General features: G+C 42.0%; 2 protein-coding genes across 4 annotated transcripts; one reads left to right on the forward strand and one right to left on the reverse strand.

Moving 5' to 3' along the window:
- Nucleotides 1-10,443: 10,443 nt before the first annotated feature.
- LOC111973066 (E3 ubiquitin-protein ligase DZIP3) lies at nt 10,444-41,340 on the reverse strand. Its single transcript, XM_024000236.2, has 6 exons — nt 41,290-41,340; nt 22,556-22,816; nt 22,348-22,474; nt 21,918-22,076; nt 13,638-13,730; nt 10,444-13,439 (listed from the first exon to the last, which is right to left on the reverse strand). The coding sequence occupies exons 2-6, from the start codon at nt 22,591-22,593 to the stop codon at nt 13,314-13,316; spliced, it is 543 nt and encodes a 180-aa protein (XP_023856004.1). The 5' UTR covers nt 22,594-22,816; nt 41,290-41,340; the 3' UTR covers nt 10,444-13,313.
- An 893-nt stretch (nt 41,341-42,233) lies between these two features.
- On the forward strand, nt 42,234-45,049 carry pigp (phosphatidylinositol glycan anchor biosynthesis, class P). Of its 3 annotated transcripts, none has more exons than XM_024000242.2 (5): nt 42,234-42,258; nt 43,419-43,506; nt 43,693-43,765; nt 43,976-44,094; nt 44,617-45,049. In XM_024000242.2, the coding sequence occupies exons 2-5, from the start codon at nt 43,425-43,427 to the stop codon at nt 44,727-44,729; spliced, it is 387 nt and encodes a 128-aa protein (XP_023856010.1). In that variant the 5' UTR covers nt 42,234-42,258; nt 43,419-43,424; the 3' UTR covers nt 44,730-45,049. The 3 variants fall into 3 exon arrangements, with proteins under 3 accessions (XP_023856010.1, XP_023856008.1, XP_023856009.1); XM_024000240.2 differs by lacking the exon at nt 42,234-42,258 and adding an exon at nt 43,192-43,321; XM_024000241.2 differs by lacking the exon at nt 42,234-42,258 and adding an exon at nt 43,244-43,331.
- Nucleotides 45,050-58,743: the final 13,694 nt, after the last annotated feature.

Raw genomic sequence — 58,743 nt, forward strand, 5'->3', positions numbered from 1 at the left:
CCACCTGGTAATGTGCCATCCATGGAAATCCACACCCACCATGGGGTTGGCAGCATATCTGATGAGCAAAGAATTCACGTTCAGCGCTGAAAGAAAAACAAGAATCCAGAATAAATGCACACAATCACACATCACTTTTGTCAACACTGACAAAAACATGGCAACGCACTCAATGCTGAAGAAGGTCTACCCCACTCCTGCACAGAAAGAGCTGCACAAGAACTGAAACTGAGACCTGACCTGGGGAACGAACCACTCACCAACCCTGACCTATGGTTGTACACAGATGGATGCTGCTATAAGAGGAGAGGAAGGGAACATAGCAGCATACGCAGTGTACAACAGCTTCCAGACGGGTCACACGTGACCTTGGAATCTGCCATCATCCTACAACCTGCATCGGCCCAACTGGCAGAAATCATAGGTTTAACACAGGCTTTGGAAAAGGCTGAAGGAAAGACTGTGAACATCTACACCGACTCAGCGTATGCTCATGGAGCAGGTCCATATGATGGACCACAATGGGTTTAGACGCAACTTCACCACCACAGGAAACCTTCCAATCAAACACAAGGCACAGATGGAAAAACTGATTAAATCGGTCTCACTACCTGAGAGGGTGGCCATCATGAAGTGTAAAGGACACCAACAACTGAAAAACAGAGTCAGCGAGGGAAATGATGCAGCTGATAAAGCAGCAAGAAAGCTGGCGGATACACCCCGAGACAAATGTACTACAGATCCAACCAGCTCGGACTGAGCTCACAAAGCAACACATAGAAGAACTCCAGTTCACAGCAGGACCCTATGAACACTCAGTATGGGGACAGAAAGGGGCCACCAAAAGACCTGACGAACTGTGGAGATGCCATGATGGCAGACTAGTGGCCCCTGCAAACCTCTGTCCAGAACTAATACGGGAAGCTCATGGGCCACACACGAAGGCAAACTAAAGACTTTACAGAAGGTGTCCTACATCTGGTGGCACCCCCACATGAAAGACATGACAGATTTGTTTTGTGATGAGTGTAGCATTTGTTGGTAGCCATAATCAAAGAAACCATATCAAACGCCCATGGGTTCATACCCAGTCCCTAACGCTTGTTTTCAGGACATCAGCATAGATTACACAGATATGGGGCAAGACAATGTGACAAATGGGAAAAGGTACCTTTTGGTAATGGTAGACAGGTTTTCCAAATGGGTCGAGGCAATACCAACAGCAAGGGAGGATGCAAAATCGGTCATTAAGTGGCTGCAAACCGAACTCATACCAAGGTACGGGGTCCCCAGGCAAATCCGATCYGACAATGGGTCCCACTTCAGTAACCAACACCTAAGACAGGTGGAGGAAAGATTTGGTATTGTGCACAAGTTTGGGTCAGTGTACAAGCCCCAATCGCAGGGCCTCGTGGAACGCTCAAATCAGACCCTTAAGGCTAAGATAGCTAAGGTATGTGCAGGTTCGAAGTTGACGTGGGTTGAAGCCCTGCCCCTGGCATTGATGGCCATGAGAGCCTCGCCAGGTGCAGGCACCCATCTCTCTCCTCATGAGATAATGACTGGCAGGGTCATGCCGGGTCCACCGAGGGAGGGAGGTCATATGCCCGCCCTTGATGTACAACAAATTGTAATGTCTGAATATGTGAGAAAACTGACGGAACTTTCTGCAGCTCTCTCCAAACAGATTCACAAGGTCCAAGAGGGAGAGCTGGCGGGAGATCCTGCACCACGGAAGGTAAAAGTTGGCGACTGGGTAAGGGTGAAAGTCCACAAGAGAAAGTGGCTAGAACCCAGGTGGACTGGACCGTWCGAAGTGAAGGARGTTACTTCACACTCAGTCCAGGTCAAGGGTAAATCGGGCGCACCTTGGCATCACCTTACACATTGTACACCAGCCCCAACTCCTTCCAGAACWCTGACTGAAGTCAGGGCCGATTTGGCCAATCTCAATTCGACTCCAACCAAACAAACCTTAGTTGGTGAAAATGGGACGCCAGCCCCAGTTTCCGCGAACTAAGGCTACTTGCCTAGGACAGGGATATCTCAATCCCTGRGAGAAACTGGGAATTTCAGGTCCCTTGTTTGTTATTTTCATAATCATTACTGGAGTGTCCCTAGGAACTCTCACATGGCTTATACAACAGCTCACACATCCACCCCACGCACATCTTACAACTACTAATATCACGTCCAACATTACCCTCGATCTCACCAGTCCTGCCATACACAAACGTAGCACTACAACCACAGACCAACCCTGCACTCCAACAGAGGTCAGAAGCACCACCTTATGTGTACCCGCTAATGTGACCACCACCATTACACTGTCTTGGGGGTTATTGGGAAAAGCTAGGAATGGCCTGGGAGGGCATGCTCTGGAGTACACCAGATTTAACTGGTATATGACAAAAGGGGGGTTTCAGGAGTGGTCATGGAAGAGCCTGGTCGCTGAGACTGGTCCTGACTGGTCCAGTTATTCATCAGGGCAAGCAGTTCTTATCTGGCGACAAAGATTGTCACTGACTAGGACTGGACTGCGCAATTGGGGTCTATCGCTAATTATCCGACYAGGTACTGGGACGGGTTGTCAGGATTTTATACTAGCACCACATGTAGAATCTAGCGAGGATCTACTCTACTGGCCAGTAAAAATCTGCATTACACAGCAGGCTCAGCCCTCTGCTATTACTGACCGGTTTACTGTTTTAACATCTAAGGGGAAGGGCGATTGGGGTCCTATTAATATGGTCACCACTCCTACCACCCCTGATGATACCATTCTTACTGCCACCGGAATCTCAGGTTTCTATAACAATTGGCTACTATTGACCGAACAAGCAGCTAACATGACCCTGCAAAGCTGYGTAGTTTGCATGGGAGCTAGGCCATTGCTCCGCATAGTCCCAGCCGCTATTAGCGGAGACTGTCTATTGCCCCTTATGGACAAAGACAACCCACCTGAGAARTGTTCACAGTGGGACACTGTTTATCCGGTAGTCAYCACGGTGGTYAAGAAACCGATATTCTCCTCCAGTGTGGCWAGAGCTAACTTTACATGCATAAACATGACAGGTGGAGGGACATKGTTGGGTAAGCTCCCTGATAGTTGGTGCTGGTACACTCACATGCTTACGGCAATTTTTAAACCAGTGTCTAGAGCTGATGTGTGGTGGTGGTGTGGGGGAACTAGTCTGTTGGACAGRCTTCCCCACAATGCCACGGGTACCTGTGCACTTGTAACTCTTTTGTTGCCCATCTCTGTTTACCCCATAGGCGTCCGAGATCTGCTCACCCGTATACAAGCTCTGGGTCCTGAATATTGGCCTATCAGGACCAAGCGCACGGTGGGCCCTGCTGCTGGGGACCCAACGTACATTGATGCAATTGGAGTCCCCAGGGGGGTACCAGATGAGTATAAACTGGTTGACCAAGTAGCCGCGGGTTTTGAATCATCATTTTGCTGGTGGTGTACGGTTAATAAAAATGTGGACAGAATTAACTACATTCATTTTAATATCCAGAAACTGGGAAATTGGACTCAACAAGGCTTTGAGGCGGTCCATGGACAATTGGCAGCTACATCCCTGATGGCATTTCAAAATAGAATYGCGGTGGATATGTTATTGGCAGAACGGGGGGGGGTCTGTACTATGTTTGGTGAACAGTGTTGTACTTTCATTCCCAACAATACGGCTACGGATGGGAGTCTGACTGTAGCATTGGAGGGACTTCGTACCCTWAATGGTAAGATGAAACAGCATTCTGGAGTGGACACTTCTATGTGGGACTCATGGATGGATGCTTTTGGTAAATATAAGACGTTGGTTTCCTCTATCCTAGTATCTATTTCCGTTTTTGCAGGCATTCTTGTACTTTGTGGATGCTGTTGCATTCCATGTGCGCGGACGCTTGCTAGCCGTGTTATCACTGCTGCCATAGACCCTAATCAGGAAAGGGCCCAAATGTTCCCATTGCTTGATGATGGGGAAGCTGGACCTGTCTATCTATTTGAGGACTAAGAAACTTTTATGTCACGTCTCTTGTGTGATGTGTAGAGGGGGAATTACAAAATTTGTCCTCTGACAAATTTCATCCCATAGCTTTTGTTTTTTACTTTTATGTCACGTCTCTTGTGAGACGTGAAGAGGGGGATTTGTAAGAAATTGTATAAGATACTGGTAACTTGTTTTAACCACTTCTCAACATAAGCTATAACTTGGCACAACATCCACCCATCCCCCACTATACCCCCACTTTTGTACCTTGTTAAGTAACTACAGACCCACATACTCAACCCTCCCCCATGAATAGGACTCTGTTAAAACAGATGCATATGCATTATGCTCAAGGATGAGACTATAAGACAATGAACTGTGGGAAGGGCCAATGGAAACGTCGACATCAGGCCGAACAGGATTACCCACGACCCAGATCGACCAATCGGAAGGCCAGACTTCAAGATCAACCTACTTTACTAGTTGTCTATATAATCTGTATGTACTGTGTAGAGCGGCCTCTTCTCCGACGATTTCATAAGAATCTGACAGAAAGGGGCCGTGCACGTTTTTGCCTGATATCTTTACACTTGAATAAAACGGCCTTATTATAAAATTATCCACCTCGTCCTGTCTCCACTTGTTCTCCTGTCTCAAGTAAACGTTTTATCAACAGGCGCGATCAGAGAATTCATGAAATCCGCATTGAAACTATCTATAGAGACTGTAAACTAGGTGGCTTTCCACAGAGTACACAGACTTGGAGCGACAAGACCAAGGGTCCCCAACCGATCATCCCAAAATTTGAACACTACCAACAAAAGGAGCTGATCAAAAGCAGAGAAAGGGAGCTTAAAGGGACCAAATTTGGTCTCAATGACCAATTCCAAAGGAGATAAACGAACGTCGTAAGAGACTGTATCCGGTACAAAGACAAAGGATGGATGGTAGGCGTGCCTTTATCATTGTGGACAAACTCTTTATAGATGGACAGCTATTATGAGACAGCTCCATAACTCCGTGGCTGTACTAAATTCTACAGGGACTTCAGGTTACGAAAAAAAAGGTATGGGAACTGTTTAAAATATCTGAACATTATGAAGTGGATATGAACACACGTACTCAACTACATGCTTGCTTACACATACGCACACACACCTGATCTCGCTCTCACTTGTCAAGAACTGTTTTATAATTTAATGTGTTTGTTTGTCTATAAGTTCATATATGTTTACAACAAGCAAGGGGAAGATATCAAAATAGGGGCATTGGGGAATAATAACATATTGTACGGAATACATTTGTACTGTAGTGAAGCCGTCTCTAGAGTAATGCAAGGTCTCTCATGATCATGTGAAATGTCAATTGCTATGGAAATGCTGGGATGTGTTTTTCAATTATGTTAAAGGTAATTATGATGCAACTATGATGGTGATACGATATGGATAACAATTATGAATATTATTAAGGCTATACGCACTACATAGACACTCAAACATGCAAATTGGCAAAGTTATTATTTATTTGGACCTCACACATTATAGTCTTACTCTTATACAGACATCATACACACTTATATCATATCCAATATCATACACATCAACCTACTCAGATTTGTTACACATTTGTCTCAATTTTCTAACATCTGTGGCATTGGCTCACAAACAGGCAAGGGAATAAAAAAAAACATTGTTAGAACGTATTTCTTGAATTCTAAATATCAGACATTTGAAATTTCTAGTTTTGACCTTCATAATACCTCTGATGGCAGTAACTTTCCAAGCACTACTTATGGTCAATTTAGCCTGAGAATAGCATCTCGTTATGGTAAGGCGTGAAATAAGTATAGCTAACGGTTTGGCAGATTATAAAAAACAAAGATCAGTCTTTACATGGCTAAAAGTAATATAACATACTGTTTACAGGAAACTCACTCTACATCCTTAGATGAAGTTGCGTGGAAAAGGGAATGGGGTGGTGAAATTATTTTCTGTCATGGACAAAGGAACTCAAAGGGTGTGATGATATTAATTAACAAAAATTTCGATCTGAATGTGCAAATAATCAGGAATGATTCGTAAGGAAGATAGATCCTTTTGAATATGAAAGTGGACGAAAAAGAGATTTGGCTCATTAATCTATATGGTCCAAATCAGGATGATCCACACTTCTTCGAAAACATTTATACTAATTTATTGAATTTACAGGCAACAAATGATCTAATCATTGTGGTAAGAGACTATAACAGAGTGTTAAGTACCTCAATGGACCGTAAAGGTCATCACTCTACAAACTATCATCACCGTGCCCTTAAGGAAATCACAAATATTATGGACACATTAGAAATAGTGGAGATTTGGAGATTTAAAAAAAGCCCTGACCTTGTGAAATATACATGGAGACTTAATCAAGCTAGTCGTCTTGACTACTTTCTTGTCTCTCTCTCTCTCTTGCATCAAAGGTTTAAAAAGTTTTAATAGGAGACTGAATGCGATCGGATCATCATCTAATTGGCATTCACATAACTCTAGTAGATTTTCCACGTGGACGGGGATATTGGAAATGTAATCAAAGTTTACTGGAGGACAACTTATTTATAACCACATTTTTCCAGTATAATATAGGTTCAGCAAATCCCTTTATTGTTTGGGATACCTTTAAAATGTACCTTCAGGGGTCATTCAATTCAATAGTCATCAATAATGAAAAAGCAGTTTCTGGCTAAAGAAACAAGACTAACAAGGGAAATCCATGAACTAATAGTACAAGTAGATGGCAATACAAACGATACTACAGAGATACAAAATAAGTTAGAGGAAAAACAAAAAGAACTTGAGGAACTTATTCAAGAACGATCTAATGTAATCCATTACAAAAATAAAGCAAACTGGATGGAATATGGAGAAAAATGCACAAAATTCTTCCTGAATCTCCAATACAGGAATGCTAACAAAAATACATTTTCGGAAACTCGTTACTGAAGACGGAGTCATCTATGATTCTCCAAATTATATTTTAAAAAGAGGAAGCTAATTATTTTAGGCAGATGTTCTCTTTTCCGTCTCATCCTCTCCCACTGAATGAAGATTACGGTAAGGGATTCTTTCCAAATAATATAAAAAATTGAAAATTACCAAATGTACAGAAAGATCAGTGCTTAGGCCAAATTACAGAGGAAGAACTTTGAGGCTATTAAATCCTTTCAGTCTGGAAAAACCCCAGGGTTTGATGGCATACCGGTAGAGGTATATCAAGTATTTTTTGATATACTAAAAGCTCCATTGTTAGATTGTTTTAACTACCCCTATAGAAATTGTAGTCCGTCAGCTACTCAGCAGGAAGGTCTGATTTCTCTATTATTAAAACAAGACCCAGATGGCAAATATAAAGACCCGGTCCATCTAAAAAAAAACTGGAGGCCCCTTACACTTCAATGTTGTGATGCAAAAATACTAGCAAAATGCATAGCACTCAGAATTAAAAGGGTTTTTACCAGGTATTGTTCATCCTGATCAGTTTYTTTTTACATGGACAATACATTGGAGATATACGACAACTACTAGAAATAATAGAACATCATGAAACATAAGAAGCCAGGAATGGTATTTATAGCGGATTTTGAAAAGGCATTTGATAAAGACTGGATTTTATTTATAAATGGCTGGATTTTTTCAATTTCGGTAATTCTCTTTATAAAATGGGTAAAAATAATGTATAGTAAATAACGGCTATTTCTCAAAGTTTTGAATTGTGAAGAGTTAAACAAACAAGGGTGTCCGCTGTCCCCATATCTATTCGTTATGGCCATCGAAATGCTAGCTATTAAAATCAGATCCAATAACAACATTAGAGGATTAGAAATCCAAGGCTTAAAAACAAAGGTGTCCATGTATGCCGATGACTCAAGTTATGTTAAGTCTGCAAGCTAGATCCCTGCAATGTCATTAAAGATCTAGATAACTTTTCTGTACTCTGGACTAAAACCTATTTATGATGTGTACAATATTATGTATTGGATCCTTAAAAAATAAAACTTTTACATTACCTTGCAGCTTACCTATAAAATGGGCTGATGGTGAAGTAGACATACTCGGTATTCATAATCACAAAATATATAAATAAGCTCTCCACAATGAATTTCAATAGAAAACTTAGACAAGATCCTGCAACCATGGAGAGGTAAATACCTGTCTATTTATGGAAAAATTGCCCTGATTAACTCCTTAGTCATATCGCAGTTTACTCACTTATGGCGCTGCCTACTCCTGATGATTCGTTTTTCAAATCATATGAGCAAAAAATATTTTGCTTTATCTGGGACGCTAAACCAGACAAAATAAAACGAGCCCATCTATATAATGAATAGGGTGGGTTGAGATTATTAAATATAAAAGCACTAAACCTCTAAAAGCCTCACTCATTCTAAAGTTTTGTTTGAACCCTAAATGGTTCTCAAGTAGATTAATAAGAAAAGCTCATCCATTGTTTAAAAATGGCCCTTTTGCCCTTGTGCAGATTGCCATGTCTCATTTTCGATTAATTGCAAATTATACTTTTTTCAAAGTATCTGTCTTTTTCAAACAAGCATTGCAGAGCTGGCTACAATTTCAATTTCATCCCCTGAAAAGATAGAACAAATATTACAACAAATATTATGGCTGAACTCAAATGTGCTGGTTGATAAAATACCTATATTTATGGAAAAGATGTTTGAAAAGGGTATTTTGTTTTTAAATGATATTGTAAATTGTAATGGTAGAGTTATGTCCTTCATGGAGTTATCAGAATTGTACGGGAAGGTCTGCTCAATCCAAGAGTACAACCAATTGATTACAACATTGCCCCAAAAATGGAGAAGGCGGGTGGCAGCGGGAGGAGGTAGGAAAATGGTCTGTCTGCCCAATATAAAGGATCAAAACTGGCAGAGGAATAAAAATAGCATAAATAGGAAAGTATACCAGTTTCATTCGAGGACCAGAATGTTGTGCCATACAGATTGCAAAATAGTTGGGAAGAGATTTCTGATGTACCGATTCCATGATACAGGGTGTATGAGTTTATATAAAACACAAGATTCAAGACTTCGTGCTTTTCAGCTAAAATTATATAGAATTCTTGCCACCAACAAAATGTTGAATATTTGGGGCATAAAATCATCGAAGCTCTACAGATTTTGTTGTGAGGATACAGAATCAATAGACCATTTAGTTTGGTATAGCTCTCAGGTAGCCTGTTTCTGGTCTCAGGTTCAGGAATGGCTGAAAATGCATAGCATTGATCTAAAATTGACCCTAGAAATAGTACTGTTAKGAGATCTGGAGAGACTGGGTCAGTCAATTACTAATACTCTTAGTAAACGTATTTATCTTCAACACGCAATCTGTAGATTCTATTCGATAGATTGAAATTGTACGTTAAACATCATAGCATAGTTGAAAGATGTGTTGCGTAGAAATACGAAGTGGGTAGCCAGCAGAGATAGATGGGATGGGCTGAGGGTTGGTATGTGGAATTGGAGACAAGTGGGAGTGGAGTTGCTGTGTGAGAGAGAGAATGATGGTCAAAAGATAAAGGAAAAAAGTCAAAATAAAACATAATAAAAGTACATTTGAATGACACTAAGTGGCAGTGTTTTTACAACTAATGCAGGTTTGCCTGAGGCTGATGCCGTACAGGTGTTTGTACACATGCATATACACACACTCATTCAAATAAACACATACAAGAACACACACATTTAATAGTGGCAGACATGCACACAAACATATAAAGTAGGCATTGCTGTCATGATTTCAGTTGTCCTTGATGTCCTTTGTTTTAAATGTATTATTAAAAAATATATATATTTTGCATTGTTTGCCTTTTTTTTCTGTCTTTTCCTTTTTCTCTCTTATTTTTTTCTCTTATTTTGTATTTTTTTTCTTCCGGGGGGGACCTTGGAGGTTTTGGGTTTCACAAGATTGTGATCATGAAAAAGGAAACTATGATATATTTTATATCACTATCAAGCACAGGCACCCTCACACATAAGGATGGCTCTGTTGCAGAAAGACTGATACATGTTTGATAGTGTCTTGAAGCTGTATTGTTTGTCCTTCATGTTCCAATAGTTCTGTTACCCCTTGTGTTTTTTTTTATAAACATTTTTTAAAAAGGAAGTTATTAAATGCATTAACATTCCAGTTATGTTGTCATTGTAAATTGTGTGTATTGGCTTAACCTTAACCAGAGCAAGGAGTTAAATCTCCTTCAGGCCATGACTGACTCCTTCCAACTACTGATGACATATAACTTGACAATTAAAAAAAACTGTCAGTCTTGTGTTAAGAATTATAATTTTAAAACAATCATACAAAAATGTGTAGCTTTTACAAAAGACCAATTGCAAAGTTAGTTTTCTATCCTGACAGTTGCAACTTTTCAAAGAGCCAAGCTTCACACAAAGTAATTGCCATTCTTTATTACACCAGGAACAAGCGCCTTAAGACTTTACGAATTAGCTGAACCCATAACCAAACTTATCAAAATAAATAAATCCGGTCTAACTAAACCATTCCTTTTTAAATCAAGCATGTGTCTCATGACAGTAATACTGTGATTAAAGCTCATGAACAGATTTAACAAAAAAAATAGTTTGATACATTTAAATTGAACCAGCAAACACTTAAGTGTAAACAAGCATTATGTGGCACATGAGATGACCTAAACAAAACATTTATTGCATGATATAAAATCAATAATATGCTGAAGAAAAATATAAAACGCAACAAGTGCTGGTCCCATGTTTTATGAGCTGAAATAAAATCACCGAAATGTTCCATACGCACAAAAAAGGTTATTTCTTTCAAATTTTGGGCACAAATTTGTTTATATCCCTTTTAGAGAGCATTTTTCCTTTGCGACGATAATCCAGCCACCATCCAACAGGTGTGGCATATCAAGAAGTGGCAGGTAGCCTGGCGGTTAAGAGTGTTGGGCAAGTAACTGAACGGTTGCTGGTTCGAATCCCAAGCAGACTAGGTGAGAGAGACATTTTTTCGATGTGCCCTTGAGCAAGGCACTTAACTCTAATTGCACCTGTAAGTCACTCTGGATAAGAGCGTCTGCTAAATGACAAACGTAAATCTGATTAAACAGCATGAACATTACAGGTGCACCCTGTGCCGGGGACAATAAAATGAAACTCTAAAATGTGCAGTTGTCACATGTCTCGAAGGACAGTGTAATTGGCATGCTGACTGCAGGAATGTCCACCAGAGCTGTTGCCAGAGAATTGAACATTCATTTCTCTTCCATTTCTCCATCGTTTTAGAGAAGGTTCTCAAACCTGCCACCTGGACAGTTGATGAAACTGTGGGTTTGCACAACACTGTAGAGACCGTCTCATGGAAAATCATTTGCGTGCTCGTCATCCTAATCAGGGTCTAGACCATTATCATAGAAACCCTAGTCCCACTCCTATTTGAATACCGCCCTAACAGATCCACAGATGACACAATCTTCATTGCACTCCACACTGCTCTTTCCCACTTAGACAAATGGAATACCAATGTGAGACTGCTATTCATTGACTACAGCTCAGCGTTCAACACCATAGTGCCCTCAAAGCTCATCAATAAGCTAAAGGACCCTGGGACTAAACATCCCTCTGCAACTGGATTCCTGATGGTCCGCCCCCTGGTGGTAAGGGTAGGCAACAACACATCCGCCACGCTGATCCTCAACACAGGAGCCCCTCAGGGGTGCGTGCTCGGTCCCCTCCTGTACTCCCTGTTCACTCATGACTGCACAGCCAGGCACGATTCCAACACCATCATTAAGTTTGCCAATGACAACAGTGGTAGGCTTGATCACCGACGAGAAAGCCTATAGTGACGTCAGAGACCTGGCCATTTTGTGCCAAGACAAAAACCTCTCCCTCAACGTGACCAAGACAAAGGAGATTGTGGCCTACAGGAAAAAGAGGACCGATCACGCCCCCATTCTCATCGACGGGGCTGTAGTGGAACAGGTTGAAAGCTTCAAGTTCTTTGGTGTCCACATCAACAACAAACTAACATGGTCCAAGCACACCAAGACAGTCTTAAAGATGGCACGGCAAAACCTATTCCCCCTCATGAAAGGTTTTACAGCTGCACCGTCGAGAGCATCTTGACTGGTTTCATCACTGCCTGGTATGGCAACTGCTCGGCCTCCGACCGCAAGGCACTACAGAGGGTAGTGCGTACGGCCCAGTACATCACTGGGGCCAAGCTTCCTGCCATCCAGGACCTCCTATACCAGGCGGTGTCAGGGGAAGGCCCTAAAAATTGCCAACCTAGTCAGACTGTTCTCTCTGCTACCGCACGACAAGCGGTACCGGAGCGCAAAGTCTAGGTCCAAGAGGCTTCTTAACAGCTTCTACCCCCAAGCCATAAGACTCCTGAACATCTAATCAAATGGCTACCCAGACCTTTTACTTTGCTTTCCCCTGCCCCCCGTTTTTGGTGTCGCTTCTGGTGGTTTGCTGACGTCAACGTTGTGAACAGAGTGCCCCATGGTGGTGGGGTTATGGTGTGGCCAGGCATAAGCTACGGACAACAAACGATTACATTTTATCGATGGCAATTTGAACGCAGAGATATCGTGACGAGATTCTAAGCCCACTGTCATGTAAATCAGCCACCACCATCGCCTCATGTTTCAGCATGATAATACATGGCCCCATGTCGCAATTCCTGGAAGCTGAAAATGTTATAGTTCTTACATGGCCTGCATACTCACCAGACATGTCACCCAATTTGAGCAGGCTTGGGATGATCTGGATCAACATGTACGACAGTATGTTTCAGTTACTGCAAATATCCAGCAACTTCACACAGCCATTGAAGAAGAGTGGGACAACATTCCACAATCAACAGCCTGATCAACTCTATGTGAAGGAGATGTGTCATGAAGCAAATTGTGGTCACACCAGATACTGACTGGTTTTCTGATCCAAGCCCCTACCTTTTATTTAAGTTTAATCTGTATTCCAAGTCATGTGAAATCCATAGATTAGGGCCGAATGAATTTATTTAAATTGACTGATTTCCGTTTATGAACTGTAACTAAGTAAAATCTTTGAAATTGTTGCATGTTGCATTTATATTTTTATTCCTTGTATAAATCACATTAGGGAGATGGATAATTGGTTAAATCACACTTGTCCAAAAACTTCACATTAAATATTTGTCAGAAGTGTTTAGTATGGAATTGAGCATATACTGGTAATCAATGTGTTGGGAGTTCAAGTATTGGGAGAGATAGGGGTTCAGGGTAGGTAGCTGGGAGTGTTTAGGAGAAGGCAGACGTGTGACCCCTGCGGATTCTGCCAAGCAGCAGAGGGAAGTCCTCGGGCAGGAGAGCGTGCTCTCTGCAGGTGGGACAGGTGCTCTGCTCCTTCAGCCATGACTTAATACACTAGAGAAAGAGACAGAGCGAAGGGGAGATTAAAAGACGTGATATAAATTGAGACTGACCAAAACAATCCTGAGTGCAAAGAACAGGAATTCCCAATTCTGGTGTTCTGCTAGGCCTAAATAACCACAGGGCCACAGATAAAAGCACTGGGCAAACTCAGCTGCAGAGTACTTATCGGTGTGATGAAGGTGTCCTTACCTCTCTGTGGAAGCTGTGTCTGCACTCCAACACACACAGGTCCTCCTGGGACATGTCTTCATGGCAGATGATACAGGGATCCTCCATATTCAGCTGTACAAGACACACACCAGAATTAATTTAAAAAAGATAAGTCATTAATGTCACATGCATAAATTGAGTGAAATGACTATTGCAAGCTGTAAACCTAATAATGCAGCAATCAATATCAATGTAGTACTAAAAATAACAAAACATCGAACAAAAACAAAAAAATAAGAACACGAGAAGCAAGCAAGCTATATACAGGGTCAGTTCCAACACCATATTTACAATGTGCAGGGATACTGGAGTGATAAAGGTAGATATGTACAGGGGTAAGGTGACTAGGCATCAGGATATGATAAAGTAGCAGCAGCGTATATGATGATTGCATGTGTAAATGGACTGTGTGTTGGAGTGCCAGTGTGTGTGAGTATGTCAAGTTCTGTGAGTGAACAGTGGGCAAAAATAAGAACAAGGTCAACTAAGCTGTTCGAATACCCATACTGTATACTACATACTTAATGAGTATATACACTACATGCTATTAGCTCATTTTAGTAAACTAACGGTATCCTTTCAGTTGAGCCTACCGGAAGTTGATGCTGTTGCTATGCAACCTCTTGCTAGCTTGTTAGCATAACATATCACTAGCTAGACATCATACGACTTTGGGTCTGTTCGTAAATTGTATCATCTTGAGTACCAGAGTGCACTCTGGGGCGTTCGTAAATTCAAAGCATTACGCTCTTGGGTCGTTCATAGCGCACACCGTACGGTCTGGCCAAGGAGTAACATTGATCCGAGCGTTCAGACCCCACAACCGCAGATAAGCTAACTGGCTAACGTTGGCTAGCTTGCAAGCTACTTCCAGACAAATGAGAGAACACCTCCCTGGCCAATTTCCTCGCCCTTGCAGAGCGGAATAGGCTGTTTTCGTCGGTGACGGAGTTGCTAGCAACAATTTAATTTCGCTTTGTTTGCAGACGTTTACTGACACCGGTTATATTCAACAGGCGTTGAGTACGTAAATTTAATCACGAGAGTGCGCTGAAATCGGAGTAGATCGCCAGAGCGAATTAACAATATCTATTGAGAACGCACAACGACTATACCACTTACCTAACAATGACGTGAATAATCAAGTCAATAAACGTTGGGTAGTTAGATAGGATATAGTTAATATACTGGCAAGTCAGATGCATTAGTAGCCAACTAACGTTAACTAACATACCGGTACATAATGCTACAATGATATACTATGCGGTTCGTAAGGATAGCGTAGCTAACAAACTGACAGCCAACGTGTAACATATCTTAGTTGAAAAGTCATTTCTTTATTACATTGGTCGTTTTCTTAAAAATGTGACTTAATTAAAGCAATGAATTTGTATCCGCTCTCGGACTTCAGCTGCATATTTTCCGCCATATCCTTCAAAATCTGAAAATCACGCCCATTTTCTGAAGAATTGCATTATGGGCCCTAAAACTACAGAAGTGTAGAAGTGTCCACTGCTTGTATTCTTTGTATTTTGGCGAATTTAGTATGACATCCGGGAACTTTTAACATATTAACTATATCCATTCACAATGTACGTCAAATGGTACGATTAGTATGAGTATTCGAACATAGCTATATTCCGTGTAGCCATTTGTTAGCTATTTAGCAGTCATATGGCTTGGGGATAGAAGCTGTTCAGGAGCCTGTTGGTGTCAGACTTGATGCACCGGTAGTCCGGTACCTGAAAGCAGAGAGAACAGTCTATGTCTTGGGTGGCTGGAGTCTAACGATTTTCCGGGCCTTCCTTTCACAACGCCTGATAGAGGTCCTGGGGCCGGATTCACAAAACATTACTTACGAAAAAAGTTTATGGAAAATAAATAGGAAGTTCATAAGATAGTTCGTAAATGCAATTCCTCAAAATGTTATTAGGAACTTCGTAAATATCTTATTATGTGGCATTGACATTAGTGACGTGCTTGAAACCAATAAATAAGCCTGTGACCGGGATGATCGGATTTGGTTATTTTTCACACATAATAGCCATCAGACTAGCTATATCAAAATCAAAAATGGATAACCAAGAAAAGAGATGGAAGTCATGGTGGAGGAAATAGCAGCCAGGAAAAGGTTGCTGTTGGGGAGACTTGATAACTGCGGGGTCACTGCAGAGACCAAAAAGAAAGGATGGGCGAGAGTGGCCGAGTCCGTCTCTGCCGTCGGGGGTATGGCAAGGGACAGTGATGCCGTAAAAAAGAAGTGGTCGGCTAAGAACGGAGCTGAGAGACCATTCATGTGGACCAGCTGGAGGAGAAGGTGTTTTCCATCATAGAGATGGTGGTAGAGGGACTGCGCGACCGGTAAGTTAGCTAGCTAACATGTAAAGACATTATAGCCAAAATAGCTAACGACATTAACTAAGTTAGCGCTATCTCGTCAATATGCAAAGAACTTGGCTAACTAACACTTCTAGAATATTGTAATATATTGTTAATTACTAGCTAGCTAGATAATGCGTGTTTAATTTATATTCTTGCTGTATTTAAATATCCGGTAGCCAACTGTGTCTGTGGCGCAAGAAAGCGTTTATGGTTACAAAAGTATCCATTCTTCACAAGACAAGGGTTTAGTTGTCCTAAAGTTAAGTACATTTCCAAGAAGAAATCCTAAGTATTATTTCAAGAATCCCATTTAACCTTTTTCTTAGGAAGAAACTTAAGAAAAACGTAGAAGTTGTCCCGCTAGCGGGACCCCAATCCTTAAGAAGTTTAAGGTTTTGTGAATCCGGCCCCTGGATGGTAGGGGGCTCAGCCTCAGTGTCTGCACCACCATCTGAAGCGCCATGCGATCGAGGGCGGTTCGGTTGCCATACCAAGTAGTAATGCAGCCAGTCAAGATGTTGTCAATGGTGCAGTTGTAGAACTTCTTGAGGATTTGAGGGCCCATGCTAAAACTTTTCAGCCTCATGAGGGGTAAGAACCACTGTCGTGCATTCAAGACTGAGTGTCTGGACCATTATAAGTCCTCAGTGATTTGGACACGCTAGTGGTGATTAGGGCTGTGGCGCTCATGAAAATTGTCAGCCGGTGATTGTCAAGCAAATAACTGCCTTTCTCCCGGTAATTAATCGTTAATTAACAAATACGTTTAGCATCTCTTGGCCTACAAGCCACTGATGCTGACCTTTTTAAAATGTAGATGTTCCAAAGTCTAATAAATCCAGGTCTAAAGAAGCATGATATGAAGAAAATGTAGTCCATTTCAGAAGAACAGAATAGCGCACTGAGTTGTCCTTATGTTAGGCCCTGATCTGGCTATGCCGTATGGCTGTGAGCTACACTAGTTCATTTAGCAAACAAGATATACTTAGAATTATGTGGCATTATTTTAAAGTATGAAGAATACAACTGAACATAGCTGAATAAACTAAAGGATATTTTCTCCAAACGATTTCTGAGGGAGTGTGCACATGCGTGCATTAATACATTCTAAGGCTGCACGACGCGACTAAAGATGATTTGAAAAAAAGTTACCTTAAAAGGCATGAGCTCCACTTCGTTTCTTGCGCAGGCTGCACACACTTCATCAGTCTCTCATTCACAATTTGACAAGCACTTCATAATATTCTCACCAGGCCTTGAATTTCCCTGTGGCATCCCCTTGTGTGGCCATAATGCCCCCTTAAATCCATGCCTTGTGGCCATTGTGCCCTTGGGCTGAATACAATAATTCCCTTCTCCCGGCTGCCAATCACCATGCTCTGAAGCACCTCTCACTCACATGGCTCTCAGATATCTCAATTCTTATTAGCCATAGCCAGTCACGTGATCGGGTACTTCTCACAGGCATCTCAGCTCCAAATTAGGCTACAAATGAAGATAGACACATCAGGGACTTCACAACCTTATCGACCTTCACAACCTTATCGAATTCCCAGGTACATATTGAAGAACTCCACACATTTACTTTGATCAGCCACCAAGATGAGTAGGCCTAACAAACAGCAAAAGCACTAGCCTATGTCAATCTATCCCCCATAGTACAAAAGATTACCTATTCTATTGGTCAACTTGTCTTGTGCGAGACAAATATTCCAAAACATACTCTGGGAACAGTTGTGGGATGTGATAGATCCTAAATTAATACAACAACTCACATCGGGGAAAAAAAACTTTTAAAAAGCAATGTGGCTGATGCAACATATACCATTTAGCTTAACATTTTTGAATTAGGCTATTTCTTCACTTCTAAGCGCAGCAATGCGCACACGGCAGTACGCTATAAGCGTGAATGCGCCAAAATGCAATCAATTAGCAGGAGAACACTGTTCTCAAAAGTGACCGCAAATGCAATTATGCATGCAATACATTTTTATGGTGAAAATGATCTTCCCCAAACTTGAAACTCACGCACCACCTATGTATACCAGTTAGGCTCTACAGTCGTGGCCAAATGTTTTGAGAATGACACAAATATTAATTTTTAAAGTCTGCTGCCTCAGTTTGTATGATGGCAATTTGCATATACTCCAGAATGTTATGAAGAATGACCAGATGAATTGCAATTCATATGGTCAAAGTCCCTCTTTGACATGCAAATGAACTGAATCCCCAAAAAACATTTCCACTGCATTTCAGCCCTGCCACAAAAGGACCAGCTGACATCATGTCAGTGATTCTCTCGTTAACACAGGTGTGAGTGTTGACGAGGACAAGGCTGGAGATCACTCTGTCATGCTGATTGAGTTTGAATAACAGACTGGAAGCTTCAAAAGGAGGGTGGTGCATGGAATCATTGTTCTTCCTCTGTCAAACATGGTTACCTGCAAACGCGTGCCGTCATCCTTGCTTTGCACAAAAGGGGCTTCACAGGCAAGGATATTGCTGCCAGTAAGATTGCACCTAAATCAACCATTTATCATCTCATCAAGAACTTCAAGGAGAGCGGTTAAATTGTTGTGAAGAAGGCTTCAGGTCACCCAAGAAAGTCCAGCAAGCGCCAGGACCGTCTCCTAAAGTTGACTCAGCTGCGGGATCGGGGCACCACCAGTACAGAGCTTGCTCAGGAATGGCAGCAGGCAGATGTGAGTGCATCTGCACGCACAGAGGCGAAGACTTTGAAGATGGCCTGGTGTCAAGATGGGCAGCAAAGAAGCCACTTCTCTCCAGGAAAAACATCAGGGACAGACTGATATTCTGCAAAAGGTACAGGGATTGACTGCTGAGGACTGGGGTAAAGTCATTTTCTCTGATGAATCCCCTTTCCGATTGTTTGGGGCATCCGGAAAAAAGCTTGTCCGGAGAAGACAAGGTGAGCGCTACCATCAGTCCTGTGTCATGCCAACAGTAAAGCATCCTGAGACCATTCATGTGTGGGGTTGCTTCTCAGCCAAGGGAGTGGGCTCACTCACAATTTTGCCTAAGAACACAGCCATGAATAAAGAATGGTACCAACACATCCACTGAGAGCAACTTCTCCCAACCACCCAGGAACAGTTTGGTGACGAACAATGCCTTTTCCAGCATGATGGAGCACCTTCCAATAAGGCAAAAGTGATAACTAAGTGGCTCGGGGAACAAAACATCAATATTTTGGGTTCATGGCCAGGAAACTCCCCAGACCTTAATCCCATTGAGAACTTGTGATCAATCCTCAAGAGGCGGGTGGACAAACAAAAACCCACAAATTCTGACAAACTCTAAGCATTGATTATGCAAGAAGGGGCTGCCATCAGTCAGGATGTGGCCCAGAAGTTAATGTACAGCATGCCAGGGCGGATTGCAGAGGTCTTGAAAAAGCATCAACTTCATGTAATTGTCAATAAAAGCCTTTGACACTTACGAAATGCTTGTAATTATACTTCAGTATTCCATAGTAACATCTGACAAAAATATCTAAAGACACTGAAGCAGCAAACTTTGTGGAAATTAATGTGTCATTCTCAACTTTTGGCCACGACTGTACACTTGTTGTAAAGCGAATTAATGTGCTTAATTTTAATAAGTTATTTGGCCACTTTAGTTGTGATACAAACCTTATCAAAATATATAGACCTATGGGCTAGACTACATGAGGTGTGCTTCTGATTTGAATTTTTTTGGGGGGGAAAGCATGCACCGTTTCTTGCCTTACTGCACACGCTGGGCATCATTCACAAGTGATATTATTGTCAACCATTAGACCATTCTTAACCTGGTCTTTAAAATGTGTGAAATTAGTTTTGATTTCGAATGGACCATTATCATGCTCCTGTCTCAGAACAGGGAGGGGCAGGGTGAAAAAAATACATGTCTTCTATACACTTAAACAGCGAATGGAGGATGTTTTCCCCATGGTTCATTTTCATGCCAGCCAGGTAGGCTATACTCTTGTTGTAAAGCAAAAATAAACATAGTAGGCCTAGCTTACAGAAAGCTGATGGTCTCTATTAAAAAAAGAGGATCCCATAAACTGTTTGACGCTATTGCATAGCCTATAGAAATGTTGCTCAACATTAGCTCATGGGCTCTCAAAGTGTTTGATTTGCATTGATGTCAGAGTGATTAGAGGGACAATAGAGTACTGAGTACCAGGCAGTTAGAAAGTTGAGGCTATTAATGACCATCAGCAGCATCAGAGTGCAGTTTTGGAGAAGCCAAGTAATCGTGACTAAACAGTATTGTGGAATAAACTGTAGTCATGACTCATGACCACCGGTGTGGCATTAATATGGCCAATGTAACAGCCCTCTGTGGGCCGTCTTGGATGATAAAGTCTCAGACAAAATTATGCAGAGAAAAGAGCAGTACCCCCCCCTCCATTTCCTGTAGTCCACGATCAGCTCCTTGGTCTTACGGACGTTGAGGAAGGAGGTTGTTGTCCTGGCACCATACTGCCAGGTCACTGACCTCCTTCCTGTATGCAGTCTCATCATAGGTGATCAGGCCTACCACCGTCGTGTCGTAAGCAAACTTCATGATTGTACTTGAGTCGTGCGTGGCTGAACAGGGAGTTCTGGAATACCTTTCAGCCCTGCGAGTGTTGACCTGATTAAAGACCTTATTTTGGCCTCAGAGCAAGATCACCCAGTCCTCTGGGTCAGTGGGGGCCGTCATGCACAGCGTTCTTGTCAAAGCGAGCATAAAATGCATTGACTTCATCTGGTAGAGAGGAATCTTTGGGCAGATCACGGTTGTCGTCCTTTAAAATCCGTAATGGACGGTAGCCCCCGCCACATGCGGCAGGTGTTGGAGCCTGTGTAATAGGATTCCACCTTATTCCTATATTGTCCTTTTGCTCGTTTGATGACGACTCTGGAGGGCATAGTCGGACTTCTTGTACTTGTTCAGGTCTTCAGCAGTAGCCTCAGGGTTGTCTGTGATAGAACTGTGTGCGGTAGCCCTGTCCTTTAGCGCCAACCCCCCAAAATTCCCAGAAACAAGATAAGCATACTCCGGGTGCAAGTTTTCCTGCTTGTTTATAGCCTCGTACAGTTTAGTGCCAGCTTGTTATTTTTCTTGTCCAGAGGTGGAACGTATACAGTCACGATAACAGCTGAAAACTCCCTCGGGGAGGTAGAAGGGTCGCCATTTGACCATCAGGTATGCCAAGACAGGTCAACAATGGGTCAAGACCTCCACTGCGCTCGAGTCAGCACACTGTTGTTGTTGACGAGGCAACCCCCCCCCCCTCTATTTCCCTGACTCCACTGTCCTGTCGGTGAATGGAGAATCCATCGAGTTGGATAGCCATTGGGGGTATCTTGTCCGAAAGCAATGTTTCAGAAAAGCTGAAAATATTTCAGTTACGAGAGTCCCGTTGGTAACAAATCTACACCCAGCAGTCATCCATCTTATCATCAAGTGACTGTACATCGCCAGGACCCCCCCCCCTTGCCTCCAATGCCGGCATCTCCTCTTGGTTCGCCTGAAAATTGGGTCAGAACTACAGAAAGAGCCCAGGCCAGATGAGTTGAATCCGGAATTGAGGTAAGAAACTGCCGATCTGATGTTCAAAAGTTCTTGTCGGTTATAAGAAATGATAGTGGATACATTGTAAAAATAAACACAGTTGGGTTGGAGCTCGCAAAAAAAAAGGCAATACAGTTTGGCACCATCTTGTGTTCGCAAAGTCCTTGTAGTACACAACAACAAACCCTACCATTTATACACTATTTAGGCTTCAACCTCTTCTTTGTCTGTACATCCAGCTTGTCTGACCAGAAGAGTTGAACCCTACTGTGAGTGAGTCAGTCAGTGTGAAGAGAAAGCTGAACTCACCGCCTTGGACTGGGAGTGTCTGTGGGCACCCACTCTCTTCCAGACATGGGCAGGGGGAGGGGTTCCAGTAGAGCAGACTGAGGCGGGAGAGTCGGAATGTGAAGGGGTCCCATACGGCTGGGCCCCGGGGTCACCTTCACCCGCACTGCTCAGCTGCTCCTGGACACGCACATACACACGTTACTCATACGGAAACCAACAGTTGTGGGTATTCTCTAACCTAGGAGTGAATGTGAAACCGAGGACGTGACACATTTTCAAATTGAGGCTTCCATTGCAAAATACTTGAATTGACATCCCTTGTAGTTCTACATCTTATAAATAGTATCCCTGACAGGAGGGGACACAGAACTAGAGCAAGTATGAAGACATTTACTGAAAGGTGTAGTATGGTTCTAGTCCTTAGTGCAGGTTACTTTGGGGCTCTTACCCTGGTGTTGTCCTGGTGGTCCAGGATGTGCTGGGCCACTCGGTTGATAACCTCCTCATAGGACAGGGAGGTCAGGCAGCCTCCGTTGGCTGTGCGCATCTCCCCAGTGAACTTGTACAGCACGAGCCTGAAACGATAAACCAGTATTGAATACTAGAGCACTCGTATACCCATCATACGGTCTTTGCCATTTGTGTGCAAGCGTTACCTGCTATAGTGAGGGAACATGACGCTGAGGCGGTCCATGATTCTCTCGCACACATTGTTGGGCTATGGGGCCTGTGGCCCGGGAGCCTGGTTCTGCTGGGGAGGCCTTGTGAAATGGCCGCTAGTATCGTTAGCACTGCCGGGGGACAGTGCAACACTGAGCCATGGCTGAGGCCGGAAGGGCACTGGGCATCCCCGGGTGGCCTCTCATGTGCAGCAGGTGGCGAGGGAGCTGCTGGTGAGCCTGGGGTGGGAACAGCATCTGAGAGCGAGGGGGAACCAGTTAGTAAGACAGCTTGACAGAAGATGAGATTACGACAGAAATGTTCTGAACCACATTGACAAACTGACCAGGGGCAGATGTATAGCTTGCGGAGATGGAGCTTTGTGTACATATACACTGCTCAAAAAAATAAAGGGAACACTAAAATAACACATCCTAGATCTGAATGAATGAAATATTCTTATTAAATACTTTTTTCTTTACATAGTTGAATGTGCTGACAACAAAATCACACAAAAATGATCAATGGAAATCAAATTTAATCAACCCATGGAGGTCTGGATTTGGAGTCACACTCAAAATTAAAGTGGAAACCCACACTACAGGCTGATCCAACTTTGATGTAATGTCCTTAAAACAAGTCAAAATGAGGCTCAGTAGTGTGTGTGGCCTCCACATGCCTGTATGACCTCCCTACAACGCCTGGGCATGCTCCTGATGAGGTGGCGGATGGTCTCCTGAGGGATCTCCTCCCAGACCTGGACTAAAGCATCCGCCAACTCCTGGACAGTCTGTGGTGCAACGTGGCGTTGGTGGATGGAGCGAGACATGATGTCCCAGATGTGCTCAATTGGATTCAGGTCTGGGGAACGGGCGGGCCAGTCCATAGCATCAATGCCTTCCTTTTGCAGGAACTGCTGACACACTCCAGCCACATGAGGTCTAGCATTGTCTTGCATTAGGAGGAACCCAGGGCCAACCGCACCAGCATATGGTCTCACAAGGGGTCTGAGGATCTCATCTCGGTACCTAATGGCAGTCAGGCTACCTCTGGCGAGCACATGGAGGGCTGTGCGGCCCCCCAAAGAAATGCCACCCCACACCATGACTGACCCACCGCCAAACTGGTCATGCTGGAGGATGTTGCAGGCAGCAGAACGTTCTCCACGGCGTCTCCAGACTCTGTCACATGTGCTCAGTGTGAACCTGCTTTCATCTGTGAAGAGCACAGGGCGCCAGTGGCGAATTTGCCAATCTTGGTGTTCTCTGGCAAATGCCAAACGTCCTGCACGGTGYTGGGCTGTAAGCACAACCCCCACCTGTGGACGKCGGGCCCTCATACCACCCTCATGGAGTCTGTTTCTAACCGTTTGAGCAGACACATGCACATTTGTGGCCTGCTGGAGGTCATTTTGCAGGGCTCTGGCAGTGCTCCTCCTTGCACAAAGGCGGAGGTAGCGGTCCTGCTGCTGGGTTGTTGCCCTCCTACGGCCTCCTCCACGTCTCCTGATGTACTGGCCTGTCTCCTGGTAGCGACTCCATGCTCTGGACACTACGCTGACAGACACAGCAAACCTTCTTGCCACAGCTCGCATTGATGTGCAATCATGGATGAGCTGCACTACCTGAGCCACTTGTGTGGGTTGTAGACTCCGTCTCATGCTACCACTAGAGTGAAAGCACCGCCAGCATTCAAAAGTGACCAAAACATAAGCCAGGAAGCATAGGAACTGAGAAGTGGTCTGTGGTCACCACCTGCAGAACCACTCCTTTATTGGGGGTGTCTTGCTAATTGCCTATAATTTCCACCTGTTGTCTATTCCATTTGCACAACAGCATGTGGAATTTATTGTCAATCATTGTTGCTTCCTAAGTGGACAGTTTGATTTCACAGAAGTGTGATTGGAGTTGCATTGTGTTGTTTAAGTGTTCACTTTATTTTTTTGAGCAGTATATATATATATATATAGATAGAATGGTCCAGCACCTAAAGGACATCCAGCCAACATGACAACTGTGGGAAGCATTGGAGTCAACATTGGCCAGCATCCCTGTGGATCGCTTTCAACATCTTGCAGAGTCCCTGCCCCAACACATTGAGGCTGTTCTGAGGGCACAAGGGGAAGGGGATGCAACTCCATATTAGGACGGTGCTCCTAATGTTTGGTATACCCAGTGTGTACTGTAAGGAAAATATTACATATTTACCTGCCTCGTTAACTACATCTGCATGAATATTGATAAGTTAACTACATGCTTAACAATAGTAAGACATACCTATTCTACCAATGCTGTGCTTCAGAGAAAGGATGGTTCCCCTTTAGCTCCCTGCAGCTGGTCTATATAGTCAAGGACATGGGGCGACTTGGGATAGAGATAAACTTGAGGAACAGAATAGACCTGTATTGTTTCCTATCATTTTTGCTTCTGAGTAACTTGGTCACGCGGCATAAGACAAAGAGCCTCAGTGACCACAGTTCTTCAGTCCATCCTGTTATTTTTGTATCTTCCAAGGGCACAGTTGTGTGGAGAAATGAAGAGAAGAAGCTAGCTTGAACAGAAAGGAGTAACGGAACTGGCATTATCCCTTCACACACCCGATACACATAACCACAAGAAGAAAACAAGGTAGCTTATGATGCCCCGATCTGCCGGGGAGGGGTGGAACCAACCATGACTAACCATTTTTGTGGACTGCAGGAAAAGGAGGACCAAGCACACCCCCATTCTCATCGACTGGGCTGTAGTGGAGCAGGTTGAGCTTCAACTTCCTTGGTGTCCACATCACCAACAAACTATCATGGTCCAAACACACTAAGACAGTTGTGAAGGCACAACAAAGCCTATTCCCCCTCAGGAGACTGAAAAGATTTGGCATGGGTCCTCAGATCCTCAAAAAGTTTTACAGCTGCACTATCGAGAGCATCCTGACTGGTTGCATCACTGCCTGGTGTGGCAACTGCTCGGCCTCTGACCGCAAGGCACTACAGAGTGTAGTGCGTACAGAGTGTAGTGCGTACGGCCCAGTACATCACTGGGGACAAGCTTCCTGCTATCCAGGACCTCTAACCAGGCGGTGTCAGAAGAAGGCCCTAAAAATTGTCAAAAGACTCCAGCCACAGCAAGTGGTACCGGAGCACCAAGTCTAGGTCCAAAAAAAAAACTTGTTAACCTCTCTTGGGTAGGGGGCAGTATTTTCACCTCCGGATGAAAAGCATGCCCAAAGTAAACTGCCTGTTACTCAGGCCCAGAAGCTAGGATATGCATATAACTGGTAGATTTGGATAGAAAACACTAACACTAAAGTTTCTAAAACTGTTAAAATAATGTCTGAGTATAACAGAACTGATATGGCAGGCGAAACCCCGAGGACAAACCATCCAGGGGGGGGAAAAATTGAGGTCATAGGATTTTCCAATTGTTTTCTATGGGATACCCTTATTATTAGGAACCTAGTTGTAGTTCCTATGGCTTCCACTAGATGTCAGTCTTTAGAAATTGTTCAATGTTTTTCTTTTGAGAAATGAAGAAGTAGTCCTATCCATTGTAAGTGTCACTCCAGGTGGACTCTACTGTTCTGGAGCGCGCTTCACATTTTTTTATCCGGTATAAGAAACAGTTTATTCGGCGCATGTGACAAATAAAATGTGATTAGATTTTTTAGGTCTGCTATATAAAGACCAAGTGCTTAATCTTTGTATGATTAAGCTCTTGGTCTCACACTCAAGAGTGTGGGGTCGACTAGCCTCATTATTGCAATTCTTATTAAATAAAGATGATTGTTTGAAGAAATGACAAAGTCCACCACAGTACAGACACACCCCTTCAGAACAAAATCAAACTATTTGTCACGTGCGCCGAATACAACAAGTGTAGACCTTACCGTCAAATGCTTAGTTACAAGCCCTTAACCAACAGTGCAGTTCAAGAAAGAGTTAAAATATTTATTTACCAAATAAACAAAAAAATAATAAAAACACAATGAAATCACAATAACTAGGCTATATACAGGGGATACTGATACAGAGTCAATGTGCGGGGGTATAGGTTAATCGAGGTAATTTGTACATGTAGGTAGGGATGAAGTGACTATGCATAAATAATAAACAGCGAGTAGCAGCAGTGTACAAAACAAATGGAAGGGGGGGTCAATGTAAATAGTCTGGTGGCCATTTGAGATTAATTGTTCAGCAGTCTTATGGCTTGGGGGTAGAAGCTGTTAAGGAGCCTTTTGGTCCTCGACTTAGCGCTACGGTACAGCTTGCTGTGCGGTAGCAGAGAGAACAGTCTGACTTGGGTGACTGGAGTCAGACAATTTTTTGGGCCTTCCTCTGACACCACCAATTATATAGGTCCTGGAAAACAGGAAGCTTGGCCCCAGTGATGTACTGGGCGGTACTCACCACCATCTGTAGTGCCTTGCAGTTGTGTGACTTGCAGTTACCGTACCAAGCAGTGGCGCAGCCGGTCAAGATGCTCTCAATGGTGCAGCAGTAGAACATTGTGGATCTGAGGGCCTATACCAAATCTTTTCAGCCTCCTGAGGGGAAGAGTGGTTATCGTGCCCTCTTCATGACTGTGTGGGTGGGTGGATGTGTGTGGACCATGTTAATTCCTTAGTGATGTGGACACCGGGGAACTTGAAGCTCTTGACCAGCTCCAGCACAGCCCAATTGATGTGGATGGGGGCGTGCTCGCTCCTCAGTTTCCTGTAGTCCACAAGCAGCGCCTTTGTCTTGCTGACACTGAAGAAGAGGTTGTTGTCCTGGCACCACACTGCCAGGTCTGATAACCTGCCTCGTCTGTGATCAGTCCTACCACTTGTGTTGTCAGCCAACTTTATGGTGTTGGAGTCATGCGCAGCTACGGGTGATCAGGGAGTACAGGAGGGGACAAAGCATACATCCCTGAGGTGCCCACTGTGTTGATGGTCAACGTGGCAGATGTGTTGTTCCCTACCCTCACCGCCTGTGGGGAGTCCGTCAGGAAGTCAAGGATCCAGTTGTAAAATGGCGCTGGAAGAAATGGCAGCAGTTTTACGGGCGCCCAACCAATTGTGCTATTATGTGGGTTTTTTCGCGTTATTTGTAACTTATTTTGTACATGTTTCAGCAACCGTATCTTATACGGCAGAAAAGAGCTTCTGGATATCAGGACAGCGATCACTCACCTCAGATTAGACAAAGACTTTTTCAACAACAAGCAAGACTCACATGATATTCTCCAAACACCCGGCAGGGCCGACATCCCAGTTATTCACAAGAGGAAGCGACGCAGGTACAGAGGACGAAGGGCAGGATGCCTCGTCAGGACCCGCAGAAGGCGAGTAGGAAAGCTGCCGTTACCGTCAATATTACTCACCAACGTGCATTCATTGGACAATAAATTAGACGAGGTACGATCACAAATATCCTCCCAACGGGACATCAAAAATTGTAATATCCTATGTTTCACGGAATCGTGGCTGAATGACGACATGGATATTCAGCTAGCGGGAAATACGCTGCACCGGCAGGAACGAACAGCACACTCCGGTTAGACAAGGGGGCGGGGGACAGTCTGTGCATATTTGTAAACAACAGCTGGTGCACGAAATCTAAGGAATTCTCTAGATTTTGCTCGCCTGAAGTAGAGTATTTTGTGATAAATTGCAGGCCACAATACTTGCCTAGAGAGCTTTCAGCTATACTTTCGTGGCTGTTTATTTACCACCACAGACAGATGCTGGCACTAAGACCGCACTCAGTCAGCTGTATAAAGAAATAAGCAAACAGGAAACCACTCACCCAGAAGCGGCGATCCTAGTGGCTGGAGACTTTAATGCAGGGAAACTTAAATAAGTTCTACCAAATTTCTATCAACATGTTAAATGTGAAACCAGAGGGAAAAGAATTCTAGATCACCTGTACTCCACACACAGAGATCCGTTCAAAGCTCTCCCTCGCCTTTCATTTGGTAAATCTGATCACAACTCTATCCTCCTGATTCCTGCTTACAAGCAAAAATTAAAGCAAGAAGCACCAGGTCTATAAAAAAGTGGTCAGATGAAGCAGATGCTAAACTACAGGACTGTTTTGCTATCACAGACTGGAACATGTTCCGGGATTCTTCCGATGGCATTGAGGAATACACCACATCAGTCACTGGCTTAATAAATAAGTGCATTGAGGACGTCGTCCCCACAGTGACTGTATGTACATACCCCAACCAGAAGCCATGGATTACAGGCAACATTCGCACTGAGCTAAAGGGTAAAGCTGCCGCTTTCAAGGTGCGGGACTCTAACCCGGAAGCTTACAAGAAATCCCACTATGCCCTGCGATGAACCATCAAACAGGCAAAGCGTCAATACAGGGCTAAGATTGAATCAAACTACACCGGCTCCGACGCTCATCGGATGTGGCAGGGCTGGCAAACTATTAAAGACTACAAAGGGAAGCACAGCCGCGAGCTGCCTAGTGACACGAGCCTACCAGATGAGCTAAATCACTTCTATGCTCGCTTCGAGGCAAGCAACACTGAGGCATGCATGAGAGCATCAGCTGTTCCGGACGACTGTGTTATCACGCACCCCGTAGCCGACGTGAGTAAGACCTTCAAACAGGTCAACATACACAAGGCTGTGGGGCCAGGCGGATTACCAGGACGTGTGCTCCGGGCATGTGCTGACCAACTGGCAGGTGTCTTCACTGACATTTTCAACATGTCCCTAATTGAGTCTGTAATACCAACATGTTTCAAGCAGACCACCATAGTCCCTGTGCCCAAGAACACAAAGGCAACCCGCCTAAATGACACAGACCCGTAGCACTCACGTCCGTAGCCATGAAGTGCTTTGAAAGGCTGGTAATGGCTCACATTAACACCATTATCCCAGCAACCCTAGACCCACTCCAGTTTGCATACCGCCCAAACAGATCCACAGATGATGCACAGCTCAGCGTTCAACACCATAGTGATGAGCTTTGAGGGTACTAAGCTAAGGAACCTGGGACTAAACAACTCCCTCTGCAACTGGATCCTGGACTTCCTGACAGGCTGCCCCCAGGTGGTGAGGGTAGGTAGCAACACATCTGCCACGCTGATCCTCAACACTGGAGCTCCCCAGGGGTGCGTGCTCAGTCCCCTCCTGTACTCCCTGTTCACCCACGACTGCATGGCCCGGCACGACTCCAACACCATTAAGTTTGCAGACGACACAACAGTGGTAGGCCTGATCACCGACAACGACGAGACAGCCTATAAGGAGGAGGTCAGAGACCTGGCCGGGTGGTGCCAGAATAACAACCTATACCTCAACGTATCCAAGACTAAGGAGAAGATTGTGGACTACAGGAAAAGGAGCACCGAGCACGCGCCCATTCTCATCGGCGAGGCTGTAGTGGAGCAGGTTGAGAGCTTCAAGTTCCTTGGTGTACACATCAACAACAAACTATCATGCTCCAAACACACCAAGACAGTCGTGAAGAGGGCACGACAAAGCCTATTCCCCCTCAGGGAACTGAAAAGATTTGGCATGGGTCCTGAGATCCTCAAAAGGTTCTACAGCTGCAACATCGAGAGCATCCTGACCGGTTGCATCACTGCCTGGTACGGCAATTGCTCGGCCTCCGACCGCAAGGCACTACAGAGGGTAGTGCGTACGGCCCAGTACATCACTGGGGCAAAGCTGCCTGCCATCCAGGACATCCTATACCAGGCGGTGTCAGAAGGCCCTAAAAATTGTCAAAGACCCCAGCCACCCCAGTCATACTGTTCTCTCTACTACCGCATGGCAAGCGGTACCGGAGTGCCAAGTCTAGGACAAAAAGGCTTCTCAACAGTTTTTACCCACAAGCCATAAGACTCCTGAACAGGTAACCATATGGTTACCCGGACTATTTGCATTGTGTGCCCCCCCAACCCCTCTTTTACGCTGCTGCTACTCTCTGTTTATCATATATGCATAGTCACTTTAACTATACATTCATGTACATACTACCTCAATTGGCCCGACCAACCAGTGCTCCCACACATTGGCAAACCGGGCTATGTGCATTGTGTCCCACCACCCGCCAACCCCTCTTTTTACGCTACTGCTACTCTCTGTTCATCATATATGCATAGTCACTTTAACCATACCTACATGTACATACTACCTCAATAAGCCTGACTAACTGGTGTCTGTATATAACCTTGCTACTGTTATTTTCAAATGTCTTTTTACTGTTGTTTTATTTCTTTACTTATCTACACACCTTTTTTTTCACACTATTGGTTAGAGCCTGTAAGTAAGCATTTCACTGTAAGGTCTACACCTGTTATATTCGGCGCACGTGACAAATAAACTTTGATTTGATTTGCAGAGGGAGGTGTTCATTTCCAGGGTCCTGAACTTGGTGATGCGCTTGGAGGGGACTATGGTGTCAAATGCTGAGTTGTAGTCATTTAACAGCATTCTTACATAGGTATTCCTTTTGTTCAGGTTGGTGAGGGCAGTGTAGAGTGCAATAGAGATTGAGTCATCTGTGGGTATTTTGGGGCGGTATGCAAAGTGAATGGGTCCAGTGTGTCTGGGATGATTATGGCTCACATCAACACAACCAGCCTTTCACTGAGCCATGAACTGTAACTAATTCTATAGTTAGAATATAAATAATAGTGGACACTTTGAATACAGTGTTGTTTGAAATGACAACGAACAAAAATGCCATGGATGAGTTATTGTGACAGGGTAGAAACCAAAGTGATGTTCAGTGTTTCCTAGGGGACCCTATAATCTTTATTCATGCTTCGCCCATTCATGTGAGTGAGAGAAGCGGAGTAAACTATGAAAATGGACGTTACACACAGCGTATTACATTTAACAAACCAAACATTAAAATACTGTTATAGAAGGTAAAATAAAAACCCAAACCGGTCAGTGCATAAATACCGGTATATAGTAAAATACGGTATACTGCCCAGCCCTAGTTCTCAGTTAGCCATTGTTACGCAAATGACACCCGAAAAGCCCCAGTGGCCTTGCCTTGGCACAAAGACAGAGCAGGTCCACTGAGGCCATGGCACAGTGAGTCCCAGGAAAATTGGCCTTGGAAACACAGAAGTCTAATGCTTTTTTGTAAAACACCAGGGTAAATCCTTAGTGGAAATGCAACAATTGGGTGAAAACCTGGTTCAGTCTGCTTTCCAACAGACAATGGGAGACAAATTCACCTTTCAGCAGGACAATAACCTAAAACAAGGCCAAATATACACGAGTTGCTTACCGAGACTACATTTAAAATTGTTCCTGAGTGGCCCAGTCACAGTTTTGACTTAAAATCTACGGCAAAATTTGAAAATGGCTCTCTAGTAATGATCAACAACTTCACAGTGCTTGAAGAATTTTTAAAGAAAAATGGGCAAACATTGTACAATACAGGTGTGCAAAGCGCTTAGAATTACACAGAAAGACTCACAGCTGTAGTCGCTGTTAAAGGTGATTCTAACATGTATTGACTCAGGGGAACACTTATCCAAATCAAGATGGCGTTTTACTTTTTTTTGTCAACAATCTACACAAATCCATTTTAATCCCATTTTGTAACAAAATGTGGAAAAAGTCAAGGGGTGTGAACTTTCTAAAGGCACTATGTTAAAAAAGGTCAAATGCAGCCATTTTTATCTCAATATCAAATCATTTCTGGGTAACAATTAAGTACCTTACTGTGATTGACCATTTTAATTTAAAACAAACTATAATAGCCTCTTAGCAAGCCTGTTGATGTCACCAGGCTGATCAAAACTGAATCCCACCCAAACAGAATGAAATTTCAGACGGTCTTTTCCAACAGCTATTACACTAAAAGGGAATCATAATTTTCACAATATTATTCCAACCTCAGTGTGAAAAAATATATATAAAAAAATATTTAAAAACAGGACAATCACATTTGATTGCACTTGGCCTTTAAAACAAAAATAGCACTTACTGATATTTGATGGCTTTTGAGTAATACTTGACTGCTGCATCATACTTCTTTTTCTGAAACTGATAATTTTCTTTAGCCTTCATCTCTTCACTTTTCTGAGGAAATAAGGAAAAAAAGTACCTTAAAAAAATAAATTGAAATAGAAAACATAACTTAAATAAATGTAAGGTAAATCCAGGGGAGGGTTTGTGTAAATCAGGGGTGTCAAACTAATTTTGCCCCGGGGGCCGCAGTCGGTCTTCAGTGCGGTCTGGAGGGAGGGCCGTACTGAAAATTGTTAACATTTTCTCGCCCATCAATTTCGGAATTTGATGCCCCCGGACTGAATGATCATGCAAAACAGATTTCCCCCTAAATGGAGATGGCCATAAACAATAATTAGTAAATCTGCATAGTTCTGGAAAAGACTGGACCTCACCTTTCTGGTGAAAATAGTTACACAATTGCTGAGGTTTACTCACTTGAGGACAAACTCAAGTACATACTAAAAATATTATGAAAATATTTAAATATATATTTAAATCTATTCAAAAGTGGAATATGACAAATGCTTTCTAAATATAGCAACAACCAAATGATAAACGACTTACTATATTGCCATTATGATCATATTTAGTGACAATTTCAGCCCCCATTTTATATAAACTGACAAGAGCATTTTCTGCCAAGCCTCCTCTGAGCGACGCAGAGACACCATTATACGTGCTGCAGATTGGTTACTTCAGCTTTACGCACAAATTCATTTCGTCCCCAGCTGAGAACATCACAGCGATGGAACCACAACTGTTGGGAGTCGCTAGACTGTCCCCTTTCATATGCCGTCTCCCAGGCTGGGCTCCGCCGCTCAGAGGGAGCAAATCGATTATTTTCCTGGATAGGCCAGAGAATGTGACATCACTCCCTACGCAAACGTTGGGTGGGAAACCTGACACTTCAAGGTCAGCTCCGCCAACAGAGTGGCAGCGAAGAGCGGACAGATGGGGCTTTCTGGCACTATAAGGCACTGGACCCTATAACATTCACGGAGCGCTTTGTACACCAAAATGTCAGTCTGAACCAGTCCAGAACTGCACAAAGTTCACTATATTGGGGACTTAACATCAAAGAGGTTAGCTTTCATTTAGCTGATTATTAGCAAGCTGGACACAGTCAAAAAAATCTAAAATTATGAATGAGTGCCTATAGAAAGTCTACACCCCTTGACTTTTTACAGCCTTAAAATTAAATCTAAAAGGGATTACATTAGATTATTTTCCCATAGACCTAAACACAAAAAAAAAAATGTAAAAAAAATTCTTTCACTTTACATTTTTTAAAACTGAAACACCATAATTGGATAGGTTTACACCCCCCTTTTTACCTGGTCTTTGCTCTTTTCATATTTATTCTCATCCTAACAATCACCACAGTCCCTGCCGGTGACAAGCATACCCATAACATGACGCTGCCACCACAATACTTGAAAATACAAACGGATCAACAACACTGTATTCACTCCATATTACTGGCCTTAATGACAAAGTGAAAAGAAAGTGTTAAAAAAAATCCACTCAAACATTCTGTTCGCAACAAGGCTGTTAAAACTTCTTAATAGGGGGCGCTATTTTCACTTTGGGGAAAAATCGTGCCCAAATTAAACGGCCTCGTACTCTGTTCTAGATCATACAATATGCATATTATTATTACYWTTGGATAGAAAACACTCWGAAGTTTCTAAAACTGTTTGAATTATATCTGTGAGTAAAACAGAACTCATTTGGCAGCAAACTTCCAAACAGGAAGTGAAAATTCTGAAAATGGGGCTCTGTGTCAGGGCCTGCCTATTCAACTGGCTTATTTTTTATTTATTTTTTTTTACCGTTATTTTACCAGGTAAGTTGACTGAGAACACGTTCTCATTTGCAGCAACNTTGACTGAGAACACGTTCTCATTTGCAGCAACGACCTGGGGAATAGTTACAGGGGAGAGGAGGGGGATGAATGAGCCAATTATAAACTGGGGATTATTAGGTGACCGTGATGGTTGAGGGCCAGATTGGGAATTTAGCCAGGACACCGGGGTTAACACCCCTACTCTTACGATAAGTGCCATGGGATCTTTAATGACCTCAGAGAGTCAGGACACCCGTTTAACATCCCATCCGAAAGACGGGTATGCACTTCATACGCCTTCCACTAGATGTCAACAGGCAGTAGAAGGTTGAATGGGGTGTCTAGCTTGATGTGAGACCGAATGAGAGCTTTTGGAGTGACAGGTCCGCTCTATTGGCAGTATTCAACTGCGCACCAGGGAACCCCACATTGTCTTCTGAAATGCGTTAGGTATACACGACGAAATGCCCCGGCTCGAATTTTATTGGATACATATGAGAAAAACATCATATAGTTGGATTTTGAACCGAGTTTGACCAGTTTATTCGACGTTTATTGGGACTTTGAATTTTTCGTTCCATGCGCTAAGAGTTCTTGGACATGTGCCCTCCACATGGCTAGCCAAAGTTGCTAATTCGACAGAAGAAATGGACATTCTAAAACAAAACAACGATTTATTCTGGAACTAGGACTCCTTGCACAACATTCTGATGGAAGATCAAAGGTAAGAGAATATTTATGATGTTATTTCGTATTTTTGTGGTTTATGTTGGCTCCAACAAGGCGGAGAATTGTTGGGCGCTGTCTCACAATATTGCATGCTGTACTAAAGTTATTTTTTAAATCTAACACAGCGGTTGCATTAAGAACCAGTGTATCTTTCATTTGCTGTACAACATGTATTTTATTAGTAAAGTTTGATGAGTTTTTTGGTTAGATTACGTGACTGTCCAAAATTTCTCCGGACAATTTGGTGCATTATGGCTACGTATTCACAATGTAAAACCACGATTTGTACCTCTAAATATGCACATTTCGAACAAAACATAAATGTATTGTATAACATGATGTTATAAGACTGTCATCTGATGAAGTTGTTCAAAGGTTAGTGATTAATTTTCTCTCTATTTGTGGGTTTTGTGAAAGCTATGTTGGCGGTGAATAAATGGCGTTGTGTGTTCCGCTATTGTGGTGAGCTAATATAACTATATATTGTGTTTTCGCTGTAAAACACTTTTGTTTTTAAAATCGGAAATATTGTCTGGATTCACAAGATGTTTATCTTTCATTTGCTGTACAACATGTATTTTTCATAAATGTTTTATGATGAGTATTTATGTATTTCACGTTGCTCTCTGTAATTATTCTGGCTGTTTTGGTGCTATTTGTGACAGTGGCTGCAATGTAAAACTACGATTTATACCTCTAAATGTGCACATTTTCGAACAAAACATAAATGTATTGTATAACATGATGTTATAAGACTGTCATCTGATGAAGTTGTTCAAAGGTTAGTGATTAATTTTATCTCTATTTGTGGGTTTTGTGAAAGCTATGTTGGCGGTGAAAACATGGCGTTGTGTGTTTGGCTATTGTGGTGAGCTAATATAAATATATAGTGTTTTCGCTGTAAAACATTTTTTTTTAAATCGGAAATGATGGCTGGATTCACAAGATGTTTATCTTTCATTTGCTGTATTGGACTTGTGATTTCTTGAAATTATATTATATCCCTGTGGCGCTAGGCTAGGCTATGCTAGTCAGCTTTTTTGATGAGGAGGATCCCGGATCCGGGAGAGAGAAGCAGTAGAGTTAAGTAATACTGCAAGACAACACAGCAAATACATAAACTTTTTGGCCTAAATTAAAAACTACAGGGTTGGATCAAATCCAATACAACAGTGGAACTCTACTTTCAAGTATTGTGGCAACAACATGTTATGGGCAGGGACTGGGGAGTTTCAGGATCAAAATAAATATGAAAGAAGCTAAGCCCAGGTAAAATGATACAGGAAAACCCACCTCAGTATTCTGAAAATCTAACCGTGGGATAGTTTTATTTTTCAGCGAGACAATTATGAAAACATTTTATAAAACTTTTTCACTTTGAAAATGTGGAGTAGTTCATGTAGATCTGTAGGGAAAACATACAATTAAATCTAAAAAGGGACGAAATTAAGGCAGCAAAATGTGAAAATAGTTCAAGGGTGTGTCGATTTTCTATAGGCACTGTAGATCCAACATCACATGTACAAAGTTTTGATTTTAGTCATTTTAAAGTATATTAAGTTTGTTTCTCAACAAAAAAAAAAAAAGTTATAAATTAAAGCACCCGTGGGCCAGATTGGAACCCCCCCCCCCCCCCCACGGGCCAATCTAGTAGTGTAAGTCATAAAGATCAACTTAGTCCATTACAAAAGACAGTATATCTTCTAAAACAGATTACTACAATTGTGAGCATCTTTATATCTTTAGATAATATTATGGGGAGGGCATTGGGCCCTTCAAGGATGACAAAATATCAAATACAGGCTTCTTACCTCAAACCATTGGCAGGGGCCCTGTGCAAGCTCTCGCATACATTTTTTCCTACTGACTCCATGGCCTGTGTATAGTGAGCATCTGATGAGAGAAGAGGGTAATGATGTTCATATTGGAACACATTCACTGCTAACCAAGTTTCCAGAGTAGGATAAACCATGTGACATTTTATTGCCCAGTAACCTTTCAGCCTCTAACCTACCTACTAGAGGTCGACCGATTATCAGAATGGCCGATTAAATCGGGGCCGATTTCAAGTTTTCATAACAATCGGAAATCGGTATTTTTGGGCGACGATTTGCCAATATATATATATTTTTTTTTTTACACCTTTATTTAACTAGGCAAGTCAGTTAAGAACACTTCTTATTTTTCAATGACGGCCTAGGAACAGATTTTTAACCTTGTCAGCTCGGGGGATACAATCTTGCATTGATTACATTGCACTCCACAAGGAGCCTGCCTGTTAGCGAAACAGTAAGCTAAGGTAAGTTGCTAGCTAGCATTAAACTTATCTTATAAAAACAATCAATGACTGTCATTGCTCCAATGTGTACTTAACCATAAACATCAATGCCTTTCTTTAAAATCAATACACAAGTATATATTTTTAAACCTGCATATTTAGCTAAAAGAAATCCAGCTTAGCAGGCAATATTAACCAGGTGAAATTGTGTCATTTCTCTTGCGTTCATTGCACGCAGAGTCAGGGTATATTCAACAGTTTGGGCCGCCTGGCTCTTTCAAACTAATTTGCCAGAACTTTACGTAACTATGACAACATTGAAGGTTGTGCAATGTAACAGGAATATTTAGACTCATGGATGCCACCCGTTAGATAAAATACGGAACGGAATAAACGTTTTGTTTCAAGGTGATATTTCCGGATTAGTCAAAGGTATATGGTTTAGAGAGAAATAGTCGACGCGTTATAATTCCTGTAATAACTTGCGGCTGAATTTGAAAGGGGTTCCTTCGTTATTTTACCGTCATGTCTTTCCATAGAGAATGTCTTGATCTACTTCAAATAAGGTCTGTGTTTCGTGCAGGCTTAAACCGCCTCGAAGTTTTGATACCCGTGTAAATCTCACTAGGATAAGGAAACGTTTGTCAACATATTTTCATAAATCCACTCTACAATTTTTTTTATCTTCGCTATATTTAGCCAATATTGATCAGTTACCTTGTCCTATGGATATCTACAGTTAAAAATTGGCACGGTGATGTAAGCCTACACGAAACACAGACCTTATTTTAAGTGAATCAAAAAATATCCTATGGAATAAATGAAGGAACCGCTTTTCAGATTTTGCTAGGTGTTCATGGGAATTATGACTCGCACTTTGGTTGTCAATTCTTACCATGCCCATTATTAAAATACGATTTCCTGCATATAGAAATTAAAGTTTTTGTTTTCAACGTTCATCACAGGTAAATTAAACTATTTTTATTCAAACAGTTGAGAGTATTTGTCTCCTAAGCAGACTCTTCAGTATAATTGTCACTTCAGAGCTGTGTGCGTGTGTGTATTTATGTATTATATTAAGTTAAAATAAAAGTGTTCATTGTTCATTCAGTATTGTTGCAATTGTCATTATTACAAAAATGTGTGTGTATATGATATATATATATTTTTTTTTTAAATAAATCGGCCGATTAATTGGTATCGGCTTTTTTTGTCCTCCAATAATCGGTATCGGCATTGAAAAATAATAATCGGTCGACCTCTACTACCTACCATGTTGTACTTTTCAACCCTCTAAGCTACCTACCAGTAAACCCTGCCTGGGCATCAATGGGTTAATATTGTGTGAGAGAAGGCTATAAAAACACCTACCATGTTATACTTTTCAACCCTCTAAGCTACCTACCAGTAAACCCTGCCTGGGCATCAATGGGTTAATATTGTGTGAGAGAAGGCTATAAAAACACATTGGTCTGATGCTCAAACAGTCACAGTACATCATCAGATCAGCATATGAACAGCAATGGAGGACACTGCCTGACTCAGTGGTTCTTACACTCAGCGAAGATGAGTTGAAGAGCAGCAAAGCAGTTCCCTCTGGGGCCCAGCTCCTGAACCTGCTGCGGGGCTCTCCTGTCTGCTCCAGCCAGCATATCGCATCATCCAGGACCTCCAGCACATGCTAACCAGAGAGTTACCAATCAACAAAACATTGATTTAGTCCTTACCATTGTCATAAGACAATTAGGGCTGGGCGATATATTGTATTCTATGGTATACCGGTATGGATCCACATACCGGTATGAAATTCTACAATACCCACTATAAAAGGTATTTTGATAGTGTTAAATATGAAAAGTTCTACAAATAAGAATACTTTGTCGGTTTGGTCAAAACAAAATCAGAGTGAAGAAAGCCCATTAAAACCACTTACTATTAATTTGATGCCATGTTAAGGTCAACTTTTACTACTTCTTATGGCTGCAGTCCCGGTAACGGGACCGATATGACAACAGCCAGTCCAAGTGCAGGGCGTCAAATTCAAAACGACAGAAATCTCATAATTAAAATTCCTCAGACATTCATGTGTCTTATATCATTTTAAAGGTAATCTTGTTGTTAATCCCACCAAAGTGTCCGATTTCAAATAGGCTTTTCAGCGAAAGCACTACAAACGATTATGTTAGGTCACCACAAAACCACAATAATAACAGCCATTTTTTCCAGCTAAAGATAGCTTCACAAAAACCAGAATAGAGATAAAATTAATCACTAACCTTTGATTATTTTCATCAGATGACATCAAATTCATATAAAAAAATCTGAGTTTACATTGAGGCGACAAGATTCACTAAATGCAAAATCATCAAGTGACTTTGCATAGCCCATCGTTTCAACAGAAATACTCATCATAAATATAGATGATAATACAAGTTATACACATTGAATTATAGATATACCTCTCCTTAATGCAAMCGCTATGTCAGATTTCAAAAACTTTACGGAAAAAGAAATGCACACTATAATCTGAGACAGCGCTCAAAAATAGCATACCACAGCTGCAAAGATGGCGTCACCATAAACACAAAAATACATGATAAATATTCCATTACCTTTGATGATCTACATCAGAAAGCACACCAGGAATCCCAGGTCCACAATAAATGTTTGTTTTGTTCGAAAAAATCCGTTATTTATGTCCAAATACCTTCTTTTGTTAGCGCGTCTGGTTTACATATCCAAACGCTAATTCTGGTCAGCGTTATATCGGGCAAAATCTTCAAAATGTGATATTACCGGTCGAAGAAACATTTCAAACTAAGTACTGAATCAATCATTAGGATGTTTTTAACATATAGCTTCAATAAAGTTCCAACCGGAGTATTCGTTCTTGTCTGCGTGAGCAATGGAACGTCAGTGGCTTACATGAAGAAAAAGCATGATCAGGAAATGGCTGCTTGATGGACACCTGACTGATTCTGCTCTCATTCTCTCCCACAACATCATAGAAGTCTCATTGAAATTTCTATTGATGGTTGACATCTAGTGGAACCCCCTAGGTAGTGCAACATCATTAATAGCTCAAGTGGATTTCTTTAGGGACTCTGGTGAATACACACAGGCTCAGATTTCTGACTTCCTGTTTTGATTTCAACTCAGGATTTTGCCTGCCAATATGAGTTCTGTTAATCTCACAGACATAATTCAAACAGTTTTAGAAACTTCAGAGTGTATTCTATCCAATACTAATATGCAAATATTAGGAACTATGACTGAGGAGCAGGCCGTTTGATATGGGCACCTTTCATCCAAGCTACTCAATACTGCCCCTTCAGCCATAAGAAGTTTAAGAAATGTTAAATATCACAATATTTTTCAGAATGATGGCATTATTATATTTTGGCCATATCGCCCAGCGCTAGAGACAACACACCAATCGGCAATGGGTGATAATGGGAAATTCATGCACATCAGGTTGCTTGATATTCCATGTGACAAATCAGGTTGATGAATGACTCCAATGAAAGCAGCGATTCAAATTTAACACCACCAAACAGGACATTCCGGTTTCCTCTTCTCCTGGGTATGTACCAGGTCAGCAGGGTGTAAATAGATTCCTGAGGAGTTCTTAACCAATGAAGATGGGCACCCTACCCTTTGGCTTCCACAAACACTAAGGAGTATTGTGCCCCATTTCCCAGGCATGAAGAGAACAGTATTGTATTCTTATGAATAATTACCTTGCTGCGTGGATACTTCCTTAATAGAAAATAGAGGGGCAAGAAACCATGTTGCTCTAAAAATGGGAGTAAGATATGATCAAGTGGAAGCAGTGATTATGCATCATATTTGCTTTTTTGGGGGGGGGGGGGGGGGRMAAAGGCATGAATTCCACTTACCAAGTTAAACGTATTGCTTATCCAGATCATATGCCTTGTCTGATCTAATAACTGGAAGAGAAAACAAATGACAGCATGAGTCTTCTCAGATTCAACACTGCAATGGTGCCATTTTCATTGTAACAAGGAACTTACACATCCTTTTTCCATCGCTCTGAGGATAGCTTCCAATATTTCAATCCTGTGCAGTCTCTTCAGACTCAAGTCATTGCTGACACTAGAGAAGGAAAGGTGAAATGAGAACTTGAGTCTTAACACACTGTACTAAGGAATAAAGAATGTGTCGCAGGGAGTTTAATTACTCTCAAATGAATTCTTACTTTGAATCTAGGAAGCCCACTTGCACAGCCCAGCGTGTGGTGTTGTGATTCTCTCGACAAAGCAGAATGTGATACCAAAAGGCAGATACATGCATCAACTGTGCCGCTTTCTTTTTCAAACTGACAGGGATTTTATTCCATCGCTCACATTTATCATCTGCCCCAAAAACAGAATTTGAGTTATACAGATGAACATAGTTTCCCCCCCAATCCCATTTGATCCTCAATCGCCACCCCCACTGAATGGATATGTTTGTAGTCTCCAACAGTGGAGGATCTGGGTCACATCTGTCCAGCCCCAATACATATTCCCAACCACCACAGTGAGTGTCAGTACTATGAGCAAGCAACTAGCTAGTGTTTGTGTCAGTACTAGATGCGTGTAAGCAACTAGTGTTCTAGCTACTTCTTACCTGGAGGTTGTAAGGCTACAAAGGGACTGTCTTTGGTCTAGAGGAAGAAAAGTTTAGTTAATAATGTAATGTCTAATGACGTATTTTCAAAATATATCTTATAAGTATTCCCTTCGGTCATACATTCATATTTAATGACACGTCAACAATCATCCTTTTTACTTACAAATTTCCCCCCGTGTCTGATATCGTCGTAGTCCACAAACTCTGGACCAGAGTCTGAATCTGACATTTTGGTCTGAAACAAGAATCATGTCATCATGGAGTCGTGACAATACACAGTAGCTAACTAACATTGCATAAGTTAACGTTCGCTAGTTAGTTATATCGACAAGCCAACTAGCCAAGTTAGCTAGTTATTACTCAATGAACATGTAACGTTACCAAGATAACGTACCACAGATTAATTGACTGCTAAAACGAGCTAACTAACGTTAGCTAAAAGTGACAGTTCCGCCTCTAAATAACTTGTCTAGCTAAGTGCTAACATTACAACAAACTGGGTTAGTTAGCTAACGTTATCTGGTACTGTGCTTCCTACCAGTAGCTAACTAACTATAACGTTAGCTAGATGATAGACAGGATATATACATCCAACTAGTGAACCATCTGTCTAACCTACAGGGGCGGGGGGGGGCATCAGATTCGCCCGGAGCAATCGAAACCTCACCTTGAAACAAACGTTTGTTAGCTAGCTAATTTAGTTTTGTTGGCTCGCTTACTTGCAACAACGCACCGTTCTTTCCTCGCTTTGCCGCGAGACAACATTCAGCTACTTTATCTCGACACCACGACCATTAAGTACACTAGCTACAAAAAATAAATAACGGCCAGTGCACAAAACTTGCCTTTCTTGTTCACTTCCTGAAATTATTTGTAAGTCTGTTTTATGGCTGGCAACATGTTCATTAGGGGAGGCGTTGCTTGCATTTCTAATCCGTTGCTAGTTTCCTAACCACATCACACATACATAAATAAGCAGTCATAAACCCCGCTTATTTCTACAATGTATCTTCTTTAAAAAATATATTTTAAACCTAACCTTATCCACATTGATAAGCTTATGCCTAACCTTAAATTAAAACCACATTTTTGTTTTAATGAATTTTTACGATATAGCTAGTGGAAGCATTCCTCCTCGCTTACGTTCACATGATAAAGTCACATGACAAAGTTACCAACATCCACTTCCGGAATGTAGCGAAACAAAATAATAAAGATGGTTGGAAGATTCCCTTCCTAGCCCTAAGAAAAAGCGTCACGTCTCTGTATCTTCGAACGAAGCATGCTGATATTGTGGTGAATATATGTAATCATACATTAGCCTGTTACAACCAATCAATTCAGCTGTGTTATATTTACCTCTATCTCATCTCTCTTTTCTATGTGGATTCAGATTGTCATGGTGGAAAATTCTCCCTCCCCCCTGCCAGAAAGAGCCATCTACGGCTTTGTTCTGTTCCTTGGCTCACAATTTGGCTTCTGTAAGTCCCAGTCATATGTCCTTTGTGTTTAGTCTGTTTAAGGCAATGACTGTTGAAGTTGGGGATTCAATGCCATATGATTATCTGTAGGCTATGTGAAAATGCCAAATGTGCTCTCAAATGTAGTGTCAGTCAGAATTGTTTTATGTACTTTATGTTTTTGACCCATTTCTGCTCCTTCTGCAGTTTTGTATTTGGTGTGGGCCTATGTACCAGATGAATGGCTTCATTCAATAGGGCTTACTTACTGGCCTCAAAAGTAAGTCAATCGAAATGAGACCACTGAACATGTTTATGATTTACCTAATAATCCATATAGAAAAATAATACATCATTATATCAGGTAGAGCTACATAACTGAACTTATTGACAATCTGCTAGTCTTTTTCCTTGATACCTGTATTTTGTATATTACCCATGATGGTCCTGAGTGAGTTTATTTTTTATATCCCATCTGCTGTCTCTGTAGGTATTGGGCTGTTGCTGTGCCAATCTATCTGCTGGCTGCAGTAGTAGTCTGTATAGTCATGTTGTTTGGGGTGAACATGATTAACACTGCTCCACTCAGCTCAGTGGACAACATAACAGGTAAGCATAAGGCAGCTGGAGACTGACTGTATGGACACAATGTCCATACAGTCAGTTGGAATTACTGTATGTCTGATCTGAAAGTATAATTCATGATAATCTGCATTGTAAGATTTCAGTATACCAGACCTGTGTGAGTCCCGTAAATATTTTCCCTTGACTTTCATGGTTACTTAGTTCAGTGATCAGGTTCAACTGGTTCCTCCAGATATCTGGAAAGTTCTACAATCACTCTATTGTTGTGAATTCCTATCTTTGTCCTTGTTTTAAACCAAGAAGTCCCATTTGAGATGAAAATAAAAACATTTTGTAGTGAGTCATGGCCGAGAAAGGAAACTCAACTCCAAAATTGTATATCACAAGACAATTAGACTAACAGATGACAGTATTTACTACCTGAAGTTTTTAGCGCTAAAAGATTTTGTACCATGGATTTGTTTTCTATTAGGTTTTCTAATATCTGTCTCTCTTAGTCTAGTAACCTTCACTGTAACCTATAGCCTACCTTATTGTCTTGAACAGATGTCTATGCCAGAGGTCAGCGGATAGATGACTGCCAGAAGAGGGCCATACCCAGATTAAAGGATGTTTCCATCAGTGAAGTGAACAGAATTTTTTATTTATCACCTCAATGACAACCAGAATTGTCCCAAAGTGAATACGGGACCAGGAAGTATTGCATTACCTCAGTGAGGATGCTGACTAAGAAAATTAACAAATAGCTGATTGATGCAGTGTTTTATATGCACTGCAGAGATAATTGCTTGATGGAAAAGTGTTTTTAGTATTTGTCAAGAGCTACAGTTGTTTTTCCCCTATTGTAAATGTCTTTAAAATTATTTCCTTTTTTTTAATTGGAATTTTCATTTTGTGGTATAAATGATTTTTTGGTCTGGATTCACAAGTCGTCTGAAAAATAAATCTCAGAAGCTCCTCGAGCGTTCCGTAGAAAGTTCTTGGCTGCAATTTTGTAACATTTATCACAAACTTCACACACATTTTCATGTTAATATGTTCATTATCTTCTCGTCTTAAAACCATGTGAACTGATCTTAATTATTATATTTGTGTTTTTTGGTTTAACTTATATAGGACTCCAGGCTGTGGATATGCTGTTGATCAATGGTATTAGTCTTAAAACATACCTACATGATATAAGGTATTGCTCGCCTGAGGTAGAGTACCTCATGATAAACTGTAGACCAACTACCTACCAAGAGAGTATTCATCTATATTATTCATAGCCGTCTATTTACCACCACAAACCGATGCTGGGTCTAGGACCGCACTCAACGAGCTGTATAAGTCCATAAGCAAACAAGAAAATGCTCATCTAGAAGCGGTGCTCCTAGTGCCCGGGGACTTTAATGCATGCAAACTTAAATCCGTTGTACCCAATTTCTACCCGCATGTCACGTGCAATCAGAGCGAGAAAAAACTCTAGACCACCTTTACTCCACACACAGAGACACATACAAAGCTTGCCCTCCATTTGGCAAATCTGACCATAATTCTATCCTCCTGATTCCTGCTTATAAGCAAAAAAGCAGGACGTACCAGTGCCTCGCTCAATTCGGAAGTGGTCAGATGATGCGGATGCTACACTACAGGACTGTTTTGCTAGCACAGACTGGAATATGTTCCGGGATTCATCCAAAGGTATTGAGGAGTATACCATCTCAGTCACCAGCTTCATCAATAAGTGCATTGAAGACATTGTCTCCACAGTACCCGTACATACATATCCCAACCAGAAGCTGCGGATTACAGGTAACATCCGCACCGAGCTAAAGACTAGAGCTGCTGCTTTTAAGGAGTTGGATACTAATCCGGACGCTTATAAGAAATACCGCTATACCCTCAGACGAACCATCAAACAGGCAAAGCGTCAACACAGGACTAAGATTGAATTGTACTACACTGGTTCTGACGCTCGTCGGATGTGGCAGGGCTTGAAAACTATTACATACTACAAATGGAAAACCAGCCGTGAGCTGCCCAGTGTCGCAAGCCTATCAGACTAGCTAAATGCCTTTTATGCTCGCTTTGAGGCAAGCAAAACTGAAGCATGCATGAGAGCACTAGCTGTTCCGGACGACTGTGTGATCACGCTCTCCGTAGCCGATGTGAGCAAAACAGGTCAACATTCACAAGGCCACTGGGCCAGAAGGATTACCAGGACGTGAACTCAGAGCATGCGAAGACCAACTGGCAAGTGTCTTCACTGACATTTTCAACCTCTCCCTGACCAAGTCTGTAATACCTACATGTTTCAAGCAGACCACCATAGTCCCTGTGCCCAAGGAAGCGAAGGTAACCTGCCTAAATGACTACCGCCCCGTAGCACTCACGTCGGTAGCCATGAAGTGCTTTGAAAGGCTGGTCGTGGCTCACTTCAACACCATCATCCCGGAAACCCTAGACCCACTCCAATTCGCATACCGCCCCAACAGATCCACAGATGACACAATCTCAATCGCACTCCACCCTGCCCTTTCCCACCTGGACAAAAATAACACCTATGTAAGAATGCTGTTCATTGACTACAGCTCAGCGTTCAACACCATACTACTCACAAAGCTCATCACTAAGCTAAGGACCCTGGGACTGAACACCTCCCTCTGCGACTGGATCCTGGACTTCCTGACGGGCTGCCCCCAGGTGGTAAGAGTAGAGACAACACATCTGCCATGCTGATCCTTAACACTGGGGCCCCTCAGGGGTGTGTGCTTAGTATCCTCCTGTACTCCCTGTTTACCCACGACTGCGTGGCCAAGCACGCACCAACGCCATCATTACGTTTGCTGACGACACAGCGGTGGTAGGCCTGATCACAGACAACCACGAGACAGCCTATAGGGAGGAGGTCAGACCTGGAAGTGTGGTGCCAGGACAACAACCTCTCCCTCAACGTGATCAAGACAAAGGAGCTGATCGTGGACTACAGGAAAAGGAGGGCCCCATTCACATCAACGGTACTGTAGTTGAGCGGGTCGAGAGTTTCAAGTTCCTTGGTGCCCACATCACCAACAAACTATCATGGTCCAACACCTTTTCCCCCTCAGGAGACTGAAAAGATTTGGCATGGGTCCCCAGATCCTCCAAAAAGTTCTACAGCTGCACCATCGAGAGCATCCTAACCGGTTGCATAACGGTCTGGTATGGCAACTGCTCGGCATCCGACCGTAAGGCACACGGCCCAGTACATCACTGGGGCCAAGCTTCCTGCCATCCAGGACCTATATACTAGGCGGTGTTAGAGGAAGGCCCAACGTATTTTTAAAAACTACCGTCACCCAAGTCATAGACTGTTCTTTCTGCTACCGCACAGCAAGCGGTACCGGAGCGCCAAGTCTAGGTCTAAAAGGCTTCATAACAGGTTCTACCCCCAAGCAATAAGACTGCTGAACAATTAGTCCGGGTGGCCATTGATTATTTACATTGACCCCCCCCCTTTATTTTTACACTATGCGTAGTCACTTTACCCCTGCCTACATGTACAAATTACCTCAACTAACCTGTACCCCCCCCCCGCACACTGACTCGTATATAGCCTTGTTATATTATTGTTACTTTTTATTTTTTTACTCAAGTTTATTTAGTAAATCTTTTCTTAACTCTATTTCTTGAACTGCATTGTTGGTTAAGGGCTCGTAAGTAAGCATTTCACGGTAAGGTCTACACCTGTTGTATTTGGCGCATGTGACAAATAAAATTTGATTCGATTTTTATGGTCCACCATCCACTGTATTGAGCCTGTTGTCTTATTTGAAGGCTCGGAACAAGGAGAGGGCAGTTTTGTCGCCATAACTGGCATCACTCCTCACGATTGGAGTTTGCTGAGGTTTTTAGATGCACCTTTTCCATCACCTCCATGTGACAGGACAAATATTTGACTTGCAGATGAACCCTGGGCAGCCAGGTGACCTGACCACAGCAGCTTGCACATCATCTGCTCTTCAACATCTTTTGATAATCCATCATCACGGACCACTCGACTAACTAATGAAAATGCAGATGGAAAAGGTTGTGTAATGGAATGTATAGAATTAGGGGTGCTGTGTGGAACAAGATGAGTTGGTCTTATGTTAATCCAATGACTATTGATAAGTCATAAATATGAGATCATTGACTTCTCCATTTTAGAATGCATTAACCTTTGGATGATCTAAATGAAGTATTATGCTTGTGCTTCTATGATGTGCTCCATTCAGTTGGGGTGAGGACAGTAGGTTTATGACCTTCTGAACTCATCAGACTGCAAGTGAAATGGTCACCTCACTATCTCCTCATCTTCAGGATTTCGCTGAGACTCCTCAATCAGTCTGCTGCCCACCTCAGTGACCAAGCCACCCACTGGGGCCTGACAACCCCCTATCATCTCCTCTCGCCCCTCGCCTGTCCCAGCCAGCCCACCAGACAGGTCAGCCGGCCACAGCCAGGCCGCCCAGATAAACTATCATAAACAAACAAGAGGTTGGGATCAGATGGCTGGCCAGCATTTAACCTCTGGAGGGCCACCAGGTCCTTCAGCCTTGCTTGGAAACCAAGCTGGACCTGATGATGGAGAGACCACTGCCATTCCCCCTTGTGAGTGTGTGTGTGTGTTGGGGGGGGGGGGGCGAAAGGCCATGCTGGCCAGTCAGTTGAGGGCTAAACTTGCCCCAAGTCTCACCTTCAGCCCAGGCTTTGATCACTGGATCCAGTATCATTAGGAGAGATTAGGGAGTGACCAATCCAACTTATTTCCAATGGTTTTCCAACTGTTTTCTGATCTCTCTGAGTTCCAGGGAAATATTCAGTGGTGGACCATAATGTTTAGGAGATCCCATATAAGATCATCACAACCATGGTCATTGTAAATTAATTTGTATACTCTTTCTCTGCCATTGAAATTCATTGTTATTCATGTGAGAGATGTTCTTTTGTACACTGAGTGTACAAAACATTAGGAACACCTTCCTAATATTTTTGCACGCCTTTTTCCCTCAGAACAGCCTCAATTTGTCGGGGCATGGACTCTACAAGGTTTCGAAAGTGTTCCACAGGGATGCTGGCCCATGTTGACTCCAATGCTTCCCACAATTGTGTCAAGTTGGCTGGATGTCCTTTGGGTGGTGGACCATTCTTGATACACAAAGGAAACTGTTGAGCATGAAAAACTCAGCAAAGGCACTTAAATCTTTTGTCTTGCCCATTCACCCCCTGAATGGCAAACATATACAATCCATGTCTCAATTGTCTCAAGGCTTAAAAATCCTTCTTTAACCTGTTTCCTCCCCTTTGTCTACACTGATTGAAAGGGATTTAACAGGACATCAATAAGAGACCATGGAATGAGCAGGTGTTCCTAATGTTTTGTCAACTCAATGTATGTACTAAAAGAGTCAGTGGATTTGCAGTGTTTGGCATATGCCTGTTCCTCGTCCTCTATTTTGCTTATCACGGTTGATTGGATCTGTTTCTTCCCTTTGTAGCATGAGCTTGTACTGGCTTGTCCTAGTGGTTAGTGAGGCCTTCTAGGACCCCAAGACCTAAATGTTGACAGGTTCATGCCATCTGATTCCATTTGCCTTTGTGTTGCACGGTAATGTTCCTTTTGGAGCAATATCTGCTGTCTTTAAAAAAAAGAGTATTGGTCAGCCCATATTAAATTAGTGATACTCACTGTGGTCTTTGTATATTTAGGAATATGTTACTTACTAGTTTACTCCCAAATGGGAGTAATGTGCTGAATAGCAAATACCTCTAATAATCCATGAGCCAGACCCCCAGATTTGGGCAGTTGGACTCACTTGGGCCGATGATAGTGATTTCTTTAAAGGTGTATGTCCCCAGAGTTGGAAAATATGTGATAGCAGTGCAACAATGAACTCTTTCATCCCTCCATTCCATAAATTTTTCCCATTGGGATTTTACCCTATGATAAACAATGTCCATATACAACAAGTTATTGCTCGCATATACCCTTTAATCATATATCATTGGCAGTTATCCATCAGTTACATTTTCGGAAAGCTCAGATCAATAGAACTTTGACCGTTGATCTCTAGAGTACATATCATAATTACCTGTATAAATGACTTTAAAACAGAAACCCTGGTACATTTTAAACTTTGTTTGACAAGTGGTTCTGAAAGGTCATGAAATTACCTTTTAAATGATATATAATATAACCAACTTTTAAAGCACCAGCTACAACTATTGTTCAAATCTCCCATATTGTGCCATTGACATTAGAATGTTGGAAGCTTACCCACATTATTCCTTGTAATGAGGCAGCTATGTTTTGGGATTGTAACTTTTGTGATATGGGCACACACAGCTAGAACAGGGTTTAAAAAATATTTGTAGATAACTGGGCCATCACAGAATTCACTCATTAACCCCACAGAAGCCTTTTTTTCTAATATGGCTGCCAAACAACTCAATGGGGTCTTATTGGACAATTTCGCATGACCATACCTGTATGAAATATAATTCTAGTATATCCAAAAATATCTTAAATGTTAATAGTGATGTAGAATACACAACCACGTAAGCCAGGTGTGCCAGATGCATAAAGATCTAAATTGCTGATTTCTGAAGATATGATAAATAATTGCAATATTTAATCTTCAAACATAATATGGACATGTGCATGTGAATAGTCATGGATGTGAGCTGATTAAAATGATGTTCAATGTTATCCTATTAACTGTTTTCATAAAACAGAACTAGAAACTTGCAGCAAACATTACAATGTAATATCCATAGGAAGGCCTACACGTTTTTACCTGATGATGAGAGCAGAAAACCATTTCATCTAAATTAAAATGCATTCTTACTATGGGGCCATAGCAGATTGGTCTGTTACTAGATTAATTAAAGTAATATAATTGGCCTCAAAAGGCCCAACATTGGATTTTACTACTGTACATTGTAATGGAATGAACAGGGCATGGTTTATGGTCCTCATAATGAAAACAGCTACTAGGATAACATTGATCATTTTAATCAGCTCACATCTATGACTATTCACATGTAGATATCAATTTTACATGTTTGAAGATGAAAATGGCAATTATTAATCATTACATCTTCAGAAATCAGCAAATCATTCTTACAACAGTTATGTGAATAATTTAACATCTTTATATATCCGGCACACCTAGCTCATGTGGTTGTGTATTCTAGGTCACTATGAACATTTTAAGATATTTCTGGGCATGCTAAAATTATATTTCACACAGATATGGTCATGCAAAATTGTCCAATAAGAGCCAATTGAGTTGTATGGTGGCCATATTGGAAAAAGGCTTCTGTGGGGTTAATGGGTGAATTCTGTGATGGCCCTGTATCTACAAATCTTTTTAAAAACCTGTTTTAGCTGTGTGTGTGCAATTTGGTGCCTCTATCACCAAAGTAAAAATCCAAAAACATAGCTACCCCATCACATGGAATTATATGGCTAAGCTTCTTCCAACATTCTAATGTCAATGGTACAACATGGGGCGATTTTTAAACAATTTCATGACCTTTCAGAACCACTTCTGAAACAAAGTTAAAAATGTATCAGGGTTTCCGTTTTAAAGGCATTTATACAGGTAATTCGGATATACAGTTGAAGTCGGAAGTATAAATACACCTTAGCCAAATACATTTAAACTCAGTTTTTCACAATTCCTGACATTTAATCCTAGTAAAAATTCCCTGCCTTAGGTCAGTTAGGATCACCACTTTATTTTAACATTGTGAAAAGTCAGAATAATCGTAGAGAGAATGATTTATTTCAGCTTTTATTTCTTTCATCACATTCCCAGTGGGTCAGAAGTTTACATACACTCAATTAGTATTTTGTAGCATTGCCTTTAAATTGTTTAACTTGGGTCAAACGTTTTGGGTAGCCTTCCACAATAAGTTGGTGGAATTTTGGCCCGTTCCTCCTGACAGAGCTGGTGTAACTGAGTCAGGTTTGTAGGCCTCCTTTCTCGCACACACTTTTTCAGTTCTGCCCACACATTTTCTATAGGATTGAGATCAGGGCTTTGTGATGGCCACTCCAATACCTTGACTTTGTTGTCCTTAAGCCATTTTGCCAAAACTTTGAAAGTATGCTTGGGGTCATTGTACATTTGGAAGACCCATTTGCGACCAAGCTTTAACTTCCTGACTGATGTCTTGAGATGTTGCTTCAATATATCCACATAATTTTCCTACTTCATGATGCCATCTATTTTGTGAAGTTCACCAGTCCCTCCTGCAGCAAAGCACCCCCACAACATAATGCTGCCACTCCCGTGCTTCACAGTTGGGATGGTGTTCTTCGGCTTGCAAGCACCCCCCTTTTTCCTCCAAACATAACGTTGGTCATTATGGCCAAATAGTTCTATTTTTGTTTCATCAGACCAGAAGACAGTTCACCAAAGAGTACGATCTTTGTCCCCATGTGCACTTGCAAACCGTAGTATGGCTTTTTTATGGCGGTTATGTCAATATATGACTCATTTTACTGTGGATATAGATACTTTTGTACCTGTTTCCTCCAGCATCTTCACAAGGTCTTTTGCTGTTGTTCTGGGATTGATTTGCACCTTTCGCACCAAAGTACGTTTATCTCTAAGAGACAGAACGCGTTTCCGTCCTGAGTGGTATGATGGCTACGTGGTCCCATGGTGTTTATACTTGCGTACTATTGTTTGTACAGATGAATGTGATACCTTCAGGTGTTTGGAAATTGCTCCCAAGGATGAACCAGACTTGTGGAGGTCTACAAAAAAAATTCTGAGGTCTGGGCTGACTTCTTTTCCCATGACATCAAGCGAAGAGGCACTGAGTTTGAAGGTAGGCCTTGAAATACATCCACAGGTACACCTCCAATTGACTCAACTGAGGTCAATTAGCCTATCAGAAGCTTCTAAAGCCATGACATAATTTTCTGGAATTTTCCAAGCTGTTTAAAGGCACAGTCAACTTACTGTATGTAAACTTCTGACCCACTCTAATTGTGATACGGTGAATTATAAGTGAAATAATCTGTCTGTAAACAATTGTTGGAAAAATTACTTGTGCCATGCACAGAGTAGATGTCCTAACCGACTTGCCAAAACTATAGTTTGTTAACAAGAAATTTGTGGAGTGGTTGAAAAACGAGTTTTAATGACTCCAACCTAAGTGTATGTAAACTTCTGACTTCAACTGTATACCCTAGAGGTCAAAGGTCAAATTGACTCTGAATCTAAGCTTTCCAATTATATATGATTAAAGGTTATAAGCGAGCAATAGCTTGTTGTATACTGACATTGTCATAGGGTAAAAAAAAGAAAGAAAGAGTTATAACACATAGCAGTGCAGCAATGGTAGCTTGCTATCACATATTTTCCATCTCTAGGAACCCAGACATTGTCGGTTCAATTGAGCTCAACCGACCCCCCCTGGCTCATGGACTATAAAATCAATACTCAACTTTGATGACTAAATCAGCTAATCTGGGTGGTTGTCATTTCTTATGTGTCTATAGTTATGACATTAATAGGACATAGAGAGGCTTTATCATTCATGTCCCATTGGAAATTACTTCTGTCCTGTCTGAGGGTATATTATTAAAGACCCTGACATGTGAATCAACCCTGAACAAAGTATCCATCCACGTCCACAAGAAGTGCAGAAAATTATATGATTTTGAAATAAATGTTTATTGCTTAACTCAAATGCTAAAATAATTGAAATTAATAAAGAAAAAGGCCTTTTAAGTTTACTTTGCATCCATACCAACATATTCACTCACTAACTAAGCACATTAATATTCAATTCTATCCACATACATTCTTTACATTTCAACCAACAAACCCTCTACACAGTAACTCAAATGTCCAGCAATTTATAACACACACTTTTTCATAAACAAATGTAAAATTATTATAAATACAAAAGATAGAAAGCAGAGAAAATGTTTCACTACAAAGAAAAAAGGAGGGACCAGCACAAGGCCAACTTGAGTTTGCATGACAAGGTCCTGAGAACATAGGACGTTGTCAAGGAAAATGGCCATATCTGGGTTAAAGGTGTGTTGACACTGAGCTGGTGTAAACAGAATCACCTCAGTGAGGCCAACTGCAGCCAGTGACCTGGCCTTTCCCGGCTTCCTGTGGCTGTCTCAGGTGAACACCTTGGATCCTCTACTAGACCCTCACCGCGGAAGTAGCATGTCTCCTGTGACCTGCTGCACTGTCTCTCTCCCTTGTCCAATCACCCCTGCTTGTTTCCAAAACAGCAAAGATTAACTACCTATGAATTCTCTCTGAGGGGATGGGACCTGTGATCCAAACTGAGTGAATTAACCTCCAGCTCTTCCTCCATATCTTCATCATCCTCTTCCTCAGAGCTGGAGTCATCGTTGTAGAAGTGGAGAGTGGCTTGGACAGGGAAACTGTCCAAGACCTTCTTCCCCAAATGAGACAGATATTCCTCAGTCCTGGACTTTGGCATGAAGAGCCTATGGATCAGATGAATGTATTTAGTATTTTAAAATACATCTGTGTTTTACTATTTAAAGAAAGTAGAATATACCAAAATTGTCTTCATGAAGTTGATAGTTACATCAAATCATCAAATTGATTCAGGACACAGCTCTTTTCCCAAAATGTGTCTCAATGTGGTCACAATACCAACTTGCTTTCTTCTCTCAACTGCTAACAATCTACATACCTGACAGGGTGCTGGAATCCATGGGCACCTTTGGTCATCTGTCTGGTTCTTGATGACACATTCCCTTGGCCAAACTAAAGAGGACAAGTAGGCATGGTCATTTTCAACTCAAATTAACAGACCTATATAATAAAAAAATATAGCATTGCCAAGGACCTGTGGCAGTTAACTATTAGATATTCTTGTTTACTAGGCTACAGGTTTCTTGTGCTGATAGGTTGGATGAAATTGAATTACTTTATAATTTAATTGTAGGTCTTAAGCAGTTGCAGAGAAGGGAATGCCCTTACTTTATCTAGAAGTCCAGTTTCTCTGTGACAGGGAATCCATGGTCTCCATATTACCGGATAACTGTAAATGTTGAAAATCATTTATTGAAGTGTTTTTTACTTCCATATTCTAAGTAGGTTAAGTAGGCTAAAGATACCTTTCATACCTTTGAAGTGGCTCTTCAGTCTCCATGTATCGTCTCATGCAACTCATTGGTTTGGCTTTCATAGTGAGCGACGGCAGCTGCATATCCAGACCAAGAGGGAGCATCTTCTGTCCTCGACTGACCCACTACCTGCAAACTCCGAGACTGAGAGGCATATGGTCAGGTATGCTGTTTATCAAGGCTTTCTCATCTTGACCGTTCACTTGAATAAACAAAAGTGGAGTTGTGTGGGGGAGTCTTTGAGATCTGTCTTCAGCTGTCAAGTTGCAGGTCCCCTTCCTCCACTGGTCCCTTAAGGATATGGAAATTGAAGCTTTTCAAATGTTGATCATGAGAAGTTAGTTATTCAGATATAAAAGCATTCATTTTTTGTTGTTCTCTTTTTCATTATGTTGTTTAACTTTTAGGCCCTGGCTGTCTCTGCATTTATTTTATAGGGCTATCCTATAGTTCTAGGTAAGTGTACAGGTAACATGCCTTTGTACTGGGCACAATTAGAATGAATGGATTAGAATTAGTTTAATTCTCATTTAAGGAAAGCAATTGTATTATAATTGTATAACATTTGGTGAGTTGAGGAACAGTTATATGCAAACAGCCTCTCACATTGTGTATTTTCTCCTAATAGATATTTGAATTTTTCTTTCCCTGATAAAGTTGCAAATAATCTCTCTCTCGCTCTCACTTTCAATTTCAATTCAATTTAAGGGCCTTTTTTGGCATGTGAAACATGTTTACATTGCCAAAGCAAGTGAAATAGATAATAAACAAAAGTAAAATAAACAATAAATAAAAACATTACAGTAAAAATTACACTCACAAAAGTTCCAAAAGAATAAAGACATTTCAAATGTCATATTATGTGCAAATAGTTAATGTAAAAAATGGAAAATAAATAAACATAAAAATGGGTTGTATTTACAATGGTGTTTGTTCTTCACTGGTTGCCCTTTTCTTGTGGCAACAGGTCACAAATCTTGCTACTGTGTGGTATTTCACCAAATAGATATGGGAGTGTCACGATCGTCAAAGGGAGAGAGAGAGGACCAAGGCGCAGCGTGTGAAAAATACATCTTCTCTTTATTTAGAAGAAGAAAAACTAAACAAAACAACAAATAGACGAACGTGAAGCTATAAATGACTAAGTGCAAAAACATGCAACATAGACACAGACATAGACAATTACCCACAAACACCTAAAGCCTATGGCTGCCTTAAATATGGCTCCCAATCAGAGACAACAATAACCAGCTGTCTCTGATTGAGAACCAAATCAGGCAACCATAGACTTTTCTAAACACCTACACTGAACACAACCCCATACATACTACAAAACCCCCTAAACAATACACACACCCTAAACTAGACAAAACACACAAACATCCCCCATGTCACACCCTGACCTAACTAAACTAATCAAGAAAATATATATAACAAAGGCCAGAGTGTGACAGGGAGTTTATCAGAATTGGGTTTGTTTTCTAATTCTTTCTGGGTCTGTGTAATCTGAGGGAAATATGTGTTTCTAATACGGTCATACATTTGGCAGGAGGTTAGGAAGTGCAGCTCACTTTCCACCTCATTTTGTGGGCAGCGTGCACACAGCCTGTCTTCTCTTGAGAGCCAGGTCTGCCTACGGCAGCCTTTCTCAATAGCAAGGCTATGCTCACTGAGTCTGTACATAGTCAAAGCTTTCCTTAAGTTTGGGTCAGTCACAGTGGTCAGGTATTCTGCCACTGTGTACTCTCTGTTTAGGGCCAGAAATGTGTCAAGTAATTATCYTTTTGTTTTCTCACGATTTGGTTGGGTCTAATTGTGTTGCTATCCTGGGGTTCTTCGGGGTCTATTTGTGTTTGTGAACAGGGCCCCAGGACCAGCTTGCTTAGAGGACTCTTCTCCAGACTCATCAGGTTAGTTTGAGAAACAGACGCCTCACAAGTCTTCAACTGGCAGCTTCATTAAATAGTACCCTCAAAACACCAGTCTCAACGTCAACAGTGAAGAGGCGACTCTGGGATGCTAACCTTCTAGGCAGAGTTGCAAAGAAAAAGCCATATCTCAGACTGGCCAATAAAAAGAAAAGATTAAGATGGGCAAAAGAACACAGACACTGGACAGAGGAACTCTGCCTGGAAGGCCAGCATCCCGGAGTCGCCGAGACTGGTGTTTTGCGGATACCATTTAATGAAGCTGCCAGTTGAGGACTTGTGAGGTGTCTGTTTCTCAAACTAGACACTCGAATGTACTTGTCCTCTTGCTCAGTTGTGCACCGGGGCCTCCCACTCCTCTTTCTATTCTGGTTAGAGACAGTTTGCGTTGTTCTGTGAAGGGAGGAGTACATAGCGTTGTACGAGATCTTCAGTTTCTTGGCAATTTCTCGCATGGAATAGCCTTCATTTCTCAGAACAAGAATAGACTGACGAGTTTCAGAAAAAAGGTCTTTGTAACATCTGCTTCCAACTCACACTCTCAAACATGTAGATCCCCTGAACGCAGCTCACTTTTCAGCCCACTTTCCCACTCACACTCTCAAACACATAGATCCCCTGAACGCAGCTGATTCTCCAGATCTCTGAATTCTGATCACCTGTTCACACACCTTTACGTCATTATCACACACTATTTAGTTCAGTTCTTTGCATCCCATCATTGTGAGGTCAATCAATCAATCAATCAATTTTATTTTATATAGCCCTTCGTACATCAGCTAATATCTCGAAGTGCTGTACAGACACCCAGCCTAAAACCCCAAACAGCTAGTAATGCAGGTAGAAAGCACGGTGGCTAGGAAAAACTCCCTAGAAAGGCCAAAACCTAGGAAGAAACCTAGAGAGGAACCAGGCTATGAGGGGTGGCCAGTCCTCTTCTGGCTGTGCCGGGTGGAGATTATAACAGAACTATGCCAAGATGTTCAAAAATGTTCATAAGTGACAAGCATGGTAAAATAATAATCATGAATAATTTTCAGTTGGCTTTTCATAGCCGATCATCAAGAGTTGAAAAACAACAGGTCTGGGACAGGTGGCGGTTCCATAACCGCAGGCAGAACAGCTGAAACTGGAATAGCAGCAAGGCCAGGCGGACTGGGGACAGCAAGGAGTCACCACGGGCGCAGTCCCGACGCATGGTCCTCGGGCCCAGGTCCTCCGAGAGAAAGAAAGAGAGAAGGAGAAAATTAGAGAGAGCCAAGATTTTCAAAATGTTCATAAATGACAAGCATGGTCAAATAATAATCAGGAATAAATCTCAGTTGGCTTTTCATAGCCAATCATTAAGAGTTGAAAACAGCAGGTCTGGGACAGGTAGGGGTTCCATAACCGCAGGCAGAACAGTTGAAACTGGAATAGCAGCAAGGCCAGGCGGACTGGGGACAGCAAGGAGTCACCACGGCCGGTAGTCCCGACGATGGTCCTAGGGCTCAGGTCCTCCGAGAGAAAGAAAGAGAGAAGGAGAAATTAGAGAGACCAAGATTTTCAAAATGTTCATAATGACAAGCATGGTCAAATAATAATCAGGAATAATCTCAG

Source organism: Salvelinus sp. IW2-2015, linkage group LG14 (assembly GCF_002910315.2).
Source record: "Salvelinus sp. IW2-2015 linkage group LG14, ASM291031v2, whole genome shotgun sequence".
Lineage (NCBI taxonomy): Eukaryota > Metazoa > Chordata > Actinopteri > Salmoniformes > Salmonidae > Salvelinus > Salvelinus sp. IW2-2015.

Excerpts from the sequence above, each read along its gene's own strand:
- pigp (XM_024000242.2), top strand. The coding sequence starts at position 43,425 with ATGGTGGAAAATTCTCCCTCCCCCCTGCCAGAAAGAGCCATCTACGGC. Across the intron at positions 43,766-43,975 it reads CTTACTTACTGGCCTCAAAA|GTATTGGGCTGTTGCTGTGC; the intron begins GTAAGTCAATCG and ends CTGTCTCTGTAG. Across the intron at positions 44,095-44,616 it reads CTCAGTGGACAACATAACAG|ATGTCTATGCCAGAGGTCAG; the intron begins GTAAGCATAAGG and ends TGTCTTGAACAG.
- LOC111973066 (XM_024000236.2), bottom strand. The coding sequence starts at position 22,593 with ATGGACCGCCTCAGCGTCATGTTCCCTCACTATAGCAG. Across the intron at positions 22,475-22,555 it reads ATGTTCCCTCACTATAGCAG|GCTCGTGCTGTACAAGTTCA; the intron begins GTAACGCTTGCA and ends TTATCGTTTCAG. Across the intron at positions 13,440-13,637 it reads GACACAGCTTCCACAGAGAG|TGTATTAAGTCATGGCTGAA; the intron begins GTAAGGACACCT and ends CTCTTTCTCTAG.